The sequence below is a fragment of the Vulpes vulpes genome, chromosome 12 (genome assembly GCF_048418805.1).
Source record: "Vulpes vulpes isolate BD-2025 chromosome 12, VulVul3, whole genome shotgun sequence".
Taxonomy (NCBI): domain Eukaryota; kingdom Metazoa; phylum Chordata; class Mammalia; order Carnivora; family Canidae; genus Vulpes; species Vulpes vulpes.
In genome coordinates this window covers 5,482,794-5,554,882 of record NC_132791.1, presented here as the reverse complement: position 1 = coordinate 5,554,882, position 72,089 = coordinate 5,482,794, and the positions used below count along the sequence as shown (strand labels likewise).

At 42.7% G+C, this 72,089-nt stretch overlaps 1 protein-coding gene across 1 annotated transcript; it reads right to left on the bottom strand.

Moving 5' to 3' along the window:
- Positions 1-42,691: 42,691 nt before the first annotated feature.
- TNFSF8 (TNF superfamily member 8) lies at positions 42,692-69,108 on the bottom strand. Its single transcript, XM_026002823.2, has 4 exons — positions 68,123-69,108; positions 58,214-58,256; positions 45,949-46,020; positions 42,692-44,512 (listed from the first exon to the last, which is right to left on the bottom strand). Exons 1-4 carry the CDS (start codon positions 68,315-68,317, stop codon positions 44,118-44,120), a joined length of 705 nt encoding a protein of 234 aa, XP_025858608.1. The 5' UTR covers positions 68,318-69,108; the 3' UTR covers positions 42,692-44,117.
- Positions 69,109-72,089: the final 2,981 nt, after the last annotated feature.

Genomic DNA, 72,089 nt, shown 5'->3' with positions numbered 1-72,089 from the left:
TAAGGAGAGTCCCAACCTGACAGGGAGGAGCTGCACACGCAGGTGTGGTCTGAGCCAAATTAGTCTTCCTACTTGGGATCCTTTCCTCTTCCTTCCATCAGGGACATGGCTATACCCTCTTCTTCAGGGCCCTCCAAAGAGGGTCCTGGTGTGGTCATTCAGGCAAATAGTGCTGTTTCCCCAAGCTGGAATCATACACCTTTCTGTCCTCCAGAGTTCTTGACGTTTGCATTGCTTTTGACTGTATCTACCCCTTTCCTTTGATAGCCCTGCCCACAAGTAGCTCCATCTCTTCTCCATCTGAGGGGGTCTTACCACTCTACAATTCTACTGCCCTGACAAAACTCTGTTTGGAAAGATGTTTCCTACTAGTAATTTATTTTCCTAGTTTGCATGGACCAAAGACATTGAAGGGGATGATTAGAGCTTCTGAAGTGCATGAGATAATCAGATTGACCACAGCAAGTTCATTACTTAATAACTGCAAAATCTTGGGCATGTCTTTCCATGCAAGCTGCTGTTTTTTAGGCGAGCATAATAACAACATAATGATATACAGCTCGAAGAGTTGTTGAGTGGATTTTAAAGATAATGAATATAAAATGCTTAATATTAAACTCAAACTTGCTGTGGTCTCTCATTATCTCATGCATGATGGATTACAAGAGTAGTATTCTGGGACAGCCTACTCTGTGCCTGACTCTGAGCTTAGTTTTGGAGATTCAATGCTAAGCATTCCTGTTCATAGGCTCTCTGGTCTCTTGAAGCTTCGAGTTGAGCAGGGAAGGAAATAAAATCAGAATAAAATCAGTGTGTAAGAGTGCTGTCCCCACAGACTCAATGTGGTTCAGGTGTTCCACCGCCTAACCACACCCCCCTCCACCTGCTGCCTGCCCCTTGTGGACAATGGAAGATTTTCCAAAGTCTCTTTTACTTACTGTGACTTACCTCCTGAGAGTTTCATGTTTTCAACTTCCTAGTGGACATGTCCTTAGCTGTACCACCATCATTTTAAACTGTATGTGTCTAAAAGCAATTTATCCCCTTCCCCTCCCCATCCTGACATTTCTTCAGAATAGCACTGAAGTTCCCTTGTTGAGCTCATTACCTGGGCACTCTGGGTTATCTTCAGTGCTATTATTCTTTTTTCTTTCTCTGTGCCAGCATTCCTTCTGGAAGGCACTAACATTCCCTGGTTTAGATGGCTAGCTGGCAAACTATCTTCATCATCTTTAGTCTGTCTTCCATCTTGTCTCATTTGTCCTCTTAATAGCCAAATCTTGTAAGATTCTAAGCCATTATCCTAATCTTCCTGTATATTATAATCATCTCCCTGACTCTAATTCATCATGCATACTCATTTCTAACAGATTAATTTTACCCAAACATGACTTTGTGGTATGACTTGATAGCTGCCATTTATTGAGCACCTATTATATGCCAGGTTCTATGCTAAGCATTATATAGTCATTGTCTTTTAAATTTTACTCAATGACTCTCTCAAGTGTATATTATTATGTCCACCTAAATAACAAAAGTTTATGGGAAGTGAGATGTCTAAGATCCTGTAGTTATTAAGCAACCGGATTTGAATGTAATGCTTTCTCCAATTCTGAAGACTGTATTCTTAGCCATCATACTAAATGGCCTGTAGATTTTTTTTAAATGTCTGTTATCAGCTAAAAAAAATATTCAGAGGCTTCCCATTGCCTAAATGTAATGTCTAAATATCCGGTCAGGTTCTCTTGTTGCACATTCTCTCTCACCATTTTCTGGCACGAACTTACTGCTAGGGCAGGCCAGTGTCCTGAATTCCCCTTCAATGTCTGATTCATTCCAACCTTCCCATTTTTGGTCATGCTGAGAACTATCTGAAAAGTCAAGAGATTGATAAAGGAAACCGATTTAAGCACTGTTTAGAAAGCAAGAGAAACAACTCAACTCTACTTAAATTAGAACAAGAAATAATTAAGTTTAATGAAGATGATAAATATTACCAAATGAATTTGCAGCACATGCCATTGACTTGTGGCCACATGAGGTCAGTCTGTCTTTTGATGTTTCTGAGCTAATAAGATACTAAGGATTAGAGGGGATTACACAATGTTGCTTGAGCAAATGAATAAATTTCAATATTGCTTGACTGAACAAGAAAGCAAAAACACAAGACAAGAAAGATGGAGATGTGTATAGGGAGAGGGGTTGATGTGGGCAGGTTTTCTTTATATGTTGGGGGACTTACCATTTAAGTAAGGATTAAAAACCAGAAATACAGAATTTGTGTTATTTTAAATGTAAAGATTCAACAACTTAGAATTTCTTCCCCCCCCCCCCCAAAAAAAACCCCACTGGATCCTGTGTTTATTTTGGCCTGCCTGTTAAAGGAACCTATCTTTTTAAATTTATTTTTTATTGGTGTTCAATTTGCCAACATATAGCATAACACCCCGTGCTCATCCCATCAAGTGCCCCCCCTCAGTGCCTGTCACCCAGTCACTCTGTCCCCCCGCCCACCTCCCTTTCTACCACCCCATGTTTGTTTCCCAGAGTTAGGAGTCTCTCATGTTCTGTCTCCCTTTCTGATATTTCCCACTCATTTTTTCTCCTTTCCCCATTATTCCCTTTCACTATTTTTTATATTCCCCAAATGAATGAGACCATATAATGTTTATCCTTCTCCAATTGACTTATTTCATTCAGCATAATACCCTCCAGTTCCCTCCATGTCGAAGAAAATGGTGGGTATTTGTCGTTTCTTTTTTTTTAATAATAAATTTATTTTTTATTGGTGTTCAATTTGCCAACATACAGAATAACACCCAGTGCTCATCCCGTCAAGTGCCCCCCTCAGTGCCCGTCACCCATTCATCCCCACCCCCGCCCTCCTCCCCTTCCACCACCCCTAGTTCGTTTCCCAGAGTTAGGAGTCTTTATGTTCTGTCTCCCTTTCTGATATTTCCCACACATTTCTTCTCCCTTCCCTTCTATTCCCTTTCACTATTATTTATATTCCCCAAATGAATGAGACCATATAATGTTTGTCCTTCTCCGATTGACTTATTTCACTCAGCATAATACTCCAGTTCCATCCACGTTGAAGCAAATGGTGGGTATTTGTTGTTTCTAATGGCTGAGTAATATTCCATTGTATACATAGACCACAGCTTCTTTATCCATTCATCTTTCGATGGACACCGAGGCTCCTTCCACAGTTTGGCTATTGTGGACATTGCTGCTTTCAACATCGGGGTTCAGGTGTCCCCGCGTTTCATTGCATCTGTATCTTTGGGGTAAATCCCCAGCAGTGCAATTGCTGGGTTGTAGGGCAGGTCTATTTTTAACTCTTTGAGGAACCTCCACACAGTTTTCTAGAGTGGCTGCACCAGTTCACATTCCCACCAACAGTGTAAGAGGGTTCTCTTTTCTCTGCATCCTCTCCACCATTTGTTGTTTCCTGCCTTGTTAATTTTCCCCATTCTCACTGGTGTGAGGTGGTAGTGGTTTTGATTTGTATTTCCCTGATGGCAAGTGATGCAGAGCATTTTCTCATGTGCGTGTTGGCCATGTCTATGTCTTCCTCTGTGAGATAAACCTAACCAAAGAGGTCAAGGATCTATACCCTAAAAACTATAGGACACTTCTGAAAGAAATGAGGAAGACACAAAGAGATGGAAAAATATTCCATGCTCATGGATTGGCAGAATTAATATTGTGAAAATGTCAATGTTACCAGGGCAATTTACACGTTTAATGAAATCCCTATAAAAATACCATGGACTTTCTTCAGAGAGTTAGAACAACTATTTTAAGATTTGTGTGGAATCAGAAAAGACCCCGAATAGCCAGGGGAATTTTAAAAAAGAAAACCATAGCTGGGGGCATCACAATGCCAGATTTCAGGTTGTACTACAAAGCTGTGGTCATCAAGACAGTGTGGTACTGGCACAAAAACAGACACATAGATCAATGGAACAGAATAGAGAACCCAGAAGTGGACCCTGAACTTTATGGTCAACTAATATTCGATAAAGGAGGAAAGACTATCCACTGGAAGAAAGACAGTCTCTAGATGGTGCTGGGAAAATTGGACATCCACAGGCAGAAGAATGAAACTAGACCACTCTCTTGCACCAGACACAAAGATAAACTCAAAATGGATGAAAGATCTAAATGTGAGACAAGATTCCATCAAAATCCTAGAGGAGAACACAGGCAACACCCTTTTTGAACTCGGCCACAGTAACTTCTTGCAAGATACATCCACGAAGGCAAAGGAAACAAAAGCAAAAATGAACTATTGGGACTTCATCAAGATAAGAAGCTTTTGCACAACAAAGGATACAGTCAACAAAACTAAAAGACAACCTACAGAATGGGAGAAGATATTTGCAAATGATGTATCAGATAAAGGGCTAGTTTCCAAGATCTATAAAGAACTTATTAAACTCAACACCAAAGAAACAAACAGTCCAATCATAAATGGGCAAAAGACATGAACAGAAATCTCACAGAGGAAGATGTATTTGTTGTTTCTAATGGCTGAGTAATATTTTACTGTATACATAGACCACGTCTTCTTTATCCATCATCTTTCGATGGACACTGAGGCTCCTTCCACAGTTTGGCTATTGTGGACATTGCTGCTATAAACATCGGGGTGCAGGTGTCCCAGCATTTCATTGTGAAGCAGTCATCAAAAACCTCCCAAGACACAAAAGTCCAGGGCCAGATGGCTTCCCTGGGGAATTCTATCAAACGTTTAAAGAAGAAACCTTACCTATTCTACTAAAGCTGTTCGGAAAGATAGAAAGAGATGGAGTACTTCCAAACTCGTTCTATGAGGCCAGCATCACCTTAATTCCAAAACCAGACAAAGATCCCACCAAAAAGGAGAATTATGGACCAATATCCCTGCTGAACACAGATGCAAAAATTCTCAATAAGATACTAGCCAATAGGATACAATAATACGTTAAGAAGATTATTCACCATGACCAAGTAGGATTTATCCCCGGGTTGCAAGGCTGGTTCAACACTTGTAAAACAATCAATGTGATTTATCATATAAGCAAGAGAACCATATGATCCTCTCAATAGATGCAGAGAAAGCATTTGACAAAATACAGCATCCATTCCTGATCAAAACTCTTCAGAGTGTAGGGATAGAGGGAACATTCCTCAACATCTTAAAAGCCATCTACAAAAAGCCCACAGCAAATATCATTATCAATGGGGAAGCACTGGGAGCCTTTCCCCTAAAATCAGGAACAAGACAGGGATGTCCACTCTCACCACTGCTATTCAACATAGTACTAGAAGTCATCAATCAGACAATCAGACAAAAAAAAAATAAAAGGCTTTCGAATTGGCAAAGAAGAAGTCAAACTCTCTCTCTTCGCCGATGACATGATACTCTACATAGAAAACCCAAAAGACTCCACCCCAAGATTGCTCGATTGACTTATTTCACTCAGCATAATACCCTCCAGTTCCATCCACTTCGAAGTAAATGGTGGGTATTTGTTGTATCTAATGGCTGAGTAATATTCTATTGTATACGTAGACCATATCTTCTTTATCCATTCATCTTTCGATGGACACCAATTGAAAATATATTGCAATATATCTGTGCTATTTGTAGGATGAAAAAGACTTTGTAGAAAAGTGTTACTGGGTATGCCCCGAGATAAAGTAAGGTCTTTACCCACCCACTCCCTGATTACCCCTAAGAAAAGGTGGTTTCTTCATCCTCAACTCCTATCCCTGTAGAGTGTCGCAGAGTATATCACCAGTATAATGGTGGAATGTTACAGATTATATCACTGATATAATGGTGGAGGAAGACAATTAGTCTGAAATCATCTCAAATAATGCAGCGTTTAGATGCCCCCCGAGCTCATCTGATGTAGTTAGAAACTAACTGAAATTTTAAAAGTTTTCTTGGGCTCTGTTTTTTAAATGTAAGTGATGGATCAAAGTACAAATGAGCTTTTAACAAATGGCTTCCTAAAGCAATAGAACTAAGTGCTTATGCTTTGAATATGACAAATACATACCAGAAGAACAATGAAAACAAAATCTTTGAATGTTTGGAAAACGGGTACTATTGCTAAGGTTACATTTGCTGTGTGACTATGATTCGTGAATTAACTCATAGCCCTTAAGCAGAAGTGTAGATTATATGCTCTGGAAAACTGAATTAGGTAACTCAAAAAATGCCTCTAGTGATGACAAAGACACTGATGTTGAAGACGCATGTGGGAGAAAGCAGTCTTGCCACATAAATATGGTTTTATATATGAAATTATTTTAGATGTGTTGGTATAACTTGTCATATTAAATATTGTAAACAGAACTATTAATCTTTCTTATACACCCCTAAAAGGCTCTATATTCAGCTTGGCCAAAAATATTTTTTTATTGGTATTTTGTTAGGAAAAATGGGGCCTCCCTCTACATGTATGGTTACCTTATTACCTTATATTTGGACTTACATGGCATTCACCAAATTCTCTAAAAAGAGCAGTTTGGTTGTTAGCACAAGTGAAAAGTTGTATAATGGGCACCTTCTTTCCATCCCTATAGCACCAGTCTGTGATGTATAACTGTAATTGGAATTAAGGTTAAAAAAAAGTCTAAAAGGTGAGTCCTTTGCGAAGCTGGGGTCTTGATGTGACTTTCTGAGAAAAGGGAAACCATAGGAGAGAGTCAGGTGAGGAGATCACAAAGGTTTCCTACTAATTAAAGTTCTAGAACATTCTTTTCCTCCCAGGCCTCCAATATCCAAGAAACCCTCCTTCTTATGCCATTCATCTAGGAATCAAGCTCCTTAGTCCTGCTTCTCTCTATTCCAGCCTTTCTCAACTGGGGGACTTATCTGAGTCACAGAATACGGAAAATTATTTGAGTAACATTTTATCATTTCTTCCAAGGGTGCTTCTGCTTCATTACTAGCACCAACTGGATGCAGAGGAGAGAAGTTAATGGATTATGTATAGTGGATACCTTAGGACCTCTCTATTGTATCTCTTGGGATTTTCTTCTTTCCCAGGATTCCTATATATGAAGACCTCATACCCTCATTAGATGAGAGATACTACTTTGCAGCCTTTATTGTGGTCTAGGGCTGTAGGAGATATTTTACATATATCTCATTTAATCTTTCCAATGAGACAATGACCTGTGTGCTGTAAATTGCATTTTGTGATGAAGGAGACTGGGGCTCAAAAACCTACTTTGGTGTTGGTTAATGGTTAGTTATAGAGCCAGAATTTGATCCCGGGTCATCTGGACTCCAAAAAGAGTTTTTAACTATGCCTCTATATTGCCTGTAACTTGGTATACATGAAATTTCTTCCCTTTTGATGATGAAGAGTTTAATAAGACTAAGGCTTATAGGAATCATAAGCAAGCTCTCAGCCTATTGCTTGGTCCTCATTGCCTGTCTCATATCTTTTACCCGAGTCCCTTCTTACCTGAATTTATCTACATGTTTCCTGAAAATTTGACTTAAATGAATACTTACGGGTACCTGCTGTGAGCTGGGTGCTGTGCTGGATAGTAGTGGAAAAGCATTAAAAAACAGTTCTGGAATTCTCCCCTAGAGAATGTACTCTCTTTAACAAGTATCACCTGGTATTGAGAGTGAGCCCTCCCCAAAGGGTCTAGTTAGAGATAAGGAAAAAAAGGTATGAAAAGATTATGTATAATAAATCAGCAGGAATTTGGGCATAGAAGGATAAGAAGAGAAAAGAAGGATAAGGGCTGATGTTGGGAGAGAAGCAGCAGCTGAGGATTTTTTTTGAAAACCAGGGTTGCCCATTATAGAATTCTAACATGATTAGGCTACTGTAATGTAACACCATCTTTACTCCTATAATCTCCATAAATCGCTCTTAAAATGAGCACTGCATGAGGAAGAGAGAAAGCACATATTAGATGACAGGACAAAGTATGAAGTGAACTCAGCTGGTAAAAGCTGGGACTCAGAGGTTTCAATTTCCTGGTGTCCTTGGAATTGTCCCCATGTTTTCCTCAGGATGAGTGATGGGGGTTCAAGACCACTTCATCTAGGTCTTAAGAGGTATACAGTACCTGTAGCTCTGAAGCTGGCCTTTGGGTTACTCAGAGAACAACAAGGTATAGAGATTTTGTTCTCAAGAAACTTATGGTCTAGAGGGAAAGATAATAACATAAAGAGATCATTTCAAAGTCATGTCCCAAAGCTGAGGGGAAAAAGGAAAAGTACTGGGTCCTAACAGTGCAAAGGAAGGACACAAAGACTGGTTGTGCTGGGGCCAAGAAAGTCTCCTGGAAGGAGATAACAAGAATTTTAGAGGAGGATTAGAAATTATCCAGGTAAAGAAGAGCTCTTTCAAGATTCTAGGTAGACAAGTTAGTCTGAGCATACCATTTACCACCACCACCACCACCACCACCACCACCACCACCACCACCACCACCACTAGTACTGCTACTATTAGTACCGAAACTATTTAACATTTACTGAGTGTATACTGCATGTACCAGGCCCTGTTCAAAGCAATTCATACCTCATTTGTACCTCTCAACCCTAAGAGATATGTACTATCATTGTCATTATTTTATATATGAGGGAGTTAATCAGGTGATTTGCCCAGGGTCACACAACCAAGTCAGTGATAGTGAATTGAACCCACATAGTCAGACACAAGAGCCTGACAAACTTAATCACTACACAAAAGTGACTGTCCATACTGGTAGGGAAATTTAGGGAGTTTGGTATCACTGAGAGTAGGGACAAATGCTGGAAGTGGTCAGAGATGAAGCCAGAGTTGGTGATTAAAGGCCAAGTCATGATGTCCTGTTGGTCTTTTCTCCTGGGGGAAGGGATTCCTGAAAGTTTTCTTCCCGTCTCTACCAAGAAATCTCTTTCCGGTTGAGATGGACCAATATTTGTGGATTGGATGGGTGTTGTTTCAGTCTTCTATCGTTACAAAGATGCTGTGTAACCACCAACCATTGAATACTTCAGGAGTCAATGGGATTCAGATGATCTGGGTTAGACTTGATCTTGTCTGGGCTTGAGCACGCATTTGTGGTCAGCTGTGAGTCAGGTGGTAGCTCTGCAGACCTTGGATAAAGTTGCTCACATGTCTGGGGAGTAAGCCGACTGTTAGTTGATCAAGGCTGGGTGCCTCTGCTCTGCTCCACTCCACACGACTCTCATCCTCCAGCAGGCTAGCTCAGGCCAGGTCAATGGCAACAGCAGATGTACAAGTTGAAATGCTCAAGCATTTTTTCAAGCCCCTAATGGCATCCTGTTTGCTAACATCTCCTTAGCTAAAACATGCAACTAGGCCAGCGCGGATTCAAGGGGTGGGGAAATAAACCAAGCAGCACATGACAAAGACATGATATATGAATGCATGAGGAACTGGATCATGAATCCAGCTGACCTACCATATATATTCCCCTGCTGTCATCCTTCTACTACAAGTTATCCATGTGATCACTTGAAGGAGCTGCTTGAGGATTGTGCTTATTAAAGCAAAGAAAGGAAAAAAGAGTGAAGAAAAAACAAGACAGCATTCATTTTAGAAGGAGGGAAGGATGTATTTTGGAAAGAAGTTATGATTCCACACAGAGGGTTTTTTTTAAATAAACTTCTTATTTTAGGAATTTTAGAATGGCTTTAGATTTATAGGAAAATTACAAAGCTGGTACAGAGAGTTCCCATATACCTGTAGCCAATTTCCCCCTATTATTAACATCTCACATTAGTATGGCACGTTTATCATAATTAATGAATCAAATTGTTACAATATTATGAACTGCAGTCTATATTCTATTTGGATTTCCTCATTTGTTTTTTTAATCAAACATTCTGTTTCTGTTCCAGGGTCGTATCCAGGGTGTCCCATAACATTTAGTAGTCCTGTCTTCTTAAGCTCCAACAGATAGTCTGCGGACTACTGTCCAATGAGAGTTTGTCTGACATTTTCCTCATGATTAGACTAGAGTTGTGAGTTTTGGAGAGGGAAACCATAGAGGGAAGTATCATTTTCACATATAGTTTATGTATCAAGGGTACATAAATACATAAATACATCCTTCCCTCCTTCTAAAATGAATGCTGTCTATGTATCAAGGGTACATAAACTATAGGTGGAAGAACCAAGAGTATCTAAACCATTTTAAATACCACTCGTGACCAGGTATGTGAGATCTTAAGTCAATGAGTTTATTATATTCATGATAAATAAGTTTAATTTGTCAAAACGAGTATAAGGTGAGTAAATACAATTTCCCAAAGTGAACAAAAGGTTTTAGTGTCAAGGTGTCTATTGAACCACTCTACAGTGGAGAGAGTAGCTCATACGAAGCTTTCTTGTAAATAAAGACTTTGTATAGGATCAGGCCTTTAATTTTCAGTAAGATCTTTCTTTCTTCTTCTTGAGTATCACTTCTTTCCATTCCAAGTTGTTTCTAATCATTGGAAACATGATATTGTCTAGCCAGCATGTTTCATACCCCAAAGCACTCCTGGAAGAATTTCTTTTTATTCTTTCAGGGTTTTTCATTTCCTGCCATAAAAGCGTGGGGTCTCTAGTTTCGATGACAATACCAACCAAAGCTGAAACAAGATATTGGAACACATAATTCTCTATTTCTATAGTCTCGGGGCACAGGCCTAGAAGATGCAGGCAGGGTGAGCGTTGACTGATTCAGCAAATATTTATTGAACGGCAGTTATGTGACTTGGCTCTGGCCCAGGGGACAATGAGACAGTCGCCACCCTAAAAAATTCAATTGTGCTACAGAAGCAATGACAAAGCAGTGTGAAGAGTGTGAGAGGGAGGAAGCCCTTGTGTGGGGGCTACACAGCAGAGATGCTGCCCTCTGGAGAGGAGGCTGTGGGCACCTATCAGGGAAGCTTTCTCAGCGCCTTTAACTCTAGGGTACCTGAAGGATGAGTAGGATTAGGAGACAGAGGCATTGCTGCAGGTGTGTGAGTGTACGTACTTGTGCTTGTGCATGTGCGTGTGCGTGTGCATGTGCGTGTGTGTCTGTGAATAAAGACCATTTTAGGAATGCCTGAGTAGATCGGCGGTTGAGCTCCTGCCTTTGGCTCTGGGCATGATCCTAGTCTTGGGATCGAGTCCCACATCGGGCTCCCTGCAGGAAGCCTGCTTCTGCCTCTTCCTATGTCTCTGCCTCTCTCTCTCTCTCTCTCTCTCTCTCTGTGTGTCTCTTGGGAATAAATAAATAAAATCTTAAAAAATATATATTTTAGGTAGAGGGAAAAGCATATTCATAAAACCCAGAAATAAGCACAGTTGTGGCACCTCCATAGAAAGGCAAAAATATCTCTGTGTTTAATTTAACCTGAAGATCCTGAGGCTCAGGAGGTGTTCCTGGGTGCAATAATGCCGAGCTGGTCGCAAATGGTGTGTAGGAATACAGGGAGCCAAGTGAGGTGCAGGATGGCAGGGCTCTCTGAGCAGGGGCCACAGCTTCGACAAAGGCACAGAGAAATGAAATGCCTGCTGCCTTCAGCAAAAACTCAGCCAGACCAGAAAACAGATTGGGAGTGAGAGGAGTGTCCCAAGAGAGGGGAGACTGGGGAAGTGACAAGAATCCCATGGCTGTCACTCACTAGCCTTGAGGTCTTGAATGGCATCATCGAGCCTCAGGGTTTTCATCTTGAAGTGGAGATAACAATAACCACGACAACACAAATAGACCCGCTGCCCAGCATGGTTGGGACGATGAAATGAGTTGAGCCTGCAGACCACCTAGCACAGGTTCCCCCCTAGAGCTGAGAAAGGGGTAGATTGGATTGTCATTTACCATCTTTGAATTGCTAACGCACTGGTTAGTGACCATTGTTGGCAGCTGGAGGTTTCTGAAATTCTCCATATTTCCCTGGGATGCTTCTTGGAGAGAGCCTGGCTGTGCACAGTGCCTGGCACATTGCTGGCAATCAAGGGGCATAGAGGTAAAAAGAGATTATTCTTTGGGTTTCAACCACAGAAATAAACCACAGCCTTACCCAGGCTCAAAGTTAAATACACAGGAAGGCTCCATTGGGCTTTGGTTCTTACTGGAAAATTTCCCACTCTTGACGGAAAGATTTTGGGCACAGGTGACTCCTTGAATGTCACTCCGGGTTCCTGTACACATTTTAATCCCCTCGCCCTGACTTTTTACCCCCTGAAATAAGAACGTGCAGGTTAAGGGTGACGGAGGTAGGAAGCAGTGTTACGCACTACTCTCATTTGGCAAAGTACTGCTCTGCCAGAGTCTACTTGTGGTTTTCCTCTTTTCAGTTGAGTGGCTGACTCTGGGTGTGTAGCACGTTTAATGAAACAGAAAACTTTGTGTCTTTAATCTTTACAGGAGCGAAGGGAACTTACCTCCCATGGACTGAATGTTTGCGTCCCTCCAAAATTCACGTTGAAATCTTAAATCCTAACTCCCCAGTGTAATGATATTGGGAGGAGGGGGCTTTGGGAGGTGATTGGGTCCTGTGAGTGGAGCCTTGGGAATGGGATCAGCGCCCTTGTAGAGGGAATCCCAGAGAGTGCTGGTCCTCTTTCTCTCATAGGAAGATACGGTTAAGTCTGCAACACAAAGGAAGATCCTCATGAGAACTGGATCATGCTCCATAACCACCCTTTAACCTCTAGCTATATCATGACTATCTTTTCTGCTATTAAATATCTTTGTTGTAACAGCTGCACTATACTCTGAAGACTGGAGGGTGGGGCTGATAGCTCCAAGCTTCTAATCAAGTCTTTTTAGTGACCAGCTCCCATCCAAGGCTTCTATCATCTTTATTACTCAGGAAATATCAAGGGTTTTAAGGAGCTCTGTGCCAAGAGTTGGGGCCAAAGACCAAATATTTTTTTATTATACCACAAAAGAGCATTATCTTCATTTTTCAGAGTAAGAAACTGAGGCAAAGAGGGAATATGGTACAAGTCATACATTTGGCAAGAGGCAGCCTTGGAGATGACTCAATCTGTCTGCAAAGTCCATTTCTGAGTAAAAGGCTACATGGCATTATTATTATTTATTAGCTTTTCATATATTAAATACAATAGCTTATGTCGCTGGTAGATGTTGCAAATAAATTTTCTTTTTGGTATATTATTTGTATCTTATTTTTTTGAGCATAGAAATTTAAATTTTTGAATTATTATTTTATTATTTCAAAAGCTAATCTATAGACATAAAAAAGCACAATGGCAAGTTATTCAAGTTCTCACTCCTGGTCCTCAGACTTCAATTTTCCATTCCAGAAGTTCAAAAAAATTTTTTTATAGCAAATCCATTTATCTTTTCTTTTGTGGCTACTACTTTAAAATATCATGTTCAGAAAATATATCACTACTCTTAGATGTTATGAATATTCATTTATATTTTTCTTACTGCTTTTACAGTTTCCTAAGACCTAAATGATCGATCTTATGAAATTTATTTTTACTTACTCCGTGAAATAAGGCCCTATTTTTTTTTCTGAGTAGTTAAATAACATTTGAATTTTAAATTTGGAGGGAAGACAGAGCATATTTCATGTCTAGTTATGCAATCCAAGAGAATTAATGAAGCAGCAACAAAAAAGAGCAGATGCCTCATCTGGAGGGAATGAAAAAGAACCGCTTCTGCAAGAGAAAGTGAATGCACTCATGATCTCACCAGTGGAATGCACAACTTTTAGCAGGACTAGTTTGAACAAACTTGTATGATGAAAGAGGAATCCACAGGGCTACTCCCAGTAAACTCGCCCGCCCACTTGGACATCTGCCACCATGTTCTACTGCAACATCCAGGGAAGAATGAAAGAAGGGATTCTCCTATGCATACCAGATTTGGGGATTTTCTCAATTTTCCTGGGTGGAGATCCATCCCCTCTCAGGATTAATATCATTGCATCCTTTGGCAAAGAGCTAATCCTGAGAGCCATGAGAGGAGACCTTGGCTTTGTGACTTTACGTGGCTTCGCCCATGCCAAATGAAAACCAGGACTTGGGGAGCACTATACTGGAAGAAAGTGATGAGTTAGATGGAGACTGTTCTGGAGAGTCCCAAACTTATTCTAGTTTCCATTTTTTTTTTTTTTTTTACTGATTCCTTGGGTGAATTTGAACACACTTAAAAATCAAACGGATCTCTAAGACCTTCCCAACTTGAAGTTTATGATACTTCTGGGCACTCCCCAGTGTCATTCCCATGGGCTTCAGACATTCATACATTTTTATTCATTCACTCAGCAAATACTTATTAAGCAGCTACTTTGTAGGTAGAAATTTACTGTTACAAGTAGCTCAAATGGTATCGAGAGCTTTTCAAGAAACTAAGACCCCCCCAATAAAAGGGACTTAAATAATAAGACAAAAAAATAACTGTACATAAAAAGATATACCAAGATAAGAAGATGCAAAGATAGGTTAATTTTGATGTTGAATGACAAATTCCAGGTTCCTCCATGCCATTTTCAGCATGTTTGTTTGGTTTCCTCATTTTCTCAGCATGGCTGCAGCAACTCCAGCCATTGCATCTGCATGCATCTAGGGGAAAATAGAGTGGGGATTGAAATGCCTTCAGCTCTCTTTTTAAAATCCAAGAAATTATTTCTAAGAACTTTCTCATCCATCTCAGTATGTTTCTGTCCATACCATTAGCTTAGAATTAAAATATCAAGCTAATCCTCTCAAGCCAATCACGGAAAGAGAATGGAATCACCATTCTGGGCTCAGACTAATATCAAGCTTCTACCCTACTGGGAGAGGGCTGGGTTAGGACCTAGAAAAATAGAGCTAACTGGAAGACTCTGGCTAACTGAGAAAATCTAGAGTTCTGGTGGCAAGGAAGGATGTTGGGTGGTCTCCCTTACCATTCTTTCTTTCTTTTTCTTTTTTCTTTTTTTTGCAAATCTTAGAGGGAAAAGTGTTATTTCATAGTTTTTGTTTGTTTGCTTCTCAATTCAGCTAGGCATTTTATTCCATATTTATTGGATCATTTTTATTTCTTCTTTTATGGATTGCTTGTTCATATCCACGGCATATTTTTTCTATTTACATATTCCTTTTTCTTATTGATCTGTAAGAGTTCTTTGCTTATTATTTTTTCTAATGGGGCTATTTACTTCCTATTCCTGTACTCTGAATCAGATAATCCTGAGTTCTTTCTCTTCTTCAGTCCAGTATACTATCCAATTTTACCTTTTTGGAGATGTCTCAAAATTCTTTCTTTTGTAGCACATGTAATAGTCCTGGTCTAGGATAGAATAGCTTCCCACCCACATCAACTTAGTCTCCAATCGTCTGGATTTTTCCTTTAAAATAAATGTCACATCCTCCTTTCCTCTTCCCATCACAAATGCTCCAACCTCTTCTCTCTTTGGACTGTTGTCATGGCCTCATAATTGCCTTCCTCTCCCCTAGTGCCTTCCTTTTCACCCATCCTGCAGTAACCAGTGATAAAGCACTGATGTGTGTGGATGACATAGCTTTATATCCATTGTTGCTCAGGCTGCCTTTTTGCTTGTTGAGTGAAGTCTAGACTTTGTAGCCTTGCATGCGGGACCCGCTCCACTCAGTTTCATTCTTGCCTTATGGTCTTATTAGATCAGTCCACCACGCCTACTCTTGCTTTCTGTTAACATGGTTTCCCTTTCTCTTGCATGCTTTTGACGAAATTGCACTCATCTTTCAACACCCACCTCAAAAGCTACCACCTTGGCAAAGCCTTCCCAGCTTCCTCAAGTCAGAACGACCTTCTTGGGATGCATGGGTGGCTCAGCAGTTGAGTGTCTGCCTTTGACTCAGGGTGTGATCCTGGAATCCCAGATTGAGTCCTGCATCGGGCTCCTTGCACGGAGCCTGCTTCTCTCTCTGCCTATGTCTCTGCCTCTCTCTCTGTGTCTCTCATGAATAAATAAATAAAATCTTAAAAAAAAAAAAAAACAAGAACGACCTTCTCTTTCTTTCCTCTTTCATAAGCATTTTTGTTTTCTGTGCATGAGTATTTAGGACATCTTGCTTGTATCACTGTTCCATACACATGGAGCTCTCCACCAGTCCCGAGGGCAGGACTCCTGTCTGCTCCAAGCTGCTCTAAGGTGTCCTCATGACCGACTGGAGTTTATGTAGAGTGATGTTCAATGTGTATTTGTTGAATATGTTAATGTTCAGTAAATGCTCGACATTAACAATTCTTCTTGGTGTACAATTAACCCTAGGGTCAACTTAAATTTAATTGCCATTTAGCACTTGCAAGAGCAAGGCTGACTGCGACTATAAGCACAGATGCTTTTGGGATAGGCAGTATTTTCCACAGTTTGTAGTAGTATGGATTTTCCAGCCCTCCCTCCCTTTAAAATTTTTTATTTAAATTCAATTTGCTGACATATAGTATAACACCCAGTGCTCATCCCATCAAGTGCCCTCCTTAGTGTCCATCACCCAGTCACCCCATTGTCCTTCTCTGACTGACTTATTTCACTCAACACAATACCCTCCAGTTCCATCCATGTCAAAGGAAATGGTAGGTATTTGTCCTTTCTGATTCCAGCTCCTTTTTTGATTTGCTAGTTTATGACTCCATAATGGTGCCTCAATGAATTGATCTTTTTAGGGTAAGGCTATTATAAGTGAATTCAGCCTTAAAATTATGACTATAAACAAATCTTTAAAAGCTACACTAAATTATGGGGAAAGAGGCTAACCACAAAAATGTACTTTTCTTGTTCTTTTTAAGAAAATTTAGGGGATCACTGGGTGGCTCAGTGGTTTAGTGCCTGCCTTCGGCTCAGGGCATGGTCCTGGAGACCCAGGATCAAGTCCCACATTGGGCTCCATGCATGGAGCCTGCTTCTCCCTCTGCCTGTGTCTCTGCTTCTCTCTCTCTCCCTCTGTGTCTCTCATGAATAAGTAAATAAAATCTTTTTTTAAAAAAGAAAAGTTAAAAGATGTATGATAACCAGTAGATACTGACAATCTGTTATTTGTCATGCATTGTTCTGAGCACACTACATGTATTAATTAATTGTTATTTAATCTTTAATAATCTTAAATTATTTAATTTAATTTGATCTTATTGATCATTTTCATCTTAGATGGGGGAAACTGAAGCAAGAGAGCTTAAGTAATTTGCTTTAATTTTCACAATTGTAAGTGGAGAAACCAAGACTTAAATTCAGGCAGTTAGATTTCTGACCTTGCATTCTGTGGTGAGCTCTAAGCTATATCTTTGCTAACTACCAAAGAGATAAGGAGACGGAGGCCATTCAATATAAATTACTTTTTCAATAATCTTAAACTGTAAGGGACAGGAGGACAAAAGGAAGAGTTGGGTGGTGAAAACTTTGGACTCCATCTACAGTTATGGGAATTAAAAGTCATATTCATCTACCATCTTATACCATACTTGGTTTCCTTGTTAGAACACCTGCTGATTTGGGAACCCCAGGAAAAGATGCAGAAAGATGATAAGGTATAAATTAGAAGGGCCATTATAGAATCTGTGGTTTTGTGCTGCTGCTATGAATATTCTGTTTCATGAAGATAAGCTTTTTGTGAATTTTATCATCTACAGTATTTTTGGCATTTAATAAGAATGCGCATTTGAATCTCTCTGCTATGACGTGGCAGTGTATAAGAATTTATCCTAGTGAAATAAACAGATCCTTTGATTAATTTTTCCTCCTGTGTGTAGAACTTGTATTATGAAATGTGTGGAGAAGTTGTTTTCAAAGTACGATCTAGGGATCCCTGGGGATCCCTAAGACCCTATCAGCAAGTCCACAAGGTCAAGACTATTTCCATAAGGACATTAAGATGTCATTTTCCTTTGTCACTCTCATTTTCTCACGAGTGCACTGTGGAGTTTTCCAGAGGTAACAGGTTGAAGGCCAGAAACAGACTGTAAAATCCAGCTGACTTCCATTACATAGAATATTTAAGAGATTTGCAAAATGTAAAACAGTGCCACTCTTCTCATTAAATTATTTTTGCTTTGGAAAATAGCTATTTTTCATAAAAATGCATTATTTATGTTGACCCATTAACATGAAATGGGTTTACTGTCATTTTAAAATAAATAAATATTCTTAAATGATCAGTTTTCATTTTTAATACAGTCCATATCAATAGGTATAACCCACATAAACAAAATCTCTTTAATATCCTTGATAATTTTTAAGAATGAAGAGAGGTTCTGAGAGCAAAGAGTGTGAGGACTTCTGGTAGAGAGACCAGAACAAGCCCAAATCATGAGTTGTATCTAGGTTAGCTTCTAAGATCCTTTTTTTCCCATTAAATTTGCCAACATATAGTATAACACCCAGTGCTCATTCCATCAAATGCTCTCCTCAGTGCCCATCATCCAGTTACCCCACCTCCGCCCTTACCTCCCTTCTGCAACCCTTTGTTTGTTTCCCAGAGTTAGGAGTCTCTCATGGTTTGTTTTCCTCTTTAATTTTTCCCCACTCAGTTTCCCTTCTTTCCCTTATAGTCCCTTTCACTATTTCTTATATTCCACATATGAGTGAATATATAATTGTTTCATATAACCATATAAACCATATAAACCATATAATAATAATTGTCTCTCTCTGATTGACTTATTTCACTCAGCATAATACCCTCCAGTTCCAACCATGTCAAAGCAAATGGTAAGTATTCATCCTTTTTAATGGCTGAGTATATATATATATATATATATATATATATATATATATATCACATCTTCTTTATCCATTCAGCTTTTAAGGTCTTAATTTCAACCCTGTATTTGCTGAAGTATTTGTAGCTTGAAATGTATTCATGTATCCAAAGGATATTTATTGGAGAGTTGTTGTGTGCCAGGTACTGGATGAAACACTGAGGATATGATGGGAAGCAAGATAGTCTGCCCTCCCAGAGCCTAACCTTGGCATTTATTCCTGTAGATTTCCTGGTAACAGCTATACTCAGAGTCTACTTCAGTCTTTGTATGGCCCCCAAGGAGCTTATAATCCAGGGAGGCAAGATATCCCTGTGGAATCTTTAAGCAAATCAAAGGGAATGGAATTAAGATGTCACCATTAGCAGGTATTATGAAACAGGAGCTCAGAGAAGGGATCAATTGTGTGGGATGGTAGGATAAGGGATTCTGGGACTGCACTCAAACCAGAAGTACAGGTAGACTTAAGGCAGCCAAATTGAGTGGAAGAAGGCAGGCTGGATGGGGGAAGAGATGAACAGGCTTATGGAGTTAGATCGTTGTTCACTATGTAGGATGTAGGGAAGGGCTAGGGCCTGCCTCTAAGGAGAAAGATGTTTATGGTGGGGAACTCCTGGTCCAAGATTGGGTTTTCTTCTGTATTGATGGAAAGCTCCTATGTCTTCTAAACCATTGGTTAGTGAATGTCTCTCTTGGGTGTGATTAAAAGTCCACGCCATCATTCCGTGTTTCCCAAACTTGCCAGATCCTACACTTTCCCAAGTTATAAGAATTGTCTGGAAATACTTGTTAAGGGCACAGATTCTGGGGCTCCATCCAAGATAAACTGACCTGGGGAGGGGTTTGGAGTTCTGTACCTTTAAGTCATGTCAGGTGATGTTCTTTTCTTTTTTATTATAGGTAAATTTGGGAAATATAACTCAACGCATTACTGATGTTTCCAATCCTGAAGCTGCATAATAGGAAACTCAAACAAACAAGCAAACAACAAAAACAAGAATCCACTGCTCAGGCTTATTCACAGTAACCTAATTTAATTAAAATGATAAAAATGTAGATAACTAACAATAACCACAATGAAATTATGAGTGATTTTGGTCCATAATTATTTCTTTAATTGAGCCATATTCCCTATAGCCCCAGAATCAGCTAGAAGACTCACATATGGCACCACTAACAAGTTTTTTTCCTGTTCTAAGATGCCAAGACTATGGCATTGTAAACTGAGGGTGTGATTGCTGGTGGTGGTGTAGGAGGGGAGTGACATAGTTTCCTTTGGAGGAAAAAAATAAATATTTATGGTTACTCTGGGCTATTACTATCTGTTCAGGTCACAGCAAATGTTAAAAGCAGCCCACTGGAATCATGTGGGAAATAATCCTCCTGGTTCCACTTAGCTGGAACCTACGGGAGGAAACAGAGAAATAAAAATCACACAAGAATTTTCATTGTTACTGAGAACTTTCTGAGTAAAGGCAAAGCATGTGCTGTTTCATCCCACAGGAAAATCAATTCTATTTTTACTGGGGAACGTGTTTGTGTTTTTCCACTTATGAAATCACGGACTCCAGGTTTTGGGAAGTTGCAAAGCCAGAAGACATTTCAGAGGCCACTTGGCTCTACTGCTTACACCCTTTCTCTATTCTTCCTCGTGTAAGCTGAAATGAGCACCAGGAGCTATGAACTTTGAGCTACCTCTGACATTGGCTTGCTGTGTGATTTTGGGCAAGCCCTTCACCCTCACTGGACCTCAGCTTCCCCATGTGTTCAAAGAAAAATGGGCTTTAGTTGAGCTCTTCTATCTAGAACCTTGCAAAAAATGTAAGACTCTCTCATGGCATTGTTCTGGCACCTTCCTAGACAAAGGACACCTAGTTTATAGAGGTTCTACTGCATCTAGAAAGACCTATATTTGTTATGTGGGCCAAAATGAACAGGATCTGTTCACAGACTTAGAAAAACACTCTTAGCATTCAGGAAACCTTGTCTGATAGTCTGAAAAAAGGAATTGTCTGAAGGTTGGCCTTGTTGATTCAACACTCTGTTGGGTTGCATAATCTTGGACTTGTGAATTATTCTCATGGAATCCATCTTCTTCATTCATAAAATGGGGATAAAGATAATAATGATGTCTATCTCATGAAGTTGCTCTGACGAGTAAAGTAATATACTTAAGGTTTCAATAAAATTAAATATCATTATTTTTCCCTTATAATTTTTGTCCCCAATGGTGTTTTCTCCTTTCCTTGGTGTATCCCCTGGTACTGTTCTAGCTTCATTTTGTTAATGCATCTTTATTACCTTTCCATTCCGTTATTATTTAGGCTTGTTTCACCTGAGGGAATGAAGAAAGGAAATGTTTCTTAAGGAGTCAATTTTTAAAGAAAAACAACATATCTGATGGTAGAGTCAAAGTAGGTGACAAACCACCAGTGTTTCATTCTGTCAAAACAGAGGTAGAGTCCAAGATCTGTGCAGGGGAGCAAGTTTCTGGATGAAGGGTTACCTGCCCCACCCCAGAACTGTACTTTATGACCATCATTTCCTGAGTAGGAACTTCCTATTTAAACCGTTAGGATGAGTTAAAGGACATTCAGGTTCTCTCAGAGGGAGATTCCCAGGGCAGGGCAACAATCAAGGCTTTTTGTTCTTTTCCCTTCACCTCTCACCTGCCCAGCACAGTGAATGGAACAGTGATGGTGATGAGCTCACAACACAACACAACACAACACAACACAACACAACACAACACAGCTGTAATACAGCTTCTGGGTGTCAGGTCAGGAAGTCTAGACTTTGGATCTAGTCCTAGTTTTCACCTTCTTATTCCCCATGGGTCTGTGAAGGGGTCTCTTGCCCTATCAGCCTTACTCAGGATCTGCATCTATGAATGGGCAGGTTAGAATGGATGCACAGAAGTGCCTAAGGGAGTTTTGTCAAAAATACACAGGTCTGGACCTCACTCTCAGAGATTCTGGTTTATAAAAGCTAAAGATGAGTTGTTCTTGTGAATCATTGCTTCTGACCCAAGGCACCTGCACATTTAATCCTAGATGTCTTCCATTTGTGGTATGTGGCATGACTTACCCACCTATTGGAATGTGAGAGAACTCAAGCTAGTTTACTTTTTCACAGGATTGTCACCCAGGCTGTGGCTCTGGAAGTGTCGTCTATAGGTCTCCAGTGAGCCATGATGATCTGTATGAAGGTCTCAGACAGAAATAAATGTGAGTCCTTTCTTGACATTTAAAAAGTTAATGGCATACATTTCCATAAGTTGGTATCTTTGTATATGATCAAGAGCTACTTACTAAGAATCCAATACTCAACTTTGGGCTCCCCCTGAAAGCAAAGCCTAAGGCAAAGACAGGTGAGTTTATTTGGTACTACCTCCTTTCCTTTGGTTTTATGATGTGTGGGTGGAGAGCAAAGAGGATAGAACTTGGAAAAATGAATTTTAGTTCCAGGCTGAGCTTTGTCATTCCCTGGCTGTGGATTTGGAAAACCAATTTTCTTCTCAATTTTCACATTAATAAAGTGAATATAATCAAGTCCTGATTCACTGTGTTTCTACGAGATTTACATGAAATGGTACCAGCAAAAATGTAGGAATTGCTAACTGTGCCAATAGTTTATTATTTTATTTGAATGTGCAGTGTTCTCAACTCCATCTGGGACTATGGAACTTTAAAACATACAGATTTCTGGGTTTTAGCCCTATGATTGTTGAGTGAATCTGGAGGGGGTACCAAGGGAATCTATAATAAGATTCTAGTTATTTTTGATAATCAGCCAAATTTGAGAACCACTAAACTATACTGTGAGTGCCATGGAGCAGGGATTATATCTTATTCAACTTTGTATTCCCACTGCTTGGCATAGTTGTTAGTATACAGTGTAGTCAATAAATGCTTTTTTAATGAATAAAAGGGCAAGCCTCTATACTTGATAACAACAAAAAAAGTAAAAGTACAGCTCTCCAGGAGTCACCCTGTTCCTGTGATCTACATGTCTGCCTGACTTACCTTCCTCCACTGAATTAGTCTGTTTGCCCTAGAAATACCTAAGCTGATTTATACCAATAGCACTAATATTTGAGTAGTTTGCACTACATAATGCTTAGAGTCACCATTGGTGACAGTATCTTCTCTTATTACTTCAAAGGTGGTTGTGAAATATAAGGGGATAATAAATAGGGTGATTTTCAGGCTGCAGTGTGCCATAACTATAGAGGGAATTAGTATTATTAAGCAGTATATGCTAAGTAACTTCATAGTTCTTCAAAACTCAAAAGATTATGTGGCTCTAGAAGAGAAGATTCTTTAATCAGAGTCTCTAGGCCCACAAATTTGCTACTAAGTTCACTTTAAAGTGATTCAGAGGACAAGTTTAAAATAATGAAACATGGAGAATTGAAATTATAAGACTGAGCAGAGGCATACAAGCCAAGACAATCCACAAGAACACAGAGGGATTTCAGTATTAGTATCAGGAAAGTGTAATGCAAGGCAAAAGATGTTGAATAGGCTGAAAAGGAACCTTTTATAATGATGGAGTATATGGTACATAACGGAATATACTATCATGAATAGTTATGTGCCACAGAACATAATATTAAAGTATAGAAAACAAAATCTTCAAATATATAAGAAGAAGAGGAAGAGGAAGGAGAAGAAGGAGAAGGAGAGGGAGAAGAAGAGGAAGAAGAAAAGGAAGGAAGGTAGGAAAGAAGAAGGAAGGAAAGGAGGGAGGGAGGAAGGAAAGAAGGGAGGAAAGAAAGAGAAAAAAAGAAAGAAAGAAAGAAAGAAAGAAAGAAGAAAGAAAGAAAGAAAGAAAGAAAGAAAGAAAGAGAGAAAGAAAGAGAAAAAAAGAAAGAAAGACCCCAACAGAATACAAATTGTAGTGGGGAAATTGTTATTCCTTTGAAATTTGGGTAGATCCAGCAGACACAAAAGTAAAGATAAAGACAGTGTGAACAAAACTTACAAGCTATTTTTAGTACAAGTGTATTGAACCATATGAACAAAGAACAAATCTTTATAAAAGCATCTAGGGAACAAAACCTCACCATATTTTAAACCTAAAAATACCCTAATAATTTCTCCAAAGAAACAGAATATTGACCTGGGTTGTCTAGTATAGTAACTATGATTCATATCTGGCTATTGAGCCTTCCACTGTAGAAAATAAAGAATTTAGGAAAATTAAAGCCATGCTGTCATAGAGGTCTATGGTCAAGTTGGAGAAAGACACCTACCACTGTACAATGGATATCTAATTACTCTTAGTACTGAGCACCTACTGTGGGCTCAGCAGCAGGACCTCTGCTATATTACCTGTAATCCTTTCGAACATATTACAAGGTTGGCATAATTATACCCACTTCTCAGATGACCAAACAAACTCAGCCAGGTTGAGTGGCTTTGTTGAAGGAGCAAAGTAGCAGATATGTGGTTGGCTGGTTCTAATGCCCATGCTACTTCCACACTGGTTCCATAGAATGTTCAGCTACATGATTGAAAGTCCACAGGTTATAGGATGGACATTTGAAGGTGAGAGAATTAAAAATCCCAAACCATTACATTTGCCTTGATTTGGTTGGCATATTGGTTTAGTTTTAGGAACTCCAATCTCCTTCTTTACAAGACAACAACAAGGGTTGATTGTTTACGATCCCTTTCAGAAGATAGCAATGAGAGGCACTTTGGATGGGTCAACTTTTTTAGTAGGTAGAAGTATGCAGTCGCATGTAGGGGGCAGTCCTGACAGGTGTCCCATTAAGAGTTTCCTGGAGTTTGGGTTGTCTGTCCAAGCAAGACTCTAATAGTGACTTCACATTTGGACATATTGCAGTTAAAGCTCCATTAGCTGCAAAATAAATTTTGCCAGAATTTATTCCCTCTTTCATTTTAAGAGAAAGGGGAAAATCATACAAAAATCCAGAATTAATCAATTGCTTGGAGCTTTCTGGTCAGTTGAATTCATTTCAACATATTCTTTTCAGGTTCTTGCTTGTGTGTTGGCCCCAGGGACAGAGTCGGGAACAAGACAGAACAGTAACTCCAGGAGGGACCATATAGATTCTATCAGTGTGTTATTTTTTTCCAGTTGTAAGAACAGAGACACTCCCAAGTCAACTCAGGAGCTATTCAATATTAGAGTACTACTTGGATAGATAACCCAAATTCCAGAAACCCAGGTGATCCCTCAAGCCTGCTGCAGGGACATGCACAGGAAGCAGGAAGAATAGAATCTCAGTCACACAGCTAACCCTTAAAAGACTGGCTCATTATGAAAGTGCTGGAAAGTTCAGGACCAGAACAGCACTTGACCACTGCTGCTGTTTCAGCTACCATGAACAAATTTCTCTTTAATAATGATTATGCCTGATAAGGGTCAAGTACGATGCCAAACACTTTCTAATTCTAATTATTTCTCTTTTTCATATTGTTTACTACTTTTTAAAATAATTTTTTATTGGAGTTCAATTTGCCAACATATAGCATAACACCCAGTGTTCATCCCACCAAGTGCCCCCCTCAGTGCCCATCACCCAGTCACCCCAACCCCCTGCCCACCTCCCCTTCCACTTCTTGGTTGTTATTTTACCTTTCTTTACATGTGTGCTTTGGCTTCTGGTTCTGTTATATGGGTGCCTGGGTGGCTCAGTTGGTTAAGTGTCTGCCTTTGGCTCAGGTCATGATCCTGGGGTCCTGGGATTGAGCCCCATGTTGGGGAAATCCCTGCTCAGTAGGGAGTCTCCCTCGGCCCCTGCCCCGGTCCTGTGCTCTCTCTTGCTCTCTCTTTCTCTCTCTCAATTTCTCTCTCTCTCTCTCATAAATAAATAAAATCACAAAGAAAAGAACAGTGGTTTTGGGTTGTGCTATAAATTTCTCAGCTCACTGTGCCTGGGTTTCAGATGATCATAGAATTCCTTGATAGCTCCACTTCATTGATTTATCTAACCAATATTTATGGTCCTCCTGTTAAGTGCCAGTCCTCAGCTAGATTCTGGAGTTTCCAAATTTAATAAGATAGTGGTGGGTCCTAAAGAGTGTGTGTGTGTGTGTGTGTGTGTGTGTGTGTGTGTGTGAGAGAGAGAGAGAGAGAGAGAGAGAGAGAGAGAGAGAGAAGGAGAGAGAGAGAGAGAGAGAGAGAGAGAAGAGAGAGAGAGAGAGAACACAAAATAATCCAAATTTATTTTTATTTTTATTATTTTTTTAGAGAGGGAGAGAGAGAACCTTAATCAGGCTCCATGCCCAGCTTGGAGCCAGAAGCAGGGCTCCATCCCACAACACTGAAATTATGACCTGAGCTGAAATCAAGAGTCAGATGCTTAAATGACTGAGCCACCAGGCACCACAGATCCAATTTTTATTTTGAAAAGATCCTTTTTCATGAGTGGAAGATGCATCAGGGGTGGAGAGGAGGCAGCAAGGAAGAGGTGAGAACAGGCAGGAGCCTATTTTAGTAATCCAGGTGAAAATGATGGTTTGGATTACAGCACAAGCCTCTTATTGGTTGCTTGGATGTTGCATATTAGTGAAAGGGTGATTTTTTTTTTGAGCAATTGAGGTGACGGGATAACTCTGAGGAAGTCTAGAGAATGGGAGGTGGGTTGTGGAATAGAAGATGTAAAGGAGCTTGGTACAGTTTATATTTGAAATATTAGGGAGAACCTGTTAGTTGACTTTGTAAGAGTGGATTTCAGGGGAATTATCTGGAGTGGAGATATACATTTAGTAGTCATAGCAAAAAGATGGCGCTTGTAGCCATGGTCATAGAAGAGATAATGATGGAAAGGACTATAGAAGTGGATGAGAAAGATGCTCCAAAGAATAATAAGTTCAGAGAAGTGAGGAGGATCCAGCTAGCTGACTGAATAAAATGTCCCAGTGATATGGGAGAAAAAAACCCAGGTGATTGCAGTGTTACAGAAGCTGAGAGAGAAACCATAGGGTGGAATTCAGAGCCCAAGAAGACGGTTGGCCATTAGTAGGCTTGAGAACACTTCCTCCATCATGGTAGGCTAAAAGAAGGAGAAAATGACCATGAATACTGTAGGCTTGAGCATGGGTGGTGAGAAGCTGAGGGAGTTTGCTTCTGCTAATTTGTATTTTTCTCAACTAAGTATGAGGCCAGGTCATCAGAGGAAACTGTGGATGGAGGAGGAAGTGTGGGAGGCATGAGAGAGAAATTATTCACCTCAGTGAGTGGGAAGGTCAGCCTGTGAGAGAAAGATGGTCAGGCCTTTGGGCAGTTGTGAAAGTCCACCGATACCTGGGACCATACGTAAATGTGAACCCTGTCAGCTCAGTCACGTGATTGCTTTCTCTAGCAACATACAGCTTCTTGGGGACACTGAGAGTGAGGGGAGGATGGTGTGTGCAGGCCAGAATGGTGGAGGGGGGCAGGGCAAGGAAGCTGAGGAGATTTTCTAGGAAGTAATTGCAATGAATGTTCATGCAATCTGGGATGAGGAGATTGCATCAAGAGGTCAGGAGAGACTGAAGGGGGTGAGAAGATGGTAAGGAATGAAGGATAATGTCCAATAATTGTGGCAAGGGGAGAAGGGCTTCTGTGGAGCATGAGACTTGGAATGACGGGATGGGGTGGTCAAGGTAGGGGGTGCATACATTGATATTTTACATATGATATAGTGTCTGTTGGTGGGAAAATCCAGGATGTGACCCATGGCAGTGGGTAGGCTAGATAGAGAGGGGGGAAAAGTTGAAGGGGCAGGAGACCAAAGTCCTGGATAGGTTCATGAATGGTTGCTGAGACCAGTAAGAATGATACAGGAATTGATGTGAGGAGGAAAACAGTCCCCAGCTCAGGTTTTTAAGTCTTTTATCCCTTAACGGAGCGTGATCAGGAGGTAAGTAGATAATAGCAACAAGGAGGTGTGAGTTCACCAAATCCTGAATGTTTTATAAGAGTAAAGGGGAGGAAGGGTGTAGAGAAAGAAATGGGAAACAGGGAGGACACCTACCCCATCCTAAGACTCTGATGGTGTGAGGTATGAGAGAATAAAGCACCTTCCATTTAAGAGGCCATGTACAAGAAATGGTGTCTCAGAGAACAGATTTCAGCTAAGGGAAAAAGGCAAAGAGAATTTACCAAGAAAAGTTGATTATTTATGGATATTTGCTGACCCCAGAGTTGGATTTTTAGAGGGTTGTAGTGGAAGGGTTTGTTGGGGAAGGATTGGGTGAGAATAAGAGATGTACAAAGCAGCAGGACATGTGTACCCACCAGATTTACAAAACCATAGGTAACCAATCATTCTATAGGCTCAATAAGGAGTAACTTGTCCCTAGCCAAATCCCCTAAAGCCAAATGGCAATGATTTGGGTACAGAATGTGGCTTCCTGTGCTTAAGAAGGTACTGAGAACCATGTCCCTCAGCAAAGGCTAAGGACAGTACACAGGGGAGGAAAAGGTGAAGGATGCAGGAGACCAAAGTGCGGGACAGGTTCATGTATGGATGATTAGGGCAATGAATTCTTATAGAAAACCTTATCCAATCCCAACTGCTTTTCAAGACAGAAGCCTTCCCTATAACACACTCAGTAGCTTATGCTTAAACATGTTTCATTAAAATGGTAATATTTCTAGAGTCTAGTTCATATTAACATAGATATGTGACTAAGTTATTTTTAAATGCCAAGTAAAATGTCAGTGAAAGGTCATATAATCCCCCTCAGATTAGCGAAAGTAATACAGATTGGTAGTACTCATGACTGGTGAAATTGAGGGAGGTGGGCACCGCTCTACACTACTGGTTGGAGAGTGAATCCGTTTAAAATTTGTGAATGATAATTTATAATATCTTAAAATCTTAAATGCCCATATCTGCTGACATTAAATTCTTCTTTCAGGAATCTAATCTATGAAACATTCTCACTATTTAAGGTACATACTGATGTAATTTTCAGGGATGTTAATGGCAGGTCTGTTGAAATAGTAAAATCCACAAACAAGGTATTCATCAATGGAGAAATGATCTGAAAATTATCTTTTTACAAAGAAATACTAGCCAGTCATTTAAAAGAATAAAGAACAATGATAGCAAGGACAGATCTGCAGGCACTGCTGTGAAAAGATGTCTGTGCTATATTCTTAACCCAAAAAAGTAAATTACAGACCAATATGTATGGCATGATTGCATTTTTGTAAAAGAAAATGTATATGGCTTATACACACACATATGCTTATGTATATATGTAGATATATATGTTTGTATGTATTTTACCAATTTTAAGACTTAAATTTTCATGTCTCTGAAATCAGGATATATCTTAAAATGTGCGCAATGTGTGGTGTGTTACAGTTTAATTGATAGTGTTCTTTCTTTCTTTCTTTCTTTCTTTCTTTCTTTCTTTCTTTCTTTCTTTCTTTCTTTCTTTCTTTCCCGTACAGAAATTGATGGCTCATTTTACAATTGACAGATTTGGACATGATGAAATATGGCAGGTAAATCAGAAAGAAAGATAAGAATGTATAAGCATAGGAAAAATAATACACATCAAATATTTACTAAGGGTTATCTTTAAGGATGGGGTTGAAATGACAGTAGGTGAGGATTTTTCCTTTCCTCTTTTTAAAAATATTTCTAAATGTAATTAAAATTTTTATTTGTGGTAAAAATGCCTAAAATTTAATTGAACACTTTGATGAATTTTTATAGATGTATAGGACCCACATAACTATCATTCAGAACAGATTTAGAATATTTTCATCTCCCCAGAAGTTTCCTTCACCCCCAATCAATATTCATCCTTCCTCCCTGTAGACTCTATTTTGCCTTTTATCCACACAGATTCATTCACCAGTTCTGAACATTACATAAATGCAATCACATATGAATGCATTCCATTCATCAAATGGGATAAAATGAAATGTATTCTTTTGTGTCTGGCTTCTGCTTAATGTAATGTCTATGAGGTTCATTCCTATTATTTGTGTGGCAGTAGTTTTTCTTTCCTTCATTGATGTGTAGGATTCCATTGCATGAGTATACCACTACTTATTTAACCATTTTTCTATTAAAGGACATTTGAGTTATTTTTGTTTTGGGACTATTACAAACAAAGCTAATGCATTCATGTACCTGTCTTTTTCTGGACATATGATATGACCTTAATTCTGTTAGGGCTGACCATGCCTAGGAGTAGTATGGTGGGGTCACTGGGCAAACATATGGTTAGCCTTAGTTGATATTGCCAAATAATTTACCAAAGTGATTTTACCATTTTTTCTTCCTCCTGCAATCAGATTTCCAGTTGTTTCACACCACCACCAATATTTGATATTGTCTGTCATCCTAACTTTTGCAATTCTGGTGCATATGTAGTGGTATCTCGTGGTGGCTTTAATTTCCATTTCTCTGACTACTAATGATATGCCTTTCAAAGGCCTTATTGGCCATATAGATATTCTCTTTTCTGAAGTGCTGTTCCATTCTTTTTTTTTTATTTGACTTATGAAAGTTTTTATATATTGTGGATGTGAATCCTTTGTCATATATATATATATATATATATTCATATATATATATGAATTTGGGATGAATATCATCCCAAATATTTGTGGCTTTTCTATTCACTTTCATAATGGTATCTTCTCCTGAACAGAAGTTCTTAATTTAGATGAATGCCAATTTATCATTCTTTTATGGTGTGGCTTTCATACACTATTAAAACATTTTAATAATGGGGGTACCTGGGTGGCTCGATGGTTGAGCATCTGCCTTTGACTCAGGGTGTGATCCTGGGTCCGGGGATCAAGTCCTCATTGGGCTCCCCACAAGGAGTCTGCTTGCTTCTCCCTCTGCCTGTGTCTCTACCTCTCTCTGTGTGTCTCTCATGAATAAATAAAATCTTTAGAAAAATAAAACATTATAATAATAACATTTAAAGACATTAAAAAGATATATTTTTCTTCCCTCGTTGCTCTGGCTAGGACTCTAGTTCAGTGTTCATAGAAGTGGCAATAATGGGAGTCCTTGCCTTGTTTCTAACCAGTGGACACATGTTTACTCTTTCACCACTGAGTGTGCACCACCATATGTGCACAGCTAACCTGTCCTCTGATGGGTCATGGGTGAGGCTCTGCAAAGCCAAAAGTCATAGTTATCACAGGTGTTCCATCCCTTAGTTGGACATTTCTAGATCAGCCCTAACATAAATGACCCTCTCAGGGCTTTGTTTCCATATCTTTAAATAGGAAGAAATAATAGGACCACCCACATAGGATACCTGTGAAGATTAAGAGGATTATTTAAACATAAAAGCACTAAAACTAATGCCTCGTTCTTCTCTTATTATATGTTAGCTCTTATTATTAGCTGGTTTTATTGCATTTGTTGGGCATTTCAATACATCATTTTATACTTCATTCAGGGTGTCTTGGTTACATATAGCTTATTTTCCACATCAATTTTTAAGCTCTATAAAAGCAAACCTGGGTCTTGTACTTTCCTCAAACTTCTTTTGCACTAATCAAATTTACTGTCTAATAGCACAGCAAAATAATAATATTGGGATTTTTTTTCCATTTGTATATCTGAATTAGCATTGACCTGATCTTTTTTGAAGAAGTGACATTTTGGGTATCATGGTTGTGTCTCTAATATGCAGAGATTTTACTTTCTTTTTTTTTTTGAGATTTTACTTTCTTTAAGTATTCAGATAAAGAGATGAAGAAAGTTTTCAAAAAATAGAATAAAAACTAATTTGCTGAAAATCTGGATTGGAGTCCTGGTTTTTCCATTTATTTATTAGCTAGGTGATTTTCATCTCTGAGCCTCAATTTCTTTACATCTTATCAAATGGGCCTAGTAATACCTCGTTTTTAGTGCAATATTTAGCTTTCTTCCCTATTTCAATATTGGATTAAAATAAAAAATAATCATATTTCTTCAACAGAATTGTTATTCAAAAGTAGCTGAACCATTAGTACACTATAAATCTGTACTGTAATCACTAGTGTGTGTGTGTATGTGTGTATGTGTGTTGAATTAATTGCAGAAAAGGGTATAGACCAATGTTTATTGAAGAGGTTTCTTTTGAGATGCTAATAGATGTTCCTGGGTTGGAGAGAGGGTTACAAATAGAAAATTTGCAAAACTGGTCAATATTCACAGAATGATAATCAGTTATAGTTCTAGGACACAATTTGCATCTTTATGGATGAGAATTATTTGCATTACTATCAATTTTCCTCAATTTCAGGGCAGTAAAAAAAAATCTCAGAGACAATGAAAGCTTAAAACGATCTGAATTCATGAGCCAGTCAGTACTCTCTCTAAATTTCAATCTTTCACAATTTTTCCCTATATTACATGTCTTCTCAAACAGAATGCTATTCTTGCTAATCTTTTACTTAAAAGGAGCCTGGAGTTGATTATTTAAAAAATATATGCACATATAGCTCAGTTTAATGAGTATTTGGATAGAACATCTTCAGTTGGAAAGATGTTGAGCTCAAAGGGAAAAATTCAATATAGCAAGTTTTTGAAAGGTGATTTTAGCTTCTATTCAAATCAACAAATATTTCATAAGTACCTACGTTGTGATTCAAAGGAGAATAATGGTACCTTGTCTTTTGGGGAACTTAACAATGTTCTACCTTCCATAGTATTGGGTTTGGCCCCCATGTTTGCATAGGATCCCATGCCTGGTAATATATTTCTAGAAGTCTAGATAATTCAGTCTAGAAAATAGCCATCTAGGGAGTTCCATAATTCAAGGAGAATCCACTTAAGTCCCCTGTACTAATGTAAATGGAAGACCCTCCACTTACCATCTTGCCTCTGTTTCCAAATTCCCCTGGGAGGCTGATGGAAGAAAAATAGACAAATCTAAGAGCAGACAATTGTCCAGGAGCAGTACATTCTGAATCCACATTTTGGAAAGAGACATTTGCATTAAAAATATTTTTATTATTATTTTTAAAAATTTTTAAAAAGATTTTATTTTATTTATTCATGACAGACACAGAAAGAGAGAGAGGCAGAGACACAGGCAGAGGGAGAAGCAGACTCTATGCAGGGAGCTTGATGTGGGACTCAATCCCGGGTCTCCAGGATCATACCCCAGCTGAAGGCAGCGCCAAATCGCTGGGCCATTAGGGCTGCCCAAAAATCTTTTTATTATTATAATGAAGCTAATTATATTATATAATAATTATTATTATAAAGAAGCTCAGCTCCTCACACTTCAAACCACTTTTATTTAAAACGTGATCTTTGTTTTTGTGTAACTAAAAGGTCTATTAATTTTTTTTTTCTAAAAACAAAGCAAAACCAAGCCCCTTTTGTCCTCAAAGTTTAATTTAAGTTTCTGATATTATAAAGCTCCTGGCAGCTTTAATCATCAAGATTAAATAATAATAATAATAATAATAATAATAAAATTCTATTTCAGTGTCAGCTACTATACTATGTACAACTAGACTGAATTGGGTCATTATAATGATGTGCAGGAATTTCTTGGAGTTAAGGGGTCCAAGTTGTGATCTTAATACTATTCTCTTTTTCATAGTTCTTCTGTCCCTTCTTATTGGAAGTGATCCCTCCTCACTGCTTTTGGTGGATTTGACTCTAAGATCTCTTAGTGTGCCACTTCCTCATATTGTTAGGATAGATACTACCATGGTCAAAGCCCATGCATTTGTCCATAGAACCTCTTACTCAGCATTTATAGACGTGGTCTCTACATAATTCGCAAACACTTCACATTCCCCTCTAACAGACAACATTGAGAAATTCAGGTAAAGGCAGTGGCCAAATGATTCTCTTTGTGGGTGAATTTAAGATGTATGGTATATAAGTATGTATATCTGAACATATAGAGAGCCATCAGTAATATATAGCAGATTCCGCAAACATTTTCTATAAAGGACCAAATAATAAACATTTTAGGCTTCTCAGGCTATAGAGCTGTCCTGCATTCTGGCACAGTTACTTAACTTGTAGTCATCACAGCACAAAAGCAGCCTTAGAATATAAGCAAACGGATGGACACGGCTGTAGTTACTGACCTCGAAACATAGTATAATCTGGACAAGAAATCATAATGCCAGGGCATCCCAGCTTTGCCCCTTACCAACTGAGTGCACAGCTTAGTTCTCTTGAACTAATGTCACTTGAAATAATCATTTTGTAAACTCTAAAATACTGTGCAGACATCTAAGATGGTATTCATTCAATCGTTCATTTATTCAACAAATTTGATACATATCAAATTCCCATTGTGTGTCAAGAACTGTCCTTGGAACAACAAGGTGGTAGCAGGTAAGAATGAGTCACATAAATTTTGGGAAGCATACCAATGTCAGGCTGTTGGGTGATTGTCAGGTTGGGGTCATAAGGTAAGATGACACCCTGGTGGGAGTGGGGGGGTTCCCCTGAAAGGAATTGATGTTCACACAGTCACTTATTTTGGGAAGTGGTTAATTCTAGGCAGGAAATGAGTTGGCACTTTGAGCTGGGGGTGGTCACACTTCTTTCTCTCTGTGGGGCCAGGAAGAGTTGGGCTAAGATTCTAAGTCGCAGAAAGGCCTAAGTAAATCTCACTGGGGAGTGAGATGTTTCTTAACTGTATGGAGTCAGGCCTATAGCGATTGATATCATCAAATTCATGATTTTCCACTTAGTGGGACCAGCAACCAAGGGGAAAAGCAGCCAGCATTTCTGGGGCAGCCAGTGTGAAGACTCAGGGTTGTAGAGTCGCTGGCCTCAAAAAAGCAAGATCCCATGCAGTATCCAGAGTAGGGTGTGAATGATGCAGGATCAACCAAAATAATTTGGAAGCAAGAATCACTTTGTTTTGTAGATACTGGTAGCTAGTGAACTATGTGTAAACATTGTTCTTTTTTTTTTTTTTTTTTTTTTTTTTTTTTTTGTAAACATTGTTCTTAAAACCAAACAATTATAGTACAGGGTAGTAAGTGTTTAGATAGAAAAGAGGATGTCAAGGCAGAAATTGGATGCCTAACTTAATCTGGGAATGATTCTTGAGAAATAAGGTCTAAGTTGAGATTTTATGAGTGGGGTCAGGTTAACCAAGTGGAGAAGGGAGGGGAAGCACAGTGCAGACCAAGGGATCAGCATGTGCAGAGTCAGGCAGCCTCAGAGGCAAGAGTGCAGCGTCATTAGGGATGTGATTCTGGAGTCAGACCATGGGCATTTACATCCTGGCCTCTGAACACTTAGACATGCTCATGCGTTTCATTGAGCCTCTGTTTCCTCATCTAACATGGAAATGTCAATCTTTATCTCATTAAACAGTGTCGAGGATGAAATAGATAACAGTACTGAAGGCTTCAGTATGATGCCTGGAACTCGGTAAACAAGCCCTCAGTCAGGGTTAGCAATAATAGATATTGATGTAATATAAAGCTATTTAAGTAAACACACCAGAATTGATGAAGGACTAGTATGAAAAGGTCAGATTCGGCTGAGGGCTGTGTATTTGAGTGTATGAAAGTAATTTTGGCAGTAGGAATTAAGCTTCCTTAAGCATTTTCTTGCTTTTCCCTCGTCTCAATGTGTCAATCCCATGATGGGTCATGGCCTTTGTTCCCTTGACTACTTCTGCGCCTGATGCTGAGTGCGCCAGGCCAGCTGTTAAAATGAAACTAGTTGCAAGAGCGGAAGGCAGACTCAGAAAGGTCACAGCAGTTATGTTCTCTGTGCCCCCAGCAGTGGGAATGGAATGATGAAATACTTCAGCTGGTTTTCACTTGGAGCTTTTTGTTGGTGAAGGTGGATCAGACTCCAATTCAGCATGTTCTTAACTAGTTAAGGTGATACCCTCAGCTGGTATTTCCCTGTCTCGCTGCAAGTGAATCTACACATTTCCCGAGCGCTGACTCTGTGCCAGACTCTGATCTGGGTGCTGGGGCTCAGAGTGGATTCTTGCTTCTAGGAGCTCAGCTCTAAGTGCAAGAACAAAAACAAAAACAGGAACAGAAACAAAACAAAAGAAAGCAAAAAAACTGGCAAACACCAATACTCCAGTGTGCGAATACTGTTGCCATGGGGGCAGTTGCAGGGAGGGGACCCCCAGGACTTCATTTCTCAAATATTTATAGGTTTTTCCAGGGTAGTTTTCCCTAAAGTATGAAAGTATTCATTGAGCATTTGCCTCATGAACATCTTTGCTCATCCAAATAGCTGGTTTTTCCAGATGCAGATGGAGCTGGCTTCAGTGAGTTGGAGGAAACATCGTTCCTCTCACATTTGCCCTTGAGCTTTTCCCTGCTCCTCTCCTACACTGAAACTCCTTTGCTTATTGTATGTTCTTCCCACAGCTTTGGAAAGGATTATGCTTCTTATTTTACAGTTGAGGAAATTTAGAGAGTGTCTGTGACTCATCAAGATCCTCCTGTTAATCACTGCCTGAGCCAGGATTCAAACTCAGGTTTCCAAACCATCCGTTCCCATCTGCCACCCCCAGACTTGGTTTCTCTCTTTCTTTGGCCCTAGGGAAAGTACATCCTCTACTCTGGACTACATTCCAAGCTTTCAACATATTGGTTAGTCTTGTCCCGGCTCTTGCCCAAAATACCCAAGGGAAAGACTGGACTGAAAGCAATTTTTAAAAACTCAGTGATAATTAAAATGAATATCATCATGGTGACTTAATGATGCTTTTGGTAGTGTCTAGACCCTCATATTTGCATAAACAGCAGAAGGGCAGGAGAACCCATTTCCCAAAGTCAGCTGGGAGGACGCAGGGAAGCATAATGGATTCAGAGAAACCTACACTTACCAGGGAAAATCATCTGAACCAGCAGCCCTCAAACTGTTAGGTCTCCAGGAATATCAACCTTGTGGATCTTATCAAAATGCAGATTTTGTTTCAGTAGGCTCCTAGGTAGATGTGAGATTCTGCATGTGTAGCAAGCTCTCTGGTGGTGCCAGGGCTGCTGGTTCAGGACACAGTATGGGTAACGAGGATTTAAACCACTGACTCTTGAACTTAAGGTTTAGGAGCTTAAAATAATTCTGATGCCTGGGTTCTAACCCCAGAAAGTCTAATGTAATTGGTCTGGGCTGTGGGCTGGGGACAGATGTTAAAAAATGTTTCATTTGATTCTAGATGTGCCAAAATTTGATTTAAACTCTAGAGTGAGGGGATCCCTGGGGGGCTCAGTGGTTGAGTGTCTGCCTTTGGCTCAGAGCGTGATCCTGGGGTCCTGGGATCGAGTCCCACGTTGGGCTCCCTGCACCCTGCATGGAGCCTGCTTCTCATGGGTGCTTGCTTCTCCCTCTGCCTGTCTCTCTCTCTCTCTCTCTCTCTCTCTCTCTGCCTCTCATGAATAAATAAATAAAATCTTTAAAAAAAATAAAAATAAACTCTACGGCGAGTGTACCCCCTATGAGATGATTAGAACAGCATATAACTGTTTCACAGGGGCAAGAAGGAAATGGATTATATAGTGAATATACCACACCTAGCTCAAAGAAGGGGTTCAACACACCAAGCGAGGGTTTGTTTCTCTTTTTTTCCCCCTCCAAATTCTCAGATGCCACAGATGAGTTCTGGCATCTGGAAATTTGCCCCTTCTTTGATAGCTGCTGTCTTACTCTCCTGAGTGTTGAAAAACATTTATAAGAAAAAAGGTAGCTTTTAATTCACATTCCCATACTTTTGAAAGGATTCTTAGTCTTTTTGTCCCTTTTGGGTGGCTTATGTGGTATCTTTTCACACAGAATGTGGCCTGTGTTTAAAGAGATTTTCTCTGATTATTCATTTAAGAAATAGTTACTGAACAGCTATTATGTCCTAGGAGTTGTGCTGGGCTGTGAGGACCCAGTGCTGAATAAGAATGATAGGATTCCTGCCCTCCAGGAGCTTGGATGCTGGAGAGGAAGTATAGAGAGAGCCAGAGTGAAGAGCATCATGCACTAAAGGATCGGACAAATGGGGAAGACAACAAGCAGGGAATTAGGTGAAGCTAGAAAAGTCTGGAAGACTTCTCTAAGGAGATCAGAGCAATGATAGGAGTTAGGCGGGCAAAGAGAGTGAAAGAATATTCCAGGCAGAAGGAAGAACACCTGCAAACACCAGGTGGCAAGGCTGAGCATGGAAGGTTTGAGGAAGTGAGAGAAGTTCAAAGCTATTTGAGTATCAAGCACAAGGTGGGAGGTGGCATGAAGCGAGAGAGGAAGAGGGAGGTTGATGGGGAGGGGGAGAGGTTAGATTTTTAGGAAGGCTGGGTCCATCGTGGTTGGAGAGTGGAATGTTGGAGCAGAGATGTTCACACACCAGGTGAATTCCAGCCCTCCCACCCTCTGGCTGTGTGATGTTGGCCATGCTACTCAAAGTCTCAGAGTCTCGATGTCACCGTCTGCAATGTGGGGAATACAGTAATGCCTGCCTCCCAGGGCTCTTCGGAAGGTTAAATGAATGAGAATGTGAAAAGTGCAGAATGTGTAAGAGCTTGATAAATGGTCATTATTGTTATCGGTACCCAGAATGATAGTGCCATCTAGGGATGGGATTTGTAAGGGGTAAGACAGGAGCCAGAATGTGAGTCAGGAGGTGGCAAGGGTAAGGCAGGTGACATGGTGCCGGGCGGGCACAAGAAGACGGATGAACTGGCTAGATGTTGATTGGATGGGAAATAGGAAAGAAGGGTCATAAGAGACTCAGATGATCCTTGAGATTTAGAATGTAGGAATAGTGACAAGTTGGGATGAGTCTTGTGAAGTCAGTTTTGCAGGGTGAGATTGTATCCATCAGGGATCATTTGCAGAGACCAGATGTCACTCTAGCTTGTTCAGCAGGAAGGCAAGTATCACAGGGTATTAAGTGGCTTACAGACTCGCTGAGAGGGCTGAGGAAACAGAATCCAGGTTGAGCTTTCAGGAGTAACTTTTATCTTATTTTATTTTTTTAAATTGGAGTTCAATTTGCCAACATATAGCATAACACCCAGTGCTCATCCCGCCAAGTGCCCCCCTCAGTGCCCATCACCCAGCCACCCCAACCCCCCCAACCCACCTCCCTTTCCACTACCCTTTGTTCATTTCCCAGAGTTAGGAGTCTCTCATGTGCTGTCACCCTCACTGATGTTTCCCGCTCATTTTCTCTCCTTTCCCTTTATTCCCTTTCACTAATTTTTTATATTCCCCAAATGAATGAGACCATATAATGTTTGTCCTTCTCCGATTGACTTATTTCACTCAGCTTAATACCCTCCAGTTCCATCCACGTCGAAGCACATGGTGGGTATTTGTCGTTTCTAATGGCTGAGGAATATTCCATTGTATACATAAACCACATCTTCTTTATCCATTCATCTTTCGATGGACACCGAGGATTCATCTTTCGATGGACACTGAGGTCAGGAGCAACTTCTAATGCCACCTCTCAGAACGGGGCCGCTAGGAGAGCTGCTGTCTCTTCAGTAATCTTGCAGTCAGGAAGCCGCCCCTTTAGAGCCACAACACCGCTGTTTCAAACAGGAAACCACCATAATCAGGAAGCCGCTACTGCTATCAGGTCTAGAACCACTGCGAATCTGCAACAGACCATGTCAGCAGAGTGGATGCTCCTGTCCCTACACCCAGACTCACCTACCAACCAACCTAGTATCTGAACACTGGCACCTATGCAAGTGCACCTGTAGGAAAACCAAACACCTCCACAGCTGGGCTCGCTGGCAGGGTGGACGAAAGTTTAAAATCTTGTCCATCTCGGACTAAATTCTTCTAGAACTCAAGCTACAAGGGATTAGAAAAGTATGTTTTGAGCCTTCCAACTTCTGGAGCAGGGAAAGTCACACTAGAACAGCACTTTGCAGACTGTGGGCTGTGACTCATTTTTATGACAGCATCATAAAAATCAATTCAGGTGGTCACAACAAAAACATTTTTCTTAGTCACAAGTGGTATTACTTAATGTAACCTTTGTCCTAGGGTTTTGTGTGTGTGTGTGTGTGTGTGTGTGTGTGTGAGCGTGTGTACACATCTTTGCAAAGTGAACCGTTTCTTCTTTTGAGCCACAGTAAAAACAAAACAAAACAAAACAAACCTTGAAAGTCACTACACTAGATGTGGAGCGCCAATCTTCTATTGCGAGGTTACAGAAAGAACTAATGGGCAGAGCCCACTGACTACTGAATATATGGGGCTGAATTTTAGGAGCAATTAAAGCTGGAGATATAGATTATGCAGTCATTGGCGAGAAGATGCCATTGAAGCCCGGGGAAGTTGATTGAGCCATCCAGGGAGACAGCATGGAGTGTGAAGAGAAAGAGGTCAGGGATGGACACCTAGAAATACAGACATTTGGAGAATTTTCCTTCTGGGCTTGTGCTCTTCCTTCTTGCATTCTGGTAGTTTCCATTTACTCTCCAGGGAGAGAACTGGATCCAGGGAAGCCACAGAATGCTTTGGAAAGGTGGGTTTCAAATCCCACGTCAGTCCGAGCTGAGTGTGTAGCAGCCTGAGAGAGCTGTGGCGCCTACCGTGCTGGATCATAAACCAGCACCTGGCATGAGGGCCTGACACCACATCCCCACTCAGGCCTTGTGTGTGGAATGGATGTTCAGAGCAAAGAAGTTCTAGGAAAGATGGAAAGAGCTTTTTTAGATTTCAAAGCTCCAGCTCATGAGCTGCGACCACAGAGGGGTCTAACCTCACTAGCAAAGGATGACTCAGTAGTGTTAGGGTGCAAGGTATAATTTTCAAAGAGTATTTCTGTTATATAGAAAAGTGGCAACAAGGAGTGGGAGCTGTGTAGGAAGATATGCTCGTTGCAGCAAAATTAGGAGGTAAAAAATGTTCATCGATAGGAGCATGGGCAATCTAGCATATTCAAACAATGAAATGGGAAACAGCAGTTAAATGAGTGAGCTAGATCTGTAGCCTGTATAAATCTGTATAAATCTCAAAAAAAAATTACATGAAAAATTTAGTCACAAAATGTGATATTAAGTATGATATCATCTATTTAAAAATTCATTCATTAAAATATTTAAAGCCACACAAAACTGCACTATATATTCTTATGAGGAAACAAGTATAAAATTATGTAAATGAAGGGGCTGGGCAAACTTTGGGGCAGTGGCTGTCTCTGGGGAAGGTAGGAAGGAAATGGATGGAGGAGTGAAGCTTTGCTTTATCTGTGGTGTTGCATTTTTTTAAAAGAAGCAGAAGCAAATATGACAAAATATTAATAGTTTTAAGTAAGCGGGTGAGGCATGGGAGAAATATTATTTTCTGTTCTTTTCATAATTAAAAATAAATCCAAGTGTACATATGTTTTGCAATGCCCAGAGCAAGAGCCAAGCTTCTTTCCCTGACTGCAGGTTAAGCAGGTGACCTGAAACAATTACTAGAAGAAAGTGGACACACACACACACACACACACACACACACACACACGTGCTTATACACACATATAACACACACGTATATGTATAATACACATGTGTGTGCATCCGCATATATATACATAAACACATATATACACGTATACACGCGCATATGCATAACTTCAGATCAAAACAATAAGCTTTTAATTTTTAAATTATTTCTTCAGTTTCTGAGAGGTTGAACCTTTATGTATGGGACCCTGGCCTTTTTCTGTGATTTGACCGTGTACTGAATCTAGAGACTATCTGTGTCTCACATTCGAATGATAATCCTGGAGGATCTGAGTGGGGGCAACGAAGAACAGAGGAAATCCCTGAATGCTGGGACCACCCCATTGCAGGGCTGCAAAGATGGGAACCAAGGAATTACAGAAAGGCTACAGGTTGAGAGCAGTAAAGCCTGGTGGGAAATCCTGGGCTCCACTGCTAGCTCAAATCCCAGCTCTGCTTCTAACAATCGTGAGGACTTGACAAGTCTCTGCCCACTCTTGGGCTTGCATTCAAACACTGGCTTAGCTTATCAATCAGGATCTTTCCAGAGATGACACGGACTGACTTCTCAATCCTCTTAATGTAAGTGCCAGAATAATCAGTGGTATTCCAGGGGCTTTGAAAGGCTCTCCTGTTTGGTAAATTCTGCCCAAATTCCCTCAGCATTTCCTCCCTTTAGAGCCTGTTCCTATCAACCCTCTTGGGGGTGATGGGACCTCCCCTGAGCCAACCTTTGTGTGACTGGGGAATTCTGAAAGGGAATAGGGCAGGTTAAGAAGGCATCAGTGGATGATAGACAGATGGGGCGAAGAAAAAGTTACTAAATGTGGAGAAAGAAAGTCTTATGAATTCCCCAAAGGAAGGAGCATATTTAGTCTACACTGACTTGTTTCATATCAACTTACACATTGCCCTTTCTACACTTTCTGCAAGTATATTGTGGTGTGTGTGTGTGTGTGTGTGTGTGTGTGTGTGTGTGTGAACTCCAGGTTTTTGTCCCAGGGGGCATATGTATTGGGTACCTTAGTTCCCAAGTTAGAAAAATTATTTACTTTACTTGCGTAAATGCAATCACATTCCCAGGGGCTGGTTAACCCTCAGGGAGTAACAGAACCTGGTTTCCAGCTTATCCACTCCCTATTATTTTCAGTGGAGTTACTAGCGATTATTCCCTCTTACTTGTTTGTCTTGCTATGAGGCTCCTTTAAATGCTGTGCCCCCTGTGTCTTCAGCTATTGGCTTTCAGAGTATTGTTTGACAGAGACTGAGAGTAGGAACCACTCAAGAATAAAAGTCAGGTGCCTCTGCTCAGAGAAGGGATGGAATCTTTCTCAAATTTGAGTATGAGACAGTAGAAAATTTGCTTAGTGTACACAAGCTTAGATTGCAGATACCTTTTCAAGAACGCATGAGTTGGCTTAAGCAAGGTTCATTTGTCCTTCAGAGTTAGGGTATAACTCAAATGCCAGTGCTCCCTTACTTGTTAGTTTGGGGTCCTCAAAACCTATTTCTGTGTTTACCATATACTTAGTTTGCTGAATTGAACACTTCTTCCAATGCCCGCTCCTCCCAAAGAATCTAGTCATAGAAAGCATTAGGAGAAATGTAGACTTTACTGAATATTTCATAGAGGAGACCTCGGAGGAGGTTGACATAGCACACTGCTCAGCAAATGACTTCAACTTTTCCCCTGGTTATTTTATTTTCCCAAGTCCTTCTCATCCATACCAACACTGCTGTTTTTTTTTTCTTTTCTTCTTTTAAATTTTTTATAGTCTTTCTCTGACAAACCTTCCTGATTTCCTACATTTTTCTTTTCCCTCCTCCTTTTTTGAGAAAAAAACGCAAATTTTACTCCCTTCTTCTGCATGGCAGTCAAGGGTCCCTTTTGCTTCTGAAGTATAAACTCTGGAGCTTTATACTTCAAGGGCAATGGTCCTTTTATACAGGTAAGGTGCTCCTTTGTAAAAGGACAGATGTCAAGGCAGGTTGGTGTAGCTAGAGAAATCTCATGGCTACCCAAGTCAGGAGAGGAGGTTTCCATTGCTCAGAAGTCCTCACCATTTGCAGGGTCATCATCATTTATCAACAACATTTTGGGGCCTTAATAACCCTCCACAGAAATGATTTCCTGAGAGACATTTGAAGCAGGGAGCAGAGAGAGATCATGTGAGAAATGAAAGTAGCTGATCCCTGACCAAATGGCCGCATTACCATGACCACCGCACTACCGTCAGCGTGCTGATGGAGTGCTTGCTGAATGCACAGCCCTCCCCTACAGGAAATGAAAGCTGTCTGTTGTTGATGTATTGTCAGTCTGAACTTGAATGGAGTCAAGCCTGGTCAGATGGTTTTCCAAATACCAGGAGGCTTCTCAGATTTTGGATGATCAGTTGGACAGTCCTTTCTTTTATACATTTTAGATCCCACAGTTCACATCCCACCATTTACACTGAACCTCATCCCCAAATTCTGACTCTGTTGAGGTGACATGCAGCCAGATCCTAACAGTATCATTGGATTTACACTGGTGTGAGTTGAGGGCCTTTCCTTTGGTTGGGGGCTTCTAGAACACCACTTGGAATCTTAGTTGGCAGATTTGGGGTGAAAGATCCTGGTCTTCTGAGATGGAAGAGATTTTGGAGAGATTCAAATCCAGCCCCTTCATTTTTTTAGTTATGGATCCAGAGTTCCAGGGAGGGGAAAGTTCCAGGTTGTACAGTGAGTTAGTGGATGGGCCAGGGGATAAATCCATCCCTTCTGATACCCATGTGGGGCTTTTCCCACCATACTGCCTTGCTTCTCCGCCTTCTATTTGAAAGACACTTCACTCAAAACTGTTTTTTTTTTTTTTTTAAACCCTGGACCCATATCTTCCCAAGAGACAGAGGAGAAGCATATTATTTAATACCCATTGTGGTTTCAGTCTTGGTCTAGAGTTTTCTTTTTCCCCAAGTGTTTGGATGGATGAAGTACTGTATGGCAGAGTTGCTTTCTTCCTGAAGGCCAGAAGAAATGGTTCAGTCTGAACTACTATATAAGAAGATAGACAACACATTCTCAAGAGGGAAGGTGTTTGTATCCACATACTGGAATTTATCCACCTTGACTGATATGGTGCTGTTGACCTGGAGGTGCTCCAGCAAGAACTGAGAGAGATTTTGGTATATGTTCTTGGTTTGCGCTCCAGACTCACACACTGTAACCAGCGTCTGCTTTTTGACATCTTTGTTGATGAGAAGCTCCAACTTCAGGTCAACAGAATGTTCTGGGCATTTTACTAGAAATTGCAGTTGGCAAATGATGACATACCAACCTGGGAACTGGATCACCAGATTCCCATCCTGATATCTGACTCCACGGACAATGCCATCTTTGTTCCAAGATAACTTGGATTTATTTATATGCTTGGACACTGGAAAGAGAAGGACAAAAAGACAGAATTATTGGACATATGTCAGGTGCAGATTGCAAAATGTGAAATTTTTATTCAAGGTTTCCCACTCGAGATCTGTATTTTCTATAACATTGCCTGATATTCCAACCATCTGGAATATCTTCCATATTACTCATTCTAGGTGCTGCTTAATATTCAAGGCACAGGTGAAAAACCACCCCTCTTCCTTTTCTCTAATGCTTAAAGCTGGAGGGCCAGAGCACACATGGTAATGGACCGCTACCTCGTATAGAATAATTTTCTACTTATTTGTTACCTTATAGTATTCTGTTATTGTTATAATTATTCTATTTCCCTTTTCAGACCATGAGCTCCTGGACTATAGTCCCCACAAGTTCTGGACCATTCATTCATTCATTCAATCAATCAAAGCTTCATCACTAAGGGATTGCTCTTTGGTAGGCATTGCATAAAGTATCCGAAATAGGATATTTATTTAGTTTTATTCAATTAATAACCAAATTAGGCATTAAGATGTGCAGGAGAATCTGTCTGTTGATTTTCACATGAAGATGGATCCTTTAACAAATTCTCGTCTCAATTTTTAAATGTCTTTCTCTCTTCAAAAGGGCAGCCAGGCATAACTGTACAAGTGTACACTAAGGGGCTCTTCCCAGCTGGGATTTTTAGAGAAGCAGAGGATTGGCCGACTCTGTGAGCCGACATGTTCCTGTGGAAAGCCAAGTCTCTCTGAGTCCTAACAAGTGAAAATCAGCACTGATTAGTCAGGGTGCCTTTCAGAACTGGAAAGCTGGCCTTCGTTTTAATTGCTTCCATGCCTTCCCTTTAAACCTCATTGCAATTCAATTGAAGAGAGAGAACTAATCTAGCAGCAAAATTGAATTTTTAAAATGGGCAGAATGGCTATTCAGAGAATCTTGGCCATCCTCTCCATATCTCGGCTTTCCCAGTGTAAGTGCCTTGCATTGTTTCCTTTATAAGGGGCCTCTTACCTGAAGCAGACTGCAATATGCAAATAGGCCACGTGCAAGCATGGTCATTAAGCTGTCAATCTGGGGACAAGGCAATTTTGTGTTTTCCTTGTGAATAACTAGACAGAGGCAGAGACCAAGAGCCTGCTTCTCTTTCATGAGGAAAAGCAGACTTGCTTTTCCTTGGCCCCAGACTTGTAGGTGACTGAATACCTTCAGAGGCCAGGTTGGCAACACAAAAGAGTGAAGAAGGCTGAGAGGGGAGAGGTATTGTGGCTTCCTCCCCTTTCCCCCTAAGGTCTTGAAATTCAAATTATAAAAAAAATGCATGCAGGCTACAGACCACATCTGCAGGTCATATTTGGCCATGGGCTTCTACTCGTGATCTCTGGCTTGGAAGCTTCAGAAGGGCCATAGGAAGTGGCCCTCATATGGCTAGAGTTTCTGGATTCAGTTACTGACCTTGGAGGTAGGCCCATGACTTCTTGAATGGAGCCTTTTCCAGTATACATGAGATGTCCTCTGAGCAATTCCCTAAAAAAAAAAAAAAAAAAAAAAAAAAAGGAGGCCACACATTAAATGTCTTTCTCTGCTTTGGGGACTTGGAGACACCAGATCTTTTTCCATGACCCTTTGATGGAGGCAGTTAGTGTGTTCTGTTTCCATTTGGGGCCTAAAAGGAAACCTGTTTATTTCTCATTTTGCCATCAAGTACTTTAGGATTCTTTTAAAATAGTTACTTCTACTTGGCTTTTATAAAAGAGTAGAAGTTGGGGGAAGAAAACCAAATATGACCTGAGTGCCCATATGTGTCAGGTGCCCTTCTTGTTCCTTTATGTACTTCACTTAATCCTTGCAGCAACCCTATGAGAATGGTATTAAGTTCCTTTTACAGGTGAAAAAAAGCCTGGGGACCAGACAGATTAAGTATATTGTCCCACATCACTCAGCCAGGCAGTGGTGCTCAGAATGATTGTCCTAATAGTAATTACTGCTATCTTCCCTTGGAGAGTGCACCAGATACTAATATGTGCACTTTTACATATTTCTGCTGATCTAGTTCTCTGAATAACTGATGCCTTGATAGAGTCAATGATACGAGGTCAAGCAAGTTGGTGGTAACGTTGAGATTCACCCCCATGTCTGTCTATCTGATTCCAGGCACCAGTTTTCCTCCACAAAGCCATTCACTGGACAGTGGTGATAAATACATTCCTGTGCTCAATTTTAAGAGGATATAGGATTATAGAGATCTAAGCAGGAAGGCTGCTATCTGGAGCTTCCTTGGCAGGGGAAAAAGACAGTGTTTTTGTCATTATGGTATTTACGAAATAAAAATATTTTTAATATATTCACCAGTGATGCTGGCTTAGCAGCTTCTTATTATAAAAACAATTTTATATGCGAAGAACCAAGTTATACATTTCCTGTAGTGACTCATGAATTCAACTTACTCTGGGAAAATTCCTTCTTCTCTTTGGATGTTGGTTTCCTATCTATAAAACTGGGAGATCGCTTCGATGATGGCATCAGAGTGACCATTCAATCCATCCATCAGAGTCTAGGCCGCCATGGGCCTGTTCAGTTGAAGCAGCCACACTCTGATGTGTTTGCTCACTGGATCTCCGAGGGGTATCTGTTGGGCTCACAATATCCCCCCGTTTGCCTGTCTGCCCCAGGCCTGAGGAAATCCCTCCTGGCCTTCCTCACTTCCCCGTGGAGCCTTGAAGAGGTTGGAAGTTAAGTGAACAGTTCCCTCTGCTGTCTGAACAAGCTCACTGCTCGCAGCAACCCCTGCAGAACCAGGAGGCAGTTTTCATCCTTGTCTGCCCTCAACCCATAAAGACGCTCTGGCCCAAAGGTCTCCTTGGTGATGAGGGCTGGTAGGCCAGCTGCCATTCTTTTGATCCCATCTCTTTACCTGGCATTCTTGTCCTGCCTGTTTCAGCCACAGCCCTCACTCTTGAGGTGTTAGAATCAGAGTTACAACATGAGGGCTGCTTACTTTCTAATGCACTGTGAGTGCTGTTAGGAGAGTCCCCCTGGCCAGCGTCCCCTTTTTTGGGGATGTGAAACATTGAATCAGAAAAAAAAAAATGCAGCGAGGCATACCTGGCCGTGTCTCTTCTCTGCTGGGAGTCCCTTTCTGACCTTGCTGTGCCTGCTGGATTGGGGCCAAGATCCTCCACAGGTGTTCTTGGTCCCTACTCTTCTGTCCCTTCTGCATTCTCCAGTCTCACCTCCACCATCCCTCTTTCCCTTGTGCTCATGATCCCGATAGTAGTAGTAGCAATAGTGCAGACAATAATAAGAGCTGATACATACTGAGGGATGGCGATTTCCCAGGTACTCTGTGAGGCATGCTGAAGCCAGTCTTTCACTTAATTCCTACAACCACCGCATGAGAAAGGTACTACAGTGATTTCTGTCTTGCACATAAGGAAACCGAGGCTTTAAAAGGTTCATTACTCATTCACATTTGCACAGGTAGTCAGTGGTAGAGTGAGATTCAAACTCAGGCTGTCTGACTTGAATGCCCAGGGCCGGGTACTGATGGCTGTATTGGTGTTTGGGAGCCGTGGTGCCTCCAAACACACATGTTAATTTGCCTCAGCACCTGGAATCCCCCTTGCACTGGGAAAGTTATTCCTTACTTAAAGCATGGCCTTGAAGTCATCTCTGACCTTCCTTCTGTTTGCCTATTTGCCTCCTCCATTAGACTGTGAACCCTCAGGGCAGAGACAATTATTTATATATCCCCACTGCTCAGGCCGGGAGATGCTCTGTAAATGTTTGTTGAATTGAATCATCCAGTCTCTCCCTCTTACTTCCCTCCATGGAGGTCAGGTGGGTTCTGGTATGAGTGAGGTGAATGGGGATGCTTGTCTTGCCTTTCCCCTTAGGGCTGGAATAACACTCAGCCTCATTTTCCCATAGTTCTTCAGGTTAGCTTAGATTAAAGGAGAGGACAAGACTCATGCCCTGGGCTGAGGCCAACACATCATGCCAAGAACAGGCTCTGCTCATTGGTTGGAGGCCCCCTCACATCATGTCACTTGTGGTGGCATCTGTCAGGTGAGCTTCTGTAAACAGGCGGCTAGAGAAGTACAAGCTGGGGCTTGCCTCTCACACATACACATTCTGTTTTTTCTTTCCCCTTTGGTCTTTGTATGTTTGGTTGGTTGACCTCAGCTGTAATTCTGAGAAACCCAAGGACGGAAAAAAAAACCCAACCAACATAACACTCATTCTGAAGCATTTGTGTTTCCTGAAGTCAAATGGCAAGGTGTACTTTAGTTTTTCTTTAAGAAACTTTTAGATGGTTTCAAGCAAAAGGAAAAACATGGGCAACCCTCTCTGAGAATGGTGTTGCTAGAACTTCCTGAAGGAAAGGGCCTGGGAAAGGGACGCTGGAGAAGCTGTGGGTGGAAGGGGGCAGTTGAATGTGGAGAGGAGCCTAGAAGAGGGCATGGTTGTTGGCCCTTCACATCTGACAGGCTCTCAGCAGGAAGGTGGTGCAGTCTGCTCGGTGGGGCCCAGACACCAAGGCTCTATGTGGAAGTTTGAAGAGGTGACGCACTCAGCTCATAACTAACATTGTCCTTGTCCCCATTTCTCAAATGAGGCAATGGTAAGACCTTCTCTAAGGACACACCCAGCGCAAATATTTGACCAGTTAGCGCTATTCAAGCATGCACTGGGCTGTTTTGAGGGTCATGAGGCTCTTATCAATAGCCAGATGGGCATTTTGCCAGCCATGTGTCATCACCCTGTGTGTCCATGATATGACTTTCTTTTTTGGTTATGAAGACAGGAAGGAGTGATTTACAAATAGGTAGTGCTACCTGCAGCTGGAACCCTCTGATGTCCCTGGAATTTTTGAATCCTGGGAGTAGGGGGAGCAAAACACCCCTGTTGCATTCATTTCCAAGATGAATTCGATGTCTAGGGTGGGAGGGGGGTGGGTCTTAGTTTGAAGAACTGACTGCTCAGGTGGCGGAAATAAGAACCGTTTGCAAGTCACGGCTGAGTTGACGGCATGGGAGTTAGAATCTGGGAATTTCCCCTCTCTGGGCCCTAGTGTCCTTAGATAGATGAAAAGCAGTGGGGATTTGATGATCTAGAGGGGCCCTTGTAGTTTATTGTAGCAGGCCGTGTAGACTCAGCTATACGTGGCCAGGCTTGCTGCAGCAGGGGGAAAGTCAGTCCCCGTTCCAACTGTCTGTCTTAGTGGGCATGTTGCTCTATCCCATCTAGGGGACTATCTTCACACATTTAGATTTCCAGACACCTGCAGTGGTAGAAGAGGACATTTTAGATCTGGGGACAATCTAAGTTATGAGCAGCCTGATTCTATGAGAATTTGCATGGTTTGTAGAAATGGAAGTTACTTGAGAGGTTACATGGTCCAGTCTTGGTAAACATATAACACATGTGCTCCCCAGTGTTACCCTCATGGCCGACTAGCCCTAGGTCACCCCATGAATTAGCGACAGAGGTAGACTAGAGTCTGAACACCTTACCCCTTCTATGGGGGTATTCCATCTTTCAATCAACTTAAGTACTCTGAATTTTTCTAAAGACCAAGGCCTTTATATGGGCAAGATTTAAAAGCCTAAACTTGGCCTCCTCTAGGATCGTTAAACTTTTCTGGGCATTGTTTGGAAGCCTGGAGAGAAGTATGTGCCAATGAAACCCTCTTGTCCAGTTTCACAGGAGAGCTAGGGAGAGAGAAATGTTGCTTAGGTAGTTGAATAGATCATGTTCTAGGGGCACCAGGGTGGCTCAGTCGGTTAAGTAGCTGCCGTCAGCTCAGATCATGTCATGATCTCTGGGTCCTGGGTTGGGCTCCCTGCTTGGGGGCAGGGGTTGTCTGTTTCTCCCTCTGCCCCTCCCACCCCACTCATGCTCTGTCTCTCTATCTCAAATAAATAAAATGTTAAAAAAAAAAAAGAAAACAGAATGTTTTAGAAATCAGCATAATGGCAACCTAAAGACTGGCCCTTGCCTTGGGATCTCAAGATGTGGGACTTGAAAGGGCCTTTGATGCCAACTTAACCAAGACCCTGTTCTATGAGTGGGGACACTGAACCCAGAGGAACTGAAGGTCTGGCCCAAGATGTCACTATAGATTAGTGGTAGAGCTGGGTCCAGAGCAAATGTCTCCTGACTCCTAGTCCAGGGCTCTGTCTTCCATTAGTCTTTCCATGGAGGAGGGAGGGTTAAATGTAGGATGAAGTGGGTTTGCAGTCACCATACACACTGGACTAAAAACTGACGTGACAGCTGGAGGTGCTGGGAAAAGAGCACTAATGAGCCTTCTGGCTTCCTCTTGCAGAAGAATGCCAGCAGGTGACTTCAGGACCATGTGCCGAACCCTGCCAAGTCATAAGTCATACGCCTTGATTAGGCTTCATCAAGATGCAACAATGCCCAAGGTGGCAAAACAAACCACACCAACCATTCTGGCCAGATGGTATGTGGTCAGAGTGCCAGGTACCTTCCAGGTTGGTATTAGGACAAGACAGACACAATATATCTTTTAAAAAAGAGCACCTGGTCAAGGCTTTTAGCTGTCACTTCTCCTTACTGACCCCCAGTTAGTGCATACCTGTAAATTCAGATGATAATAATCAACCCAAATGAATGGTTGTTGCAAAGATGCAATGGATGTAAAGTAGCCAACGTAGCATGTGGCTTAGAGGAGATATTCAGGAAATAGTATCCCCTTCTTCCCCTACTCCCCTTTTCCATCTTATAGTAGACAGCTTAGCCATGCCACCTAGCAGAGCCAGCTGGCTGAAGAAATGCTCATTAAAGCAAAGTTCAGGGCATTGTCTGATAGACTGAAGTTTCTCAACTATGTGCCTGAATGTTTGAGGCCACCTGAAGGCTTCCGGAAGTGTGTGTAGAATGCTCCTTCCAACTGTTGAAAATATTTTAAGCCATTCAAGAAGGAGAGGAATTATCTTAATGACGGTATCTACCAAGGTCCCGGCAGTCCCTTCTTCTGGTGGAATATCCAGGAGAGTCCCAACAGTGACATCTAGGGGACAGTCGCTCCATTATCAGCAGGATTGGGAATTAAAGTGAATCCTCAACCTAAGGGTCATTTGAGCTGTCTTCAACTTGACCATTCCCTTGATGCCACAAAGCCAACTAGTGGTAGAAGGACTCCAAGGTGGGTTATTTGTTAAACAAAGGACAACGAGGTGACTCCGGATTTACAAACAGCACTTGGGGAAAATACTCATCCCCGGGTGCTCAGTGTTAAGCACATAGAACGTGACCAGTAGGTACAAATTGAGGTCAAGCTGGAATTCACTTGAATTTCTTGACAGCTTTTTTAGAATTTTGGAGTCTTCTCAATCCTGAGCCGTGGCAGTATGTAAGCTAAACCTATCTGACTTTTTGGAATTCACTTAATCTAAATGCAGGTAGTTAAGAAGCTATAGAGAGTATATAATTCAAAAGGCAAAGTGAATCTGATTTTTACATGGTAAAAGCTGCTAACATTTTTTTTTTTTAAGCTGCTAACATTTTAAGTTTTTTTTTTTTAAACCTCCTAGCTATTCTAGATGCTGAGGTATGATACACACTTAGGAAGTCAGGCTTAGGATCAAACAAGCTTGGGTTCACGTTCTATCTCTGCTCTTCGCTGAGTTGTGTGTCTTTGCGTTAAGTCACCCAGCCTCTTTGAATCCTCCCCAAAGTGAGGATAGTAACAATCTTCCTTGAAGAATTTCTGGAAGGTCAGATGAGATAATACCTAGCAAGCAGCTTGGTGCCCAGCACCCAAAAGATGCTAGGTGATGGTTGGCTCCCATTCCCAGGTCCAGGGCTCGTGCTGCTGGGCCTGTAGAAATTCAAGCCAACGCAGGCGACATCCAGAAGATTGAGTGAAATACATCATCCACATTCCGCTTTCTCTCTCTGTCCTTCCTTTTCTCCCTCTGTCCCTCCTTCCTTCCCCTACCTCTCTTTCTTTTTTTTTTTTTCTTTCCCCGATGTATTGGAAAGATGGGGATTTCTTCTAGATTTAGAGCAGCTTGTGTGTGCTAAATTCAAGTATAAATTTTAATATGTTTCTCAGCGATCTGAGTATGTTTTCCTCTGCTCCCGTCTCTTTTTCCCCCGTCCCTTTCCCTGGCATCGGGGGACACGGATTACATACGGGTTGCTTTGGCACTCTGGATGGCCCCTGCAGGACTCTATTCCACTTAATTCTGAGTGGCCCGTTTTCTAGCTTATTTCTTGTGGAGAGATTCCGGACTCCTGTTAGCTCTGCCTTAAGAGAGAGTCAGTGTAAAAGTGGGCTTTGCGTGTGTTTAAAGCACATGGAGAAGCAAATAGGCTCTTTAAGGCCTGTGACTATCTGAAAAGCAATTTGCCCCCTGAGCAGAAGAAGTACCCCCTCTTGCTGGGAAAAGTCAAAAAAAAAAAAAAAAAAGGCACATGGCAACTGTTGAATTGGGCAATGGAGAACCAGAACAATCTATCAGATAGAAGTGAGGGCTCTGCTACTTTCAGCTATTCTGGGGGTGCGGGGGCTGCTCCTTTGCTACCTGCCTCTGCTGCTGCCAGCGCGGCGTCCCGGTGGAGCTGCGGCCTCTGGATCGCACACGGCCACACGACAGCAGGGATATTGCCCGTCTGTGGGCGGGTTCACTAGGTACGGTGGAGAGCCAACCTTACTTGAGCTTCTTTAATGCCCACATTTTCTTTTGGGCAGAGGGAGTGGAGAGGGCAATCCTAGATTGCCAGGATGGTTAAGCGGTCCCCTTGCCTAATCCCAGGAGTGTCGTACTCGAAGCAAGATCCGCGCCAGGGTCAGGCCGTCTGGCTTGCTCCCCTCACTCTTGATATTTTAGACAGTAGGAAACTCCAGCCCCCGAGAGGGAGAATGCATTGTTTCAAGTCCCAGGATGGGAACGTAGGTATTCCAAAGTCCAACCCGATTCTCTGTCTTTGCGCCCCCCTGTCTCCAGCTGGGTACTGGATTCGGGAGAAGGTGCTCAGAGGAGGGCCAAGAATGTGCCAAAGGGGCTGCAGGACCCACATGTGGTCTGTCCACTGGTCCCCTCCTCCCCCACTTCGGGACCTCCAGGAAACTGGGGCCCCATGACATGCTCAGGAAAGGCCAAAAAGGAGTCCTCCGGCCTCATGATGCCTCAACCTCAAAGCTAGGGCTTAACTTTCGGAGTCCAGACCCCCTGCCACGGGCTGTTTACACCCCCCCCCCCCCACCGCTGCAGAGCTCCAGAACAAGAAAACAAAGAGCTGTGGGAGCGGGTGCCCAGGAAGCCATAGGGTTGGAAGTGTGCCCGGCCTTGGAGAACCAACTGGAGGGACCACAGCGGTGTTTTACTGAGCATCTGGCAACATCGTCCAGGAGAAGCAAAAGTGCTCCAGGGCGACTCAGCCTGGATCTTGAGGTCTTGCCCCATTTCTTACCAGCTGTGCAAGCTTGGGCAAGTCAGTAACCTCTCTGTGCTCCAGATTCGGTCCCCGTCACACAGGGAGAGTAATATCCTTGGGGCATGTTGTGAGGACTGCCGGGGAGTCTGAGCACTCAGCCCAGCACCGGGCACAGGTGGGTGCCCCTTGGCATCTGCTGTTTTCACCCCCCTAGAGCCTCGTACACATGTAGTGGGGAAGACAAGACAAACCGGCTGAAAAGTTGTCTACAGAAATCCTGTGGTGCGGGAAGGACCGTCATTCAGTGGTTGGGATGTTGGGAAGGCCCAGGCCCACACACCGAGGTGGCCAAACCCGTTTTATAAAATAAAGGCAGAGTGTGTGAGGAGAGGGGCTGGGGCTGGGGAAGACAGGTAGGAGGAGAGTAGGGGAGCCCATGGGCCGGGGGCTGAACCCCAGGGCGGAGGGCTGTCCCTCGAGACAGTCCCAGGGGCTGCAGTGACAGAAGTCTTACAAGGCAGGCCCGGGATGGAATGCGCCGCCCTACCGCCTTCTCCGGGACCCTAAGACACCCTAAGTCACACCAAACCCGGCCCTGCGCAGGGGGCGGGTGCTGTGGGGGCCCTGGGGGGTCAAGGCAGGGGGGCCTGCGTTCTGTGACTTGGGCAGAAGTGCCACATACCGTGGGCGCGTGGGAGAGTCAAAGTGCGGCAGAAGCAGAAAATCAGAATAAGAAGTGAGGAGAAGCAGCAGGAAGCCCAGGCTCTCCCCAGAGCCCCCCCTTGCTTGCTCACCCCTTGTGGGGTAGGGCAGAGTCGTTTCATTTGGAGATGAAAGAACAGAGTGGCTCTTGTGTCCCAAGGATGTAGGCTCAGCCAGGTAGAGACAAAGGTCGTGTTGGCTGTCCCCTGTCACCCTCGTGGTGGATCTGGGTGGGGAGGTCCTTATTAACCATTTATAATGGTTTTCTAGGGGTGCCTGGGTGGCTCAGGCGTTGAGCGTCTGCCATTGACTTAGGGCGTGACCCCGGGGTCCTTGGATCGAGTCCCGCATCGGGCTTCCTGCAAGGAGCCTGCTTCTCCCTCTGCCTGTGTCTCTGGCTCTCTCATGAATAAATAAATAGAATCTTAAAAACAAACAAATAGAAAAACTCCATTTTCTAGATGAGAGGAGAAGGATGTGGGGCAGGTTCTCCTCCCCATGGTCTTCCTGGCCCACAGTCCCTGCTGAACCCCCAGAATGGCCCACCGTGGCCTCAGCCCCGTGGAATGAGTGTGAGGTGGCATTCTGCTGGTGACCAGTCTCCCGGCCAGAATGGGAAGCTTATGTTGGGACTAAGAAATCCTTTCATTACAAAAAAAAAAAAAAAAAAAAGCCTGGTTTTCCAAAGGTTATCCTGCAGCTATGTGTCATCTAGGTTGATACCCGAGTGTGTGTGTACCTGGCTCTGCTTCCCAGACTCCGGGCTGCGGCCGGCTTCCTGCTGAGGATGTACAGTTTGCATTAGCTCATGACAGAGGGCTCCCTAGAAAGTGTCTGGCTCCTGCCCTTGTCCCCTCCGCCCCCCTCCCCCAAGTGACAAATCACATGCTACCTCTGGAGCTTCCTCCAGGGGTTTCTGGGAGGTGGCTCCCCTCTGCCAGGTGTCTCACAATGGCTTTTTAAAAGGGGCAACCTGCTGCCTGTATCTGCTTACGGGGGGCTTGCTGGGGAAGGGGGCTGTGGCTACAGACTTCCTCAAGGTGATGGTTAGATTTGTTTTCTTCTATATTCACACCTTAAACAAAAGAATTGGAGCATCGTGAAGTGTCCAAGCTGTTAGGCCCCTCTCATTTCATTTTAGTGGAACCTTGCTGTTAGGACGAGGAAAGACTTGCCCAGAGAAACACAGCTCCATGGTAGTACTGCTTCCGACCTCACCCTAGTGCCGTGTCTACAGTTTGCCTGTGGTTGAGGGCAAGGTAGGTGCGCGTTGCAAACAGGGGACGGCCAGGGAGCACGTCGCAGCTGGTGGCTCGCATTGCACGGCCGAAGCACATCATGCAGGGAACAGAGAGGAGCCCTGGCTGCTGACCCCTGCTCTGCCATCAGCTCCTTGGCTGACTAAGCTTAGGGAAGTCACTTAGATGGCCTGGACCTCAGCTTCTCACCTGCCATCTGGAAACTCTAATCCCTGTGTTGCTCTCTTACAGGATGGAGGCTAAGATCAACCCAGACAAGGCACTGGAAGATCCCTGACAAAAGTTTCCTAGCCTCGGTGGGGATTATTATTAACATTTCTAAAACCCGGTTGCAGAAACATTGACTTGTAGACTGAGTGGGCCTTGGATTAGTGCATGCTCTGATGCAGTGACGGGCAAGATAAGAAGGGATTTGATAAGGGGCCTAGTCCATGGCTCCCACAGTTCTGGGTTTCATGGGCCAGAGAAATTTACCCCCAAATGAAAATTCAGTGACCAATATAGGGCGGGCGGCTTTCGGTTTCTGTCTGTTGTGCCCATGAAAACTAAACAAAACAAAACAAAATCACTCGGGCAAAAAGCAAGCGAACTCAACTCGCCTCTGCAGCAGCTTCAGGTGGTAAAAGGAAGGACGTGTTTATGCTTTAGGGAAGGATGTGCTCTCAGAGGAGAGGGGTGCCCCTTGTGTTGAAAATAGGTGGCCGTGGGAAGAAGGGCTCCCTTGTCCTTCTCTTTTCTATTTCAGGCTGGGCTGGTGAAAACCGTCATAGGGACAGAGCCAGCAGCGAGAGCCCGGTGAAGGCTGGGCTCTACAGGTGGAGGACCTGTGATCCAGAACGGCAGGGGTCCCATTGTCTCCTCAAAACTACCCTTGTCATTGAATCCTGTTCCCGTCCAAGACGGCCTCTCCCCCTCTCTCTCAAGAGGTGAGAAGTTCTGGTCTTACTCGGAAAACCCCAGTGGATGCGGTGGTGGAATGGACGGAGCAGAGGAGGAAAACGGACAGTGACTCAGTGTGCCCGGGTTTCCTGCAAGGCTCCGCGAGAACGTTGCCCCACGTCCTGACTCCAGAGCCTGTGCTATTTCCATAATAAGGCTCTCAACTTCTGTCTGCCCTGTAGGCCAAATCCAGCCTCGCACCTCATCCTAGAAATAAAGATGTGTGGACCCACAGCTGTGCCTGCTGGTTTTCAGAGCCAAGGGCTTCCCCTGCACGACAGAGGCTTTATGGGAATTGAGGTCGCTTGTGAAATAATTCCAGGCGGGGTTAACATGCTGTTGATGAAGCTGTAATTATCAGTCTTCCTTGAAAGATCCCGAATGCTTGTCTGTTTGGGGCTTTTCCTTCTCTGTGTGGTAGGTAGCAGGAAAGGCATGCCTAAGGCTTCCTGAGGGAAACTCCAAGTGGAACGCTGTTGGTTTGTGGGGCTGTGTTCAGACACTTGTGTCCTCCGGGCCCATGGATGCCCTGGTGTCTCTAGCTCTATGATGTCTCACCCTTTCTTTTTAACTTTTTTTTCCCTGGGCTGTCTGGTTATCCCGCTGTGATGCTGCCTAGGTTCAAAAGTTTACGGGGTGGAGGTGGGTTCATGTTCTGGGGTGGAAAAAACAATGGATAACACATGAGGACATCTGGCTTCTGGGTTTGGCTCCACATGACCTTGGACATGACACTTCACTGGGTCTTACTTTTCCCCTTCTGTGCAAGGAAAACATTCCCCACATGATCTCAAAGTTTTTCATCCTCAGTGTTAAGCTAACTCTGCATATCCCCGCTGGGGCTCATAGAGACGATGCATTAACTAGTACCTGCAATGATAGGAAATGTCCTCACCCCCTGGTGAGGACGAGGTCGGTTCTTACAACCCTCCCTTCATCAGGCATTTTGACTACTACCAGTTATTTAATGATTGCTATGTGCCGGTGGCCAAGCCCGGCAATTTACGGATAAGATCTGATTGGCTTCTCCGATCCCTTCGTGAAGTAGGTAGCATTATTCCCATTTTACAGGTAAAAAAGCCTGAGGCTCCCAGGTGGGATAGAGCCAAGATTCATACCCACATTTGCCTGACTCTAGATTTCAAACTCTTTAACACAACGGCGCTTTGCATTCCTGTCCGTGTCCATGCGAGGGCCTATGCCACTTCATTAGTGGGAGAGCAGCGGGCACCAGAGTGCCCAAGGGAGGCTGCTCGGGTGAATCCAGATGCACCCGCTCAGCCCTGAGCAGCCTCCACCTTCACCTCCACCCACTTTTCTGTTGGGCCCTGCTATGATCCTTCTGGCTGTTCACCCACTATGATGCCATATGATTCAGTGTACATTTACTCCCAATTCCAAGGTCTTACCTCCTTTAAGGGGAAATTTTCCCGGTGGGTTGGGAATGGAGTCCTGGAAGAGAGGAAAGAAAAAAAGAGGCAGAGTGAGATTGTCATGAATGGAAAGAACTCATCATTTTCTTTTCCATTTCGGTTGCCCTCCAAGTGCTGTGCAATTTAGGCTTCATGTTCCATTTGACTCTTCAGTTAAAAAGAATTAATTCACTGACCTAGTTCACGCTGGGCTCCTCTCATCCCTTGGCCCAATAATTTGCCTCTCAGAGAGACAATTTGAGGCTCACTATCCATATTTCACAGGCGAGGAACTGGAGGCTGAGCAGGGTAAAAGGAAAAGTTTGTGGCAGCTCAGGGGACCAGAATCTGCAACCCATCGCCCTGTCCAGGGTTTTTGTTTTCACTTCCACATTTGATATTTTCCCCCCTTCGGTCAACAAAAGAACAAGCAAGTGTAATATATAAACATATGTGGGTTTTTTTCCATATTTGATTCATCAAACAGTGAAAATATGCGGCAAACATACCTGGGAAGGTACATCTCTATCTTTCCTGTGGTTGGAAATTCTGAATTAATTGAATGCTTGTATGCCAAGCATTGTGATGATACCGTAAATAATGAAATAGGCTCCCTGCTTTCGTGACTTTATTATGAATGTATATATGATTATCCTATCTAAATTTTAACTATATAATATAAACTCAAAGGAATATCATGTATTTATAAATCCACATTACATGTTATGTTTATTCTCTAATACACATAAATATATGTATATAAATATTCATGCAGGTAAGTAAGAAGTTGATAGAAGTGACTTGTCTTCTGAAAGGGGGCCTCCTCCTGGGCTGGGAGATTAGAGATACTATTAGGGAAGTCTTGTTGGGGTGCTCTGAGCAAGTAGGTAACAGAAGGAGCACTGCTCTTTACCCCTAATAAGTCCCTCAGAGACCGATGTCTTCACCCCAAGCCTCCTTCCCCTTTCTCCCCACCTCAGCCATGGAGGTGCACCTCAGGTGTCTTGCCAATAAAGAATAAAGTATCTTATTTCTCTTTTGACTTGTCCACGTTGGGATCTCCTGTAGCGCATTGGATTGAAATATTAATAAAGACCCAGGTAGAAGTGACATTGATATGGGTGAAAATAACTCCTCAACCTCTTCCAGAGCAAGAAGTTAGCAGCTCTGCAAATCTTACTTCCTAAGTGTTCGGTCTGAACACCTAGAACCACCTGGAGCTTCCCTTTTACCCCACCATTTCCAGGGGGGCCTCTGTCCTTTGCCTTCCACCGAGGGCTCATTTTCTCATAAATGGATCTCTTCTCCAGCTCAGGCATGTTGTAATGAATTGAGGAAGCCTCCCGAAGACAAAACCCTGGCATAGCACTGCTCTGGAGATAGCAGAAATCAGCATACACTTCAGGGCGTCAGCTTTTCAGGGCAAAGGGAGTGAACTTGGCTTGGAAGGTCCTTTCCTCTCGGCTCTAATAGTCTATGATTTTATTGCTTTAGTTGAAAGCTCTTAACCTAAGTAACTTTGTTGTGCATTGTGGTCTCTCAATTACGCATGCAGTTCATAGGAAAACCTGACATCACAAAATTCCCCTCTGTGTTGGCTCTGCAAGACTGCAAATAGCATTTCAAAATCTAAGGAACAGCTAATTTGCTACAAAGTATGATCGTCAATGGATGTGATGTGCAAATGCACATAGGAGGAAAACATCTATGTTTAAATGGGGTGCTATGATGGCTAAATTCATCGGTCACCCAGGAAAATATCCATCCATGGACAGGGAGAGGAGGCTGGCAGCGTAGAACCACTGCGGCCATCCCAGCCTCCACGAGCCGTCCGGGAAATGCCAGAGGGTTACACATCCAGCATATATTGAGTGAGCACCTGGTCTGGTGTGTGCCAGGAATCACTTTAGTCACTGGAAGATGTCCCGTGGAGTTTATGGTTTAGTCATGAGAGCAGGCACTTAAAATATACAAATAAGTATATCATTGAATTCCAAGTTGAGGCGAGGACGATGAAAGAAGAGAGTTTCAAGATAACTTTTTCTCAAACTTTTACACACGTTATGTGCATCACCTGCGGAGCTGGTTAAGATGCAAATTCTGATTCTGCTGGTTTATCTGGAGCTTGAGAGTCTGTATTTCTGACAAGCTCCCAGGTGACGCTGAGGTTCTTGGCCCACGGAACGTAGGCCAAGGTTGTAAGAAATAGTATCTGGGAGGAGGACCTCATTTATATGGGGGCCAGAGGAGGCCTCCGTCTGTCACTAGAAGGCTTTCTGTTTTCCTAACTTTAGGTGGGAGTATGCCAAAAACAACACATCTTAGTACAGGAAAGAATCCTGTTGCTTAAACCTTCACCCAGAGCCCAGGGCATCCAAGATGGAAGTGTGATTTTTCCTATTTTGGAGAGCTCCTGGGATGAGGGCTCCTTCACTCCCCTGGCTGCCCACAGTAGAAGAGCTCAGAGAAGCAGAGCCAGAGAAGGAGCCTAGACGTCTTTCAGTTCATCAAGCTAATTTAGTAGAAGAGGAAATCGAGATACTCGTGAGTCAGTGGCAGATCCTGGATTGAAATCCTCTGGTGTTCTTTCTACTGCCCCAAGAGAGATGCTAGCTTTGGAAGCCAAGGAAGGAGACGCTCATTCCCCCCTCTCTTTAGCAATCCTTGCATTTATAGGAAGGATTCTGTAGAAAGGCAGGGTGTAAAGAGATGTGACTTTTACAATTTTCTGGGAGTTGTTTATGCCCTAGGCAGTATCTAGTGCTGTCTATCAACTCCTCTTTGGCAAGGTGCCTCCCGGTCCTAGCTTTCTCTCCCCAGTCTTGCCTGGGGACCTGGGTCCTGGCTGGGGAAATATGGACCATCTTGCTCAGCGAACTTGGCTTTGAGGTCAGTTGCACATAGGATGGACATGGACACAGACACAGGCTAATGCACCCTCCCAGGCTGTCATTCTCAGCTCCATTGAGTAGCTCAGGAAACTTTATCTCCATGGCTAACAATCAGCTGTACTTCCTTCATTGAACTTCTTTTGTTTCAGACTCCAGGTGTCTGATGGGTATTTCCAACAATGTTTCTGTGGAGGGAGGGAGGAACCATCACGTTTAACCTGCTTGTCCCCAGGTGGAATGACTCAGTCCCAAACATGTTGCCTGCCCACGACTCTGTTTTCCTGTTTCCTTTTGTCACTGGGATTGGAAGGCAAACTCCTCCCAGATACTATTTCTTTCTTTCTTTCTTTTTTTTTTTTTAGATTTTTATTTATTTATTCATGGGAGAGAGATCGAGAGAGAGAGAGAGAGAGAGAGAGAGAGGCAGAGATACAGGCAGAGGGAGATGCAGGCTCCATGCAGGAAGCCTGACATGGGACTCGATCCCGGGTCTCCAGGATCAGGCCCTGGGCTGAAGGTGGTGTTAAACCACTGAGCCACCCGGGCTGCCCCCTAGATACTATTTCTTACAACCTCCCTACACTGGTTTGTTGCAGACACAACAAGATACTGTATATAACGTGTTGGCAAGTGCTTGAAAAATGATAGCTATTTTGGTTATTCTCTTGATCCTGATAATGTGTTTAATTTGCTCCAAGACCTTGAAAGACTCATTCCTTTCACAGAGCAATGCTGCATGGAAGCAATCGCATTCCCAATTGTGCTTTTGTTCAAAGATGTCCCTTCTGGTTGAAAATGGCCAAAGGCAACTAATGGTTGGAATACGCCAGGGAGATTCCATATCCTGTTTCTTGCTGGCCTCACCTTGTCTTATAAGGTGGGTCATGGAGACTTTTGGCCAGGAATGCTTCCCTTACTTTTGAGCAATCATAAGGAAGTACTTCATGAGGGTGCTTAGTCCTCCAGGGCTAAATGCTTTCCATGCATTTATTTCATTTGGTCTTTACCCCAAGAGTTAGTGATTGATGAAGGCTTAGCGATTTCAGAAGGTCCTATAAATGGTGAATAGCAGGGAAAAGATCCAAATCAAGTGTCTTGACTTGGAAGACTATTCTTCAATGCCATGCTATGCTTCCTTTCTAGAGTAGGGCAGGATGAAGCTGGGGCAGAAAATTCTTCTGAGACTCAATGAGAAAGTAGATGGAAGTCAAAGAAAATCTTCAGGAGAAAGACAATTATTTTTTTTGGCAGATTTTTTTTTTTTTGGATAGCTTAAAGCAGTGCTGAAAGGACCAGAGTGGCTTAAAGCAGTGCTCTTTCCACTAGGGATCCTGTTAAAATGCTAACTCTGGTTCTGGAGGTATGGGGTGTATCCTTAGGGTTTTCATTTCTAGTAAGTGTTTAGACGATGCCAGTGCTGCCGGGCCATGTTACTTTGAGTAGCAAGGGCTGAAAGACGTTACTCATTAGGCAATCAGAGCATCCAAAGTCTTCCTTCCCCAAGGAATGGGGCATGGCTACCTCTGTCAATGCTTCTTCCCAGCTACCTCTACTTCCTGCTGTTCCCTGTGCAATCTGGGCTGACTTCTGTTCTGGCCCTGCTACTCGTCTCCTGACACCTGGGCTTGCCTTCTTCTGGGCTGTGCTTCTGCTCACTGTTCCGCCTCACCTGGAAAGCCCTGCCCCAGCTCCACCTGCCACCAACCTTCCAATGGAGAGCTCTTCCCTACTGAAGAATACCAGTTAATAAATGCAGAAAGAATGATAGGATTAGGCAATCATCATTTTTCATCCCTTGGTGCATTTCCTGATTCAGACAAGGATCATTGAGGAATGCCTAAACCGCTTAGTTAAAGATATTTGTGTGTCTTTAAAGTGTTACCCCACAGATTACTTATTAGTAGGAGAGAAAAAAGTGCTCACCAGTGGTCATCACCTTAATCAAGTAACTAAACATCATCACCAATAATGGGACAAGTTGACATATGCCTCTAGGTGTGCTGCAATAAGAAGTATGTAGCATTGCCTATGGACTGTTCTTGCCAAAAAAGTTTCATCTGAAGGTAGTCACAACAAACACTAAGCCAAATCCAAAACTTGGCCAATTCTACAAGTGCAGTGGCCTGGACCCTTTGAAAAAGTCAATGTCCTAAGAAATAAACAACGAAGGGCAGAAGAAATTGTTAGATGATCAATTCTCGAACTTGAGTGTGCCTATGAGTCACCCAGGGAGCTTGTTAAAAAGCAGATTTTTATTGAATGGGTCTAGAATGGGGCCTGGGATTCTGTATTTCCAACAAGCTCCCAGAACCGCTCTTTAAATAGCAATGTTCTAGACTGAAACGGTCATAACCAAATGTGGTGTGTGACCTGAGTGTGGGTTCAGGATCCCCAAGCAAAACAAGGCACAAGAGCTGTGGAAGATATTTTTGGACAAGGGGGCAGTGGGCATTGTTACTAGACTGTACATTATTACTAGATGGTATCACTGAATGGACATCGACTCTCTTGGCTGTGACATTGCAGGAAGGAGGATATGGAGGCTGAGACACATGCAGGCCATGCCGTCTACACCTTACTGTTATACACATAAAAAGAGCACAAACAGGGCAAAATGTTAATACAGCTGATTTAGGTGAAAGGTTATATGGGTGTTTAACGTTCTATTTTTCTGTAGGTTTTGAAATTTTCAAAACAAAACTTTGGGACTAGGGCATCCTTCTAATTCTTGGAGGAGGCTCAGCTTCTGTTCTAGCACTTCTGCAAGCCCCCCACCCCCTTCATCCCAAACAGAAACTCTTCCTCCCCTCCCATCTATGGGATTCTGTGACATTCTGTCCTGAGCTCTTGGGTGTTTGGGCCTTGCTTAGAGTATCCCCAGAAAATGGGGCATTCTGTCCCATGCACATGGGTCCTCCCTTCCTACCCTAGCACAGGGCTTGCCCCTGTGAAGACTTTCAGTGGGGTTTTTTTTACTTGATAAATTGAATGCATTGAGACAGTTACTATGGGTAGAGAGAAAGCATCATGGGGTATTTCAACTCACCCCTATATTGTATCTGAACATAAAAGCAAACCAAAAACCATACAACTACCACCAACAATCTCTACACCTAACCAGACGCTCAGTCCACTCTTGGTGGGGAGGTGAAGAGTGGTAAAGTCCTTAAAAAAAGGAATTTCCTTCACTTATAAAGGGAAAAGAGGCAGCTGCTTTCTCTTTCTAGAAAGGATCTTTTTGAAAACCTAAGGATCTTGAGCTCTTGTTCTAACCCTTTGGAATGTAAATAAATCTCTTCAGGGACTGGATAAGCCTAGTCCCTAGGTTTACAGAATTGGCCCTTAGATTGAAGACTTTAGAGACTTGAAATGACACCTCTACTGTCAACCTGACAGCCCATCTCCTTATATCACCCTTTGTTTCTGGAAGAGATAAGAAGGTAGTCACAGAACAAAACAAATTTTATTGTTTTTCATTTGTTTTGCTATACAAATTTTGTGAAATTTCATCCTGACGGATACGCATGGACTCTGTTGTGCTTACTTAATAAATCAGTTTTCTATCTTTCCACATGGATGTGAAGAGGTGTTTCTTTGTTAGCAGGACTTTTACTGCCTCCAGAGTATGTTGGTATAATCTCTGCTGAGGCTGACTGATGATATTTATTGAAGCGAAAAATATACATTCTATTCCCATCACTAGGAATTTATCCCACAGATATACTTGCAGACGTGCACAGTGGGTAAAGTGACTAGAGAAAAATATAAGTGTCCTTCACTAGGTAGATAAAATAAATTATGAAGCAGTCATACAACGCAATACTATGTGACTCTTCCAAAGACTGAGACAGACTTTCGTGTGTTGGTGTGGAAGCGTCTCCAAGATACACTGTCAAGTCAATAAAGCAAGGTTCAAAAACATGAGTCTACTATAATGACATGTTGTACTATATATTTACAGAGACACAAATTTCTGTGTATTTTTTCAAAGGACATGGAAGAGTCTGTTAGTGGTGGTTGCCTTAGGGAAGAGGGAATGGTGATTGGGCGGGCAGGGTGTGAGTGAGTTTTAATTTCTTTTCCCTTATTTACTGTTTACTTTTCTCAAACCATATGAATAGAATATTTTATAATAAGTATACTGGTTTAACTGTAAATTAAGGAAAACTACCACAGGGACTCTAAAGACATTACTACATGATAAGTTCTATAAGCAACACAAAAGCAGGGATTTTGTTGGCTTTGTTCAAGCTGTATCCCCATTGCTTAGAAACAGGTAAGATGCCCAATAAACATTTGAGATTGAAACCTAAGTTTCTTCTTTGTCTCCCACAGGGAGTCTGACCTTGGAGTTTTTTGATCTTCAGGCCAAATCTCAAGGCAATCCTTGTTGGTTTTTCCTACAGGCCCTGTGTCTTCTCTCTTCCATCACTTTGTTTACCCTGTACCATTGGCCAGGGGTGCACTCTCCTCTGATTCCTCTTCCCTACCTGCTTCAAATTTCTCAAGCCAATCTGGAATTCCAATCTCCAGTGAAGTTTTTCTGAAACCTGGAAAAACACTCTGTCTCCTTCATTTGTGGTGTCATGAAAACTCTATGTAACAACCTTCCATCACTTATTATATGTTATGACTTATCTTGTTTTATTATATTTTAAGACTTATCTGTTCATGTGCTTCTTACCTAGAACTGTGACTTCTTAGGCTGTAAAACCATTCTCATGGTACTCTATCCCTGCCCCCTTCCGACCTCACACAGAGTGCTATGTAGCCGCCGACCCATTCCATTTTTTTGATAGTTGGGATGTGAGTTTAAGTTTCTCAGGCCTATCCCATTGATTTCTTTACCAGGGGTCCTGTTATTAGAGTCTTTCCATTTATCTAAATTCCTAACGTCAGCCTGCGTTCCCTCTTCCTGCAGAAAGCCTTCCTTGATAACCCAAGGGGATAACTCTTCTTAGCTCTTAGGATAGTTAGTGTCTGAATAATTTATTGGAAATGATAGCTTATTGTGTAGTATAAAACACTGCACATTTAATATCACAATTAGCATGACAAGCCTTAGCTTTTAAGCAAGTAACTGATATCTCCCAGACTAAAGAAACCACAGCCCACCAAACCATATAATCAGATTGTGAAGTGAATCTTTTCATATCCTCATATGAGAAGTGAGTCAAGGAAATGGATGCACAAGGAGATAAAGCTCCTGAAAGAGGAGCAGGAACAAAATTTCGAAGTGCTTCTGTGGCTGCCTGTATTGGTAAAGGGAGTGCTGTTCTCATTAAACAATCGAGCACAGTCTTGACTCTATCACTTTCTCAGGATGACTTAGTTCAAGCCCCTTCTCCTTTCTGTTCCTGCTTTTCCACACATAAAAAAGTGGGCCAGAAAGATCCACTCTAGTTCCTTTCTGGAAAGAACGGAATTGCATAAGGACACTTCTAGAGCTCTCTCCAGCTTTAGAGTTCACCATCACCCCCAATACCTTCCTTCCCTTCTTCTTTCCTTTCATTTTCTTTCCCTTCCCTTCCTTCCTTCTCTTTCCTAGTAGTTCTAGATGCAACATTTAACTGAAGAAACTTCTTAAAGACCACTTCAGTTTCCTTGGCCATTGCTATAAAATGATATACTTCTGGTTTACTTCAAATTAGAATTACAGAAATGATCTAGCCTCTACCAAAAAAAAAAAAATGCCCTAGAATATTTCCAAAAGTATTATTCTTAGTAGACATGGATGAACTCATTCCAGGATGCATTTTATAAACCTTACGATCTAAATCAAATGTTAGTAACTCTGTTTTCTTTCACTTTTATGGAGATATGAGCCTCAAAGCTTCATTTAAACTTCAAAGCTGATGACCCTTGAGAAACAGATACCCAAATCTCTTAAAACCTAGTTCCATTCAGCAATCCATGAGGTATAGAACATTCAACCTAAGACAACTGCAGGGAAACGGAAATCTTGCAGGATTGTAAGAAAAACGGGAGCTCTGAAAGAATAAGTAGAAACATTCTCACCTTGGCAGGGCACGAGGGGGGTCAAGTTCTCAAATTACCAAAATAACAAAAACTTCTCTTCATTCAAAAAATGCATGAGCGAAATATACCACCAATATGGTATTTTCTACAAAATGCACACTGGCCGGATTCTCCGTAAACACCAATTTCCTAAAATATGAAGAAGTGCCCTCCTTTGTCTCTTCTGTTTTTGCAACAAATCTTACCATTTCCTCCAAACAAAGCCAATTTCCTGAGATGTTTGCCTCTACAGTGGGTACCCATAGTTGCTTGTAGCTTTAGTATTCTGAGCAGTCTCAGAGGCAACAGGCATTACAAATATTTCTATGTTCTGCCCTCGTGCTCTGGGTTTCTCGTGACATCCTAAACTCTTCCAAGCAGTGGCTCAGGAGGAAGCCTCCACTTGCCTTGTAGGTTTTAATTAGCTCTAAGGACCTAAGCCTGGTCTCCTGTCTTGCTCCTTCTCTTATACACCTGGGCCACTGAAGCCTAGCTCCTTGTTGAGAAAGCTCTTGGCAACAGAGGAGGCCCCGGAGAACTCAACACGGTTTGGACTGAGAATAGAGAACCTTGAAGAAGACATGGTAACGAGTCGTGTGAATGTGTTATCAGATTTCCTTATCGCTTCCTTCTCAGATACCCATCTCTGGCCCAGCAAAAAATTTAAATCTTAATTTCTTAATACTAATAGCTCCTGTCTCCTTCTGGCCCATGTGAGTCTGCAAACTTTTGAGGTGACGGCTGAACACATTTTCTCTTAAAAGCCAAATTATTTCAGAGAGTTGAGTTCCTGTTTCTTTTCTCCCTCTTTCTACATGATATATGTATCAGGTGTTGGGGTTTTTTTTTTTTCTTTCTTTCTTTCTTTCTTTCTTTCTTTCTTTCTTTCTTCTTCTTCTTCTTCTCCTCAGCTACTTTTTTAGTTTTTTTCTCAAGCCCTCCTCTCTGGGGAACACTGAACGCAAATCAGAAAAAAGGTGACCAGAAGTCCACTTACCGTCTTCTGAACTACCAACATCATGATGGTTGCCACAGCAAAGATGAGACACAGAGCCAGCGCCGTGGTGGTGAAGTAGAAATAACCACGGCTTGTGGTTCCCAAGTGGCTGGCGACAGAGCCTGCTGGCACATGCATGGCTGTGTCTTGAGAAGGGGCCATTCGGTTGAGTGCTTGCTGCAGCCCTGGGTCCATTCTTATATAGTCTTCCCACAGCACACCTTATCTCTCCTCATCTGATTCACTTCTGAGCCCATCTCTGTTCCAAGAAGGATTCTCCCCCTGCATCCTGGATCATGTGACGTGGAAAAAAACCTTCACCAGCTGCCACGCGAAGAAACTCTTCTCTGGGGGCGTGAGGCGAAAGACAGCAGCAAGGGTGGGGGAGAGGCTCATTTTTCATTGCCAGGGATGAATTTGAGGGCAGAGAAACTGTAGCTACAGAGAAGGTGGTTGATGTCAGAGGGCGAGAAGGAAAATGACGGTTTCCCTACTCTGGGGGGTGTGTGTGTGTGTGTGTGTGTGTGAGAGAGAGAGAGAGAGAGAGAGAGTGCACAAAGCGACTTCTGTTTCACTTAGACTCAGCCACAAAACGCCTTCCTGCTTGAGAAGCCGCATCTTGTCTTCAGCGAGGCCTGCAGCTCAGAGGACCTCGTCAGAAAATGTCTCTGCGCTGGGCCTGGGGGGAGCTGGCGTCCTCGCACTGGGCTGGGATGACTCCAGAGGGTTCGGTTTGATCGGATCAGCTCCTGCTGGAAACTGGAGATCCTTCCAGCTGCCTGGGAAGGAAGCGCCCACAAGCGTGGCCATGGGGCCAAAGGGGGGCGAGCCCACCGCAGTAGGAGATGTGGGGGCAAATGTCAAGAGAGCAGGAATCTGGAAATGCTGATCTTTTCAACAAAAATTCCTGCCGGCCCTATTGGGAGGGGTCAGCCCCGCAGATAAACCTGGGCTCGCCTGCCCAGTTGCAGAAAAGGGAAGGGACTGGCGGTGGTGGTGGTGATGGGGGTGGGGAAGCAGCCTGGTGCAGAGCGTGGGGGGTGTGTTCTGTGGGCGTGTGCATGGTGGGCGTGTGGTATGCTCGCGTGTGGTGCACCTACGTGATGTGTGGCGTGTGTTGTGTGTCTTATGCACGGTGTGTGTGTGTGTGTCTGTGTGTGTGTGTGTGTGTGAGAGAGAGACTATTGCAGCCGAAGCTCTGCGATCTCAGGCACAGTGCTAGTGCCAGGTGCACTTCACACCTTGCCTCACTCCACCCTCCCCTCTGCCCTCTGATGCACCTAACACTGGCTTTTCACACATGGCAATATTGAGGCTCAGAGAGCATGAGGACGGCTCATGCTTTTTTTTTTTTTCTTTTCTTTTCTTTCTTTTTTTTTAAGCACACATTTATTATCTCACAGTCGCTGTGGGTCAGGAATCCAGGCACAGCTTAGCCGGCTCCTTTGCTTCATAGTCTCTCACAAAGCTGCAATCAAGGTGTCAGTCCAGGACCTGTCATCTTCTCTGAAGGTTGCACTGGGAAAGGATCCACTTTCAAGTGCACTAAGTAGTTGTTGGCAGTTTTCAGTTCTTTGTGGCTGTTTGAGTGAGTGTCTCAGTTCCTCACTAGGTGTTGACCGGAGGGGCTACTCTCAGTCCCTTACCACACTGGCCTCTCTCACATGGCAACTTGCTTCATCAAAGCAGGCAAGTTGAGAACTCAATAGAGACTCTCTAAGATGTATGTTTTCCTTCTCTTTCTGGTCTAAAATCACTCGCAAGTGGCTGACTTGAGACTCAGGTTCTGCCATCCACCGTGTCTGTTCATTGTCATCCATCATGTTGATCCATGAAGTCACCTGGGTGGCAGCCATAGCTGTCGGCGCCCACTGCCCCGTGTTAAATTATTCAATCGCCACTGTGCTTGAAGGCTGAAAACCTGAGGTCTGGTCTCAGCCATGCCCACTCTCAGCCTTGGGTCCTTGTGCAAGTCCTTCCGTCTCACCCTCCCCGCCCAACCATGCATTGACAGCCTCTGTGGGCATCACATCACCCTCAAGTAAGGACACTCTGTGAGGGGGGATAGACTTGGCAAAGGGGTTGGCCTGTGCTGGTTGACAATTCCCAGTGGTCCCCTGGGCCGAGTCTAGAATTTGGACAGAGATAATTGATAGATTCTCTAAGGGACAGAGCTGTCGCATCTGTGGTTACTGGCGATCTCCACTTCAACACACCATTTAAAATCTGAATCACTGCAGAGCTGGTGCCTGCAGAGTAGCTCTTTGAAAACTTCATTCGGAAGTACCCAGTGCTCTGTCGCGCCCGCCCTCCCTTGCCTTTCTGCTCATTTGGGGTTGCACTCTATCTCTGAGAACCAGCAGAAATCCCGGCTCCTCCTAAGGAAATGTTCATATCCAAAGCCAAGCTTGGATTGTTCCCCCTGCTGCAGCGGCCGTGATCCCAGACTGCTGAGCATCACCTGAGTTGGGTCAGACTCTAGGGACTGGTCTGAGTATTCCTTCCCAGTGAATCCATAAAAATCACAGATCCTGGAGATGGAAGAGCCATCAAGAGGTAAATTGTTTTCTTGGGCTAACCAGAGTGGTATAAAGTAGACCTGTTTTACGGTCAAGGAAGCAGATGCCCCCTGGACCCCAAGTCGGGCTTACTTTTGGAAGAAGTGGGGTGCACGTGTTCAGTTGGTCTGTAAACTGAGGAGGGGATGAAGGCAGCCAGTGTCCTCCAGGGCACGTAGCCAGCGGATCTGGTGAGAAGGCCGTGTCCAGTGGCGGGCGCGGACAGGGAGTGGGTAGCGGGGGGGCTCTGGAGTCTGCCCAGCGCTGCTGAGAACAGAGTGCTCCCTTGGCCCATGTCTTCAGTCTCTTTGATGAAAGTGGAAAACTTCTGATTGTGGAATGGAAGCTGTGGGTGTTGAAAAATAAAAGGGCTTTGCTTGAAGTACAGGTCTTCCTGAAGGCCCGTGGGGCTGAGAAGGGCAGTGGAAAAAAATGTTTGTCTTACAGTTACACATTTTGCATATAGTACGATGTCCTGAGAGGGAAGGCTGACACGGGGGAAAATCACTCTTTGTTTTTACTCAGAACCTTCTGAGCAGTTGAGATTTTCAGATCCGTTTGCTTCTCCAGCAGCCTGTGGGCCCGATCTCACTGCCGTCCCTGTGCCTCTCCTCCACCCCACCTGCGGGCTTCCCTGCTTCCCACCCCACCGGTCTGAGCCCCTCTCGCTGCCCAGCTGCTCCAGGATGCCGCCCGGCCAGCCAGGTGGGCCCATCCCTTGTGCGACCCGACCCGGCTTCTTTCTCTTTTCCATTCGGTCACCCGATGTACAAATGGAAAGAGCTTTTACAGAGTTTCTCACTGAGTGACTTTGAAATCCCTTCTGGAAGCGAAACTGTACAGTGAGTATAGAAATGTAAGAAAGAGGAGCTTTTCTGGCTGAAGCAGAGGCAGGACCACAACAATGACGATGAGGGCCTGGCCCAGTACGCTCATATACCTCTTGATGGTCTGGGGTATCTCCAGGATGGAACAAAACTTGCAACCTTGCAATTTCGCTCAAAACCCTTATTCCTCAAATCAGGAAGCTGAGGCAGAGAACTGGAGATGAGTTGCGATGGGGTTCTCAGGGGAAGGGACAAAGTCATGCTTAGGAGTCTCCTGTGCTCATTCTCATCCCCTCCCTGCTAATAATATTCCTGGTGCAGCCGCACTGCATGCCAGGCTGTCCTTATCCTTCCACTGCTTCAGACCCTACCTGCCCAGGCCTCTCAAGCCCACCAATATCCTCTCTCCACAATACTCCATGGTCATGCCACACGATAGTGTGTCCAATTATCTACTTGCTTTGACCTCTGTCAAGTGTGTGAACATGTGACTTTGGCCTTCCCCATAAGACTGAAGGTTCCTGAGGGTAATCTTTCTCGCTCCCACCGTGCACTATTTGGTGCTGGACCTATGTATGATCA

Coding starts and splice junctions, on each gene's coding strand:
- TNFSF8 (XM_026002823.2), bottom strand. CDS start 68,317: ATGGACCCAGGGCTGCAGCAAGCACTCAACCGAATGGCCCCTTCTCAA. Junction 46,021..58,213: donor AAAATTTCCCCTTAAAGGAG/GTAAGACCTTGG, acceptor TTTTTTTTTTAG/GGAATTGCTCAGAGGACATC. Junction 44,513..45,948: donor GTCATGGGCCTACCTCCAAG/GTCAGTAACTGA, acceptor TTCTCTTTCCAG/TGTCCAAGCATATAAATAAA.